This window comes from Nelumbo nucifera, chromosome 2 (genome assembly GCF_055504915.1).
Source record: "Nelumbo nucifera cultivar China Antique chromosome 2, China Antique-T2T, whole genome shotgun sequence".
Lineage (NCBI taxonomy): Eukaryota > Viridiplantae > Streptophyta > Magnoliopsida > Proteales > Nelumbonaceae > Nelumbo > Nelumbo nucifera.
Window position 1 is genome coordinate 34,513,530 of NC_142650.1, and position 68,257 is coordinate 34,581,786.

Here is a 68,257-nt window from a genome sequence, read left to right on the forward strand (position 1 = left end):
AGGAGCAATGCCTTTAATCACCATTTCTGAGTATAATCCCATGGCAGTCTCTAAGTTACCTTCCTTGCAATACCCATCTATCAAGGAGGAGAAGGTGATCACATTGGGCTCTATACCCTTTTCTGTCATTTCAGAACACATCTTCAAAGCCTTCTCCATATTCCCGTCTTTACAATATCCATCAATCAGAGTATTGTATGTCACGGAATTTGCAACAATGCCATTTTGCTGCATTTTGTTGAATAAATCATCCCCTTCTTGTAATCTTCCGGTGATACAAAGACCTTTTAAAAGTATACTGTAAGTTAGAACATCAGGACAAATTCCTATCTTTGACATCTCTGAATAAAGATCCAAGGCTTCAGATAATCTGCCAGTTGTACAACGGCAAGTGATGAGAGAGTTGTAGATGAATATATTTGGAATAATACCATATTTGGCCATATCAACAAAAAGCTTCCTGGACTTCTCTAATTCACCCACTTTGCAAAGCCCATCGATTAAGATCCCAAATGTTACAATATTTGGGTGTAAACCATCAACAAGCATTTCTTTGTACAAATCTAGTGCTTGTTGCACTCTACTCATTTTGCAGTACCCATCCAGTAGTGCATTGTAAGTGTAGAGATTCGGTAGCACATCAGATTGCTGCATCATCCTTAGCATCTCAGTAGCTTCTGCAACATTACTTTCTTTACACAAACCACAGATAAGGATGCTATAAGTGACAACTGTTGGATAAATCCTCTTCTCCACCATTTCATCAAATATTTGGCGTGCTTTATGAATGTTGCCTTGGTTGCAACAAGCATTAATCAAAGTGCTATATGTGACAACATTAGGTCCAAACCCATTGGATAGCATGTTTTCATAAAGTTCCCACATGGAATCAAATCTACCCATCTTAAGTAATCCATCTAACAGTGAGTTGCAAGCATGCACTGCTGGCAATTTCCCGATCTTGTAGTACACCCAGGACGCTTCTTCAACAAGACCCATTTGGGAGAAGGCCATAATTAACACCCCAAACACTGCAGGAGTGAACTTTGATCTCTCAAATCGTTTGAGCACGCCAAAAGTTGAAGAACCAATATCACGAGTTTTTCGGGATATTTGGAGAGTTTGGATGAGGTCCTTTGTCAAACACCTGGCCTTGGTGTAGAATTTGGCACCGGTTAATATATGAATCATGGCTGAATAAAGTTGAGTATTTTTGGATAAATCCACTTGCTTGGAAACATACTGGAAAAATTCGAGCGCCTTGGGAACGCTTTCCATGTTTATCAAAGTGTCAACGAAATGCGAACAGGATGCATGCGACGGTGACAATGAGGATAAAAGGGAAGAGCAGATTCTTTCTGAGATGGATGAGAAATAGACTGGCGCTTTCTTTGGCGGGTGAAGTCTCAACATTGCGTAATGTCTATCTGAAGGAGTTCTCACTTCATCGGATTAAAACATAAAGGATCCTTTTTCCGATCAGCTCCACCGAACTGAATCTGGATCCAAGCTTATGCACACTAGTGCGGCTTCATCGGCCATATCAACGCCCAAATGCTTTCCGTCAAGGTAATACACGACAGAAAGTTCCAAATCCAACGACACGAGAAACTCAACTCAAATTTCTCCAGATCATCCACAGTCTTCTATGCCGTCGTCTTCATCACAACATAGCATCAATATTGCCTCCGACACCACACAACCAAACCCACCTAAGTCACCTAATTACATCTCAGCTCGGAAGAACAGACTCTGGAACAGCATTTGCAATACTTGGATCAATCAATATTTATCGGAAAAGGGATCAATCAACCAATGCCTGCTCCGGCAATTTGAAAATACTTAAACACCCATTGGTTTAAAAAATGGATAAAAAATTCCTTACTGTTTAAAGAATGAAGAATTACTTAAATTACCTTTTAGTTTTCCAACAATAGAAATCACTATTAAATATTGATGAAGAAAAGCAAAATATTGAATTTACCCTCTATTAATTTTCAAATTTTCAGAATAAATCTATATATTTCTGTCGATTCAGATGCTGATCTATTTCAAATGAGATGTTGTTGTGGTGACAACACTATTTCTGAAATTCACTGAAAAATGCAGCATTATTATCTCAGAAGTGAGATAGCAGCATCGTCCACTGAAGAATACAGTCAAATTTCAGTCCCCAACTTTCACTATATGTTGTTTTGGTCTAGTGTCAATTCCTCTGAACTTTAAAATGCTACAATGTAGTATTCAAATTAATCAGATATTTAACGAATCTCAATCAATACCATCACATGACATTACGTGTGGATTAAATATTCTGAAAATGTCAAAAACACCCTTAATAGTATTTTATCGAACATTTTACCCATTCCCTTTAAACAAATAGAAAAGGGAAATGGCTCTTTTTAGACCTGGCAAAAAATTGACCCAATCTGCGAATCCGATCTGACCCAACCCGAAAAATAGGATTAGGATCTCATATTTAACGACCCGAATGTAAAAATGACCCGACCCGAGCATTACATGTTACATCACGAGCATTAAATAACTCACGGAATGCTAATGGCAGGTCCTAAAGTGATAGTTTTCATCAATTTAGGTATTATAATGACAATTTAAATTTCGGATACTAAAGTGAGACTACTCCCAAAGTATAATCTACAATTTGCCTATGTGGTGCGGCTGGTATTCTCTAACAGAGGATTGCTCACAAAGAATATCTAGTGGCAATAAGCTAGACCTCTAATTACATTAGTTATTACAGAGATCCATAGATTTTAGGTTTCAAAAGCACGATATATGCCAATTAATGGTGGCTCAAGTGATGTTAAGGGTAAGAAGGATAGTTTAAGCTTTTTACTTTAAATCTCAATATTTCCCTTATTATCTCATTAACAAAATGGTTTCTTCAAAATTTCTAATACAACAATAGATTGAATGTAAACGAGCTCGCTCATGTCATTCTCTCTCTCTCTCCCTCTTCCTGCATGTTTACAAAATGCTAATGGAGTCATCCTCTTCCTCACTCGCCTATGGTAACAAAAGAGAATGTTGAAATTTCTCTTGGAGGTGTCACAAACAAAAATGGTGGCTGGCTTAGAGAGTAGCTGGCCTAACTAGAAGCAAAAAAACGTGACACTTCGTCAAAGCCAAAATTGCAGAAATAGTTAATAATATCAATTTTCTCTGGTTCCCAAAGTACGGTTAGTGGGTGTTTGCTAAAATACTAAATAGAGACGATTTCCAATTATGATCTGGACCTTTGGGAAAAGATGGGCAAAACTAAAAACAAAAAATTGCATTTAACCCTAGACTTGCAAATGATACTATACTAATTGTTGGACTAGGTTTCTTTTGATGTACCAACCAATGAGATCAGGGTCAAATACATGGGTATGTTGGAGTAGTTTGGGGAAAGATGGGCAAAACTAAAAACAAAAAATTGCATTTAACCCTAGACTTGCGAATGATACTATACTAATTGTTGGACTAGGTTTCTTTTGATGTACCAACCAATGAGATAAGGGTCAAATACATGGGTATGTTGGAGTAATTTGAAATATCACTTGAGTGGACAATCATTGAGATAGGATCAACCATTTTGTTAGACAAAGAAAATATCCTAATTAGCACTTTCCCTAATAGAAACTTAAACTGCTACTAATGAATTTTAACATGTTTAGGAGTTAACCTGTGAAACATATTTATTTTATAAAATGGTTGGTAAAAGGTTTTTAATCATAGGATCCATTTAAATAGAGAGTATAATACTACATTTTACAGTTAAGGAAGAGGTTCTTCCCTGTGCGTAGTGTACAAATATTATGAGTTAAGAGGTTATGAGTAAAAGCCTCTTTGGCTAAAACCTGATGGGCTTATTTCTCACAATATACCATTGGTTCTAGGTTTTATAAGGTGGTTGAAACCCAAAGCCCATGTATGTTTAAGTGTTGGGTCGATTACAAGCCCAACTGGATTGGGTAGTAGGCCTACTAAGCAAGCCTAGTGAATTTTGTCTATGTGGTTCTCTACCTAGGCTGGACCCATATAACTTAATGTGAGGACTTAGTGGGTCCCATCCATACAATATTCAGGTCTAATGGGCTAATTAAAATTATGAATTAAATAACTTGATTATAATGGTCCAATTCCAACTAAACACTAGTTTGACTAGTCACATGATTAGTTTGACTAGATAATTGGATAAGTTGGGTTGATATTGGAATGAGATAGGATATTTTCTTAATCCTAATATGATTAGTATGGTTTCCTAATTTTTAATTAAGTTATAAATTTAATTTGGAAACTCCTAGTGGGATTGCAACATTCCAGCTCTATATATGATAGAGAATGAGAGAGTCTTGCTAGAGATTAGCATCTATTCTCCTACTTCCAAACCCTAGTTCGACCCAGGCTGAAAGGAGAGTTTTTTTTTTCTCTTTTCTCTTTAAGTTTTACTAACAAAAACACAATTTACTTAAGTCATTAACAACTGTATTCAAAGAAGGTCATTGGAATGCACATTGATTCACAAAAGCATACTAGACCAAGTTCTTGTTTTTGGGTTGTGCCATCTTCAGCTTTAGAACTTGATTTGGACCTGAAGTTTGGGTGTGAATCACTACTTTGGAAGTTGTAATTGTGGCATCCGCATCAAGTACGATTTCAACTTTGATCTGAACATCAAATTTGATTGTTTGATCCTAGGAGAAAATAATTTCTCCATGGAAACTAGTAAGCATAAAATGACAACAACTCGAGAAAAGCTAGTAAGCACACAATGGCAACAACTCTGAATGCGACAATAGTTGAGGAGGAATGCCATAGTGCATTAGTGTGTAGGTTTGAGTGCATTTCTGTGCTGTGTGTGAGATAGAATTTTAGTGCCAGTGGAAGGGAGACCGGGCTCAAGAAGACTACCATTGTTGAGAATGGCGAATAGTGAAAGCAAATTTAAGAAGCATTGACATTTCTCACTATACTTTTACTTCTCCCTTGTTTACAATTGAAATTTGTGATTCTATGTGCTCTATTCATTTGTTTCTCTCTCCCTTCCTTATTCTCCCTTCTTTTTCTTCTTCTTCTCTCCCCTGATTTTGCAACACAAGCATAGAACCAAGCTATGAAGCATGGTTGCAAAACCAAACATAAAAATCCAAAGAAAGAACCTAAGGTTAATCTCAAGATGCATTTGTATGACATTACCAGAACCTTGTAATGTGAAAGACGATCAAGTCTTCCCTATTCTAGGGTTAAAGATGATGGATATTTTTCTAAAGCAATTAGTCGGGACCTGTGCAATGCATAAGTTTTGTTAAAAGAAATTGTGGCATAAGGAGCCTTGTGATAGTCACGTTGGTCTAAGCGCTTTTTTTTTGGGGGGGGGGGGGGGAGGGGGCTATGTTTTTTACCACAGTCCAAGTTGCTTAATTAATTTTAAAATTTTATTAATGTAATTTAAGTGAACAATGAAATGATTAAATTTAATTTTGAAATTAATAATTTTTTATTTTATTAATTTTTCTTAATTTATATTATTTTTAAATGAAACTTACATGGTATTGTAATTTTATTAATTTTAGTAAATATAGATTTATTAATGTTACTAATTAATTAATTATTATTATTGTCATATAAATTTATATTAATCTTTATTATACTTAAATTGATTTTATTTTTTACTAATTATCAATTTATAATTTTATTCCTATTGAATCGGATTTAGATATACCCCCAATTTCAAATCCAATCTGATCCATTTGCATATCCTCGGATATGATGCATAAACTCCTCTCCTCACACCTCACTATTAATGATTTATTACAAAAATTATATAGCACCTACATTTCGATACAACAATTAAAACCAAAACGACTATTCACCATTCAGTCCCTCCTCTTCCCATGTGCTCCATCTGTAACCAAGCAAAAACAATGCTCATAAAAAAGGGGAAAAAGGAAACAGAAAAATAACCTACAAACCACTGCCAAACATATCAAATAAAACATACCGTTGTGCTGATCCATATATTTAGCAAAGCTTACCAAATGACTTCAAATCTCCATCTTTACATGTCAGAACTTGACCGAATGGACTTAAACCCAAACAACAAAAGAATTAGTGAAAAAGAAAATCATAAAACCTTAGACTAATACTTGTAGAAGCAAAGTAATTGAAGGTGTCAAGATATCATCTTCAAGTTGTTTTGGATAACAAAGGACATGATTTCAAGAGATGAAATCCCAACAAAGTTTTTGCAATTGTTTCAACCTAGTTCAAACTCTGGGACTCCAAAGAGTGGGATATTCAACTCTTTGTTGTTAATTTATTCAGTCTCAACAGTCCAAAGCTTTAACTTTGGAAAATAACCCTTGTTAATGGGGAAGAGTTATTGCCTTAGAAAACAAACCATCGTTTAATATATTGAAGCAAATAGATTAGAAGGTATTAAAGATGTTTTTTTTTTTTTTTTAAGTTACTAACATTTTGGACCATTTCATTTTACTAAATAGAGAGATTTGAAGTTGCTTTTTTTAAGGGAAAATTCCTGATTAGTACCTTGTACTTTGGGCCTAGTGTCATTTTGGTCTTCAAACTTTAAAACGTGAGAATTTAATACCCGAACTTTCAAATCCAGTACCTATCATTAGTCAGCCGTTAAGTGGCATTTGAAAAGACACAAATGCCCTTCAAGTGTCATCTAATTTTCTTGATCAACCATTCAAATATTGACAAAAAATTAAGTCCCTAACCTTGCCTCTTCTATTTAAGAAAATTGGGGTTTGTTAATTTTTTGTCAACATTCTTGAATAGAAAAGACAAAGATTTGGGACTGTTAATTTTTTGTCAACGTTTGGATAGTTGATAAAGAAAATTAGATGACACTTGAAAGACATTTGTGGCATTTGTCTTTTTTAAATGCCACTTAACAGTTGATTAACGACAGGTACTGGATTGACACGTTTTGAAAGTTCAAGTACTAAATTGTCACATTTTAAAATTTGGGGACCAAAGTGGCACTAGGCCCAAAGTACAAGATATTAATCAGGAATTTTCCCTTTTTTAATCATTTATATAAATGGTATTTAAAAAAAAGGGTAAAGTTTAAGCTTTTACCTCTGTTGTAGTTCATTGCAAGCCTTAACCCAATTACATTTGGAAACTCTAAATAAACCAAACAAAGAAAGAAACTGAAACGACTGCCAGACTGAGGCGTTTGGATAAGAACCTAAACATTTGGAAGAGAACCTATTGAACGAAAAACAAAATGAGATTGGTTGAAAGTTGAGAAGAATAGGTTGAATTGAGCTCAAAAGGAAGGAAACGAGTTTTGCTTTCCTCCTATTCTTATATTTCCAAGGCAAAAAATCTAAAATTCAAAATTTCCATAGTGCTGATTTGAGTTTTTCTTTTCTCATAAGGCAAAAATTAATGGTGCTGCCCAGGTTCGAACTGGGGACCTTCAGTGTGTAAGACTGACGTGATAACCGACTACACCACAGTACCATCGATGTTTAATTACAGTACAGCAATATTTATATATGTAGTACATTATCGGCTTCCAACATTATGCGGCTATAGATGATGTTGGAAGCATCCTGCGAGTAGCACATTTAGTTACACTTGATCATTGCTAAAATCAAAATTTCTCATCTACGAGGATATCGTTGTCTTAGAAAACATTATCAAATGCCACCTAAGGCATCACATCTAACTTATGTAGTAACAGACTAACGAGTTCGGATCTGCTCCTCCTAGGGCGCGCCTCACAACACGTATCAGCCGTGCATCTAAAACATCTTCCCATGAATTAAAAATTTACAAATAAGAGATGTTCAAGGTGCAGGGCTGATATGTCCTGTAAGGAGCAGATCCTATCACCAGTCTAACAGGTTAGTATTGACTAAGGCCAAGCCCGTTGGTCAATCAAATTTAAGGGGTTGCCATCTAAGTCCTAATCACGGGTATAACATAGGCCAGATTAGTCCAAACCTAACCCGGACCTGAGATGTCTTCATATTTGCATACTGTTCATCTACGGATCTAATAAATATATGTAACTATGCATATTTATGAACAATTTTAGGTTTAATGGCAAAAAGTTCCTAGTGTAGCAGAAGTTTATGATTTTTTGGTGTGTTTGGTTGCAATGCAAATAAATTTGCATTGATGCAAAATCATGACAGTCCAAATGATTTGAGTGTAAATTCTGATCTATTTTTGTATTAAATTTTAGTTTATTTTGTTTGAATGCTGTATAAATGAAGTAAATTAAGATATGAAGCAGAATAAAGTAAAATCTAAAACAAAATTAAATAAGAATTTGCATTTTCTACATTTGCACTCCCATGCATTTGTACTAGTGCAAATAAATTTGCACTGCAACCAAACACAGTCTAAAGTACCACTTGTTCTTGTGCATATAGTGCCCTTCTGGAAGGGCTTTCATGCAATGGCTTCTCATGTTGCAATGTAAACCTCCCATGGAAAGTCGTGAAACTATGTTTGGTGAAAAGCCTGGAAAACTGAAAATACATTCGAACAAACCAAAAAAGGGACTTTTCTGTTAGAGATGTAACCGTATTGAATCAAATCAAACTTTGGCAGGCTTTGACTCAATTTGATTAAATATTTGATGAGTTCAAGTTCGACTCGATAGTTTAAAAAACTAAATCATCAATTTAACTCATTGACTTTGGGTTGGGTTGTCATCGGGTTGGCTCGATTTCTTCACTTCATGGTTTTCAAAATCGGACTGGATCGGATGGTCAGACTGGAAAAACCAGGAACCGGTCAGGTGATCGGTTTCGTTTTTTTCCCAAAGCTGGATTTTCTCCAAAAACCGTTGATTTTGGTCAGCAAACCATTGACTCAGGCGATTAACCGTTCAAACGGTATTGACCATTTTTTATTTTTTAATTTTTTTTCAAAATGAACTGACCGTTCGATTTGAATGATTGGACCGTTTGACCTGATAACCGGACCCCTAACCGATTTGGTCTCCAAGTCGGTTTTAAAAACCATGTTCACTTCTTTTTAACTAAATTTTTCTTACTTCTTAATCTTAAGATTAAGAGATTAAGGTCACCTTGCAAAAAGAAATTTTTTGCTAAAGCTAGGTCACCTTAATATGCTACTTGTAAGTTGTAAGAACAAGCTAGCAAAAAGAAGTGAACAAATGGACTCAACCCCATTGCAACCTGAACTCAAAATTATCTGGTTAGGTTAAGATTATGGTTGGAGTTCAACATTTGATTGGGTTAGAGTTGACTTGACTTGCACCCCTAGTACTAACTCAGAGTGAAAGGCATTTGAACAACAGAGTATGTGGAAACCCATTACAGAATTACATTGTTCATTTAACTTGAGGTATAGTGATCATCAAATAGAGGTGTAAACAAAGCTCACCATATATAAAGGGTAAATTGCTAAAACCTATCCTAAAGTTTTTAGAGTTGCTGAAACCTTTCTTGAAATTTGGTAATGGCAATCACCTCCCCCTCTATTAAAATTCTCTAACAAAACTAAAATACCCATGTGGTTATGGACCAAAATATTTATTTCCAAATTTTCTCATCATATCAATTGCCACCCTAAACCCTTCCAATCTATTTTTTGAGATTGAGTTATTTTCCAATCAATCGCTCAAAAATAAAGCTACAACTTTAAACTCTTTTTTTTTTGTTCATAAAGTTTGTATTGTTTTTATTTTAAAAATCAGCATCAATTGTCACTACATTGGTATTTTGGACATTTTGTGCCTCTTTTTAGGGGTTTTCTATTTTTGGATTTTGAGAGGCGAGAAAGTTGGTCAATAGGATTTTGGTTCCCATTGACTAAGAAACCCATGTTCCTTTTCCAGATTTATGTGTGGACCAAGGAAACTTTAAGAAACCCAGCTAAGTGATACACATCTCCTAGGTGGGTAAATAACTTTCCCACCTGAGGAAAAGTTGTCAACACTTGAATGGGACAAAAATGCCCCTTTTAATAATGAATTTTTGTGGCTAAAATGGTCAATGCCTTATTTACTAGGGATATAAAAGAACATGGGAAAATGCACTTACCCGTCTACTTGCAACTATGTTTTCGGTTCGGTCTTTTCAGTTTTTGGTTAAATCGGTTCAGTTAATTTGGTTTTTGACTAACTTGGTTTTTGGTTTCATTTTTAGAATTAGAAATTCGGTTAACCGAATTAACCAAACTTTCTATTATTATATGTAATATATAAGATATAATATGTAGCATATATTATACAATATGTAACATATAATATATTATATATTTATATATTAATATATAATATAATAAAATTTGATTTCATAATATATTTTATGATATATAATATATATTATATGTTATAATATATAATAAAGTATATATTATTAAAATTCAGTTTTAACCGAAAACCGAACCAAAAATTCGGTTTCGGTTTTTAAAATTTTGGTTTATTCGGTTCAGTTTTTAACCGAATAAACTGAATGCTCACCCCTACATGTGAGTGGCACAACAAAAGTGGGCCATGCTGGCCAAAGATTAAAATATCGTATCAGGTTGATACACACCAACATTATATCGCATCTAGTTTCTTTCTATTAGAGAATTTTCCTAGAATTTTCAAACTCCACTACCTTTACACAAATCTTAAATGTGCTTTTAAACCACTATGACACCTTACCATTTTGTGATAATAAATGAAATATAGTAACTTTTATATTTACATGCAATTCAAACAAATATTATTTGTTTATATTCAAAAACTCCAACTAAAAATAAAAAAAAATAATATTCAAAATTGGTGTTTTATAAACTAATGGAACAAATGATCTATCAAATCCAAATTTATATCAAAAAATGGTTTTTAATCTCAAGAAATTTATGGAAAAAATATTAATAATAGAATAATTATTTTAGTACTTAAAATTTATAAATTTTCAATTAATATCTTAAAATTTTTATATATCATTATAAATTATTAAATATTATTTTAATTTAAATTAAACAGAAATATATTTATTATTTATAAAAATAAAAATATTGTTTACAAAATATTCAAAAATATAATATTAAATTAAACCTATCAAATCCACCATTCTACACTTATAACAAAAAATGATTTTTATTTCAAAAAAATATAAAAATAAAGTATTAATAATAAAATAATTATTTTAGTAATTACAAATTATGAATTTGCAAATGCTATATATTTTAGAAATTTTAACTAATTTGATAACACATTTAATGTTTATAAAAATAAAAATATTATTTACTAAACATTTTAAAATTTAATAGTTAGTTTAATTTTTTGTTAATGTTAAAAAGTAAAATAGTAAAAATATAATTGATATAATAATTAAAATATAATGGTTGCAAATGCTTTGTGCCTTGGATTTAAATAGAAAAAAAACATGTATCTTGGACTTTTGACTAATGCATTATCATAAAATTGTATGATATTTATGCATCTCACTATATTTATTGTAATATATTTCTTCATATATACCATTAAAATATATATTTTCTAAGTATTTATACACTAGGTGTGGCTATTTTAACCTTAAATTTAGTGTTATTAATATATTTACCAGATTTGTATATATTTTCCTAGTGTATTCATATTTTTTATCTGTAACCATGTATTTACAAAGTGTATCCATATCCGAGTTGGCCAATAATTCACATTACACCTTTATCATCGAATTTAGAGAAAAAAAAATAAGAGTTTCATTACAGGGGAGATTTACAAATTACAACTTCACAATCAGAATTATCATTCAGGGAAAAATGTTCTAATCCAACATCCAGATAAAATGAGAGATGGGAATACAAGATTCTTGCCATATTTATGTATAAATAAATGAGGACCATGGGGTACAAAGAGTTTGTAAACAACCCACGATATCCTCCTAATAAACACGAACCGCTTTGAGCTAGAGTACGCACTCTGTTAGAAGAACTTCAATTTTCCTTTGGCTACAGAAGATTTTGCCGCCTCCAACTGGCAGAGTGCTTTCTTTGTTCCAGACAACGCTGAACATGGTTCGGTGGCCGTGGCCCCTAGGGTAAGAGCAAAATAGAGATAAACTGTGCACAAGATAGCAAGGAGTGCAAGCACTGTAAGCAGGTAGCGATGGCGCTGGAGAAGAGTGCAGTTACCCAACTCTTCACGGGCCTGAAACTGCTTCTTTAATGGTGATGATGGTGAGAATGAGTTTTGGGATCTCCTATGTGGAGAAGATAAGCTGTCTAGAAGCATGGTTTAACCTGAGCCTTCTGCCTAGGACACACCTCGAGTCCTGCACCAATTCCCACATAAATAACAAAGTTTTAAGCTTGATACTATCATATTTCAAGGCAAAAGAACAACACTGGACCAGAAAACAAGGTGGGGTGAGCAGGGGCAACAAAGTGCATATTGTTCTTCTTCCTTTTTCTGTCCTGGACTTTAAAACAAGCTTTAATTTTTCAATTTCTTGAAATTTATCTTTAACACATTAAGGGGTTATGGAAGTGCCAGTAATTTAGAAACAAAGAATTGTCATACCTGAACTTCCATTACTAGGGCTGTCAGTGGACATGATAGTGATCCAATCCGACCTGATCCAATAGGAGTCCATTACAGATTGACCAGGTCCAATCCAATCTGATAAGTACTTCGGATCATTAAGTCTGGACTGGTCTAAAGTCCAATTCAATATATCTTATTGAAGCATCCACACCTGTTCAAATTCGTTTTAGATTGGGTCCAATCAACCCAAACCTGGTCCATTGACATCCCTACTCTTATCTTTTGTCAATAGACTAGATATTGGTTCAAACCCGACCCAGTCCAGTACAAATCCATTACAGAGACAGATGGACCAGGTCGAATCCAATCCAATAAATACTTTGGAACATCAAGTCTTGACTGGTCCAATTCAACATGTCTTATTGGACTGTCTAACCCATTCAAAATGATTTTGATTGGACGGGTCCAACCCAAACCTGATCCATTGACACGTCTACCTAATAAGAAGTGTAGCATTTTATCTAACACTCTATGCCCCAAAAATAGTTTCATGTCTTTATAAAATACAGTCAAGGAATATATACAGCAATAAGTATTATCCTAGAGTCTCACAAAGATAAGAAACTGATCTTCAACTGACAAGGGAAAGGATTTCACAGCGATCACAGACAATTCTTCTATGAGCAGACCAAGGCTGTCTTTACTTAACTGTAAGAATTGGCGAATAATTCCCTCCCTCTCTGCACAAACCTCCCTTTCATCATTTGTGTCCTGAGTATCCTAATTGCAAACAACTCCTAAGATGAAAATAAAATGAAGCTGTGTTTGTTTTGTTGGGGCATGGGGCATACTCCCTACTCAAGGAAAAAAAAGCAGATCAGGGAAATTGCGTTTGTTGAACTAGAGGGGAGGAGATAAGGAAAAAGGATAAACTAAGAAAATTTAAGCGACTCTGGATGGGCACAGTGCAGGGTGCACATGAGGTCTAGTGGCCATACCGCAGGGAGAGCAGAGACAGCATTACTGCAAGATTGATCCTGCACCTCTGCTTTGGGAGTGATGCCAAGTGTCTACCACATAGGAGAGAGAGTCCGGATTGGCTCCCCTTGAGTGCTTTTCACACCAATCCCACAGTACGTTGCAGCTGCACATTGGAAGCATTTCCAATGTTGTTATTCATGGGAGAGATAGGATTGCTGTTCAACATGCTTTGAAACCAATAATGATGCTACACAACAGTCATAAAATACACAGGGTCTACAACCATATCCAACTTCTCTCACTGTGGGCCCCATGTGTTTTATCACTGACGTGAGGCATTATCATTGATGTAATGTGTTCAGCTAATGAAAGCCTACGGTTAGTGTTAAGAAAATGCAAAGATGAGCCAGTGATTAACCTGTCCATAAATTAAACCCCATTTGCTCGACCAACTTAAAAGAGCTAATAGAATCATTTTTCAGAGACTCATCTGCCCTAGGCCCATCCCTGTGCATCCAAATTTTACAGGGTTCATGCAAGGAAGCAGATCGATCCAAAACTGATAGGATTTCAAAATAGTGAACTAAGGTCAGATAAAAAAAAAGGAGTGTGCATTGAATACACAAGACCAAGAAGACAACTCATAGATGAAGTGAAAAGCTCAATGGAGAAACTGTTTTAACTGTTCAAAGACGAATAAACTGTGAATCTCATCAAAAGCCACCCAATGAAAAGAAATCATATCTTAATAGAAGATTATTCTGCAGGAATCCCACCGGTATGTTATTCCAATACACTAGAGTGCCCTCAAATTTCAAGAAAAAGCCCTGCCACAGTGACTAAGAAGTTGAAGGCTTTTGCCAGTGTTTAATATAAAGAATTTTAATTCTCTTTGCATAATTGATGACCAATAGTGTCATTAAAAGTTAAAATTCCAACATAGAAATTATTATGTTAGAATTGAACAGATACTAATAAATAATTTCAACAGTTGAAATTGTACATGGAAGATGTATCAGGCTAAGGGTCTAACCCTTCACTTGAAAGAAAAATTACACATTATCAATTAGAGACTGGTTTGCTGCAATTATGGCACTCAACATGAATTTTCAGATAAGAAAACTTAAGCTCTCTCCATGCACTAGTCCTGAGCATTTTATTGAAGAAAAGAATAGGCAGCGCTGTATACATGACTTCTGTTGTCTATGCATCAGCACGTTGGAAAACACTCTTATAACCTAGCACATCAATGTGTATTTTCATACACATCAGATATATTCTCTAGCCATCTACTTTCAAGTTTATCTCTTCTTTTGTGTGACCATTATCCTCAAAACCATTTAAATTGCAAACAAGAATGCCATATAGATTGTTCCAAGGACAAAGTAAGATAAAGAAGGTAGTCTTCTGTTTTTCCATGTGGCTACACAATAGGGAGTAGCCCATCCCCCTCTCCTTAACTAGGGGTGGACACAAGATGAGCTTCTCATGAGCTATTCGAGCTCGGCTTGACTCAATTTAAACCGAGCTTGAGCCTAATATATTGAATCTTTTTGCTAATTGAGCCAAGCTCGAGCCCAGTGAAGCTCGGCTCATGAGGCTCGTGAGTCTAATCGAGCCTAGTATAATAATTAATAATTTTTTATATAAAATAATATATTTTATATATAATATTTTTATTTTTTATGTATAATAGTAAATAATTTTTATAATTCTTATTTTTTTGTATGTAAAATAAAAACAATTTTTATAATTCCTAATTTTTTGTATGTAAAATGAAAAAATATTTTTATATGTAGAGTTTTTATTTTGTAGAAAAAGCTTGGCTTGTAGTCAAGTTCGAGCCGAGTTAAGCTCAAACTTGCGAGATTTTGAACCAAGCAGATCTCAAGCTCAAGTCTCTAGCCCGAATCGAGCTCGAGCCTAACACTATTGCTGTGAGCCGAGCTCAAATAGCCAAAAATTCAGCTTGGCTCGGCTTGAATCCATCCCTACCCTTAACCCCCATCCCTGGTGGTAGCAGGCTTTGATCCCAGCTCTTTGGTTGCAAGTCAAAGATCCTACCAACTGAACCACCATCTATTGGTAACAAGGAGGTAGTCATTGATGGTATCACCATCAAGGTAGCACATTGGGTAAAAACAGTTGACGCAAGGAGTTCACAATAGGTAACATTATCAGGGGATGAGGTGTAATAGTGACATCTTCAACACTAAGGCCTTCCATTCAATAGAATTGAGCCCCACCAACTCTTCAAGAATCAAGCTGAACTTTGATGGAAGCTATCAAGTGGTAATCCAAGACCTCCTGAAATTGCCATGTGTTTGTGGGGTGGGGTGTTAGAGATTGTAATGGAAGAGTTTTGGTTTTATGCTAGTGGCCAATAAGTGAGAGTGATTCTTTGAGGGCAGAAATTTTATCCCTTCAACAAGGTTTAATGCTAGCAAAGCAACTGGGATTAGAAGAGAGATTGGAGCCAGTTTCAAATGGATTTGGAGAGAAGATTAGAAAATGGTTTGGCAGATACCAAGCACAACTTTGGATCATATATAGGGGTGGCCACGAGCCGAACTGCTCATGAGTTGTTCAAGCTCGACTCGTGAAAAGCTCGGCTTAGCTCGGTCTAAACCAAGCTTTGAGCCAAACTCGAGCCTAATATATAGGCTCGTTTGCTAATCGAGCTGAGCTTGATCTTAATAAAGCTCGACTCGTGAGGCTTGCAAGCCTAATCAAGTGTGAACATAGGGTGTCACCTTGGCCACTAAGGGAGACCTTGGCTTAGCACATCGACAACTGAGGGAGACATCAGCTCGACACCTCGTCAACTAAGGGTGACTTCAGCTCGACACCTCACCTGCTAGGGAAACCTTAACTCGACACTTCAGCAGTTGAGGGAGACCTTGGCAACTGAGAGAGACCTCAACTCGGCACCTCGACTGCTTGGGAGACGTCAGCTTGGCACTTCAGCAGTTGAGGGAGACATGCAATCAAAGATAGTCGAGCTTGAACTTCCGAACTTTTGTCTTAAATCGAGCTCGAGCTCGAGCTCAAACCTGATATTTTATGAGCGAATTGAGCTCGAATAGCCAGATATTTGGCTAGGCTAGGCTCAACTCGAATCCACCCCTAATCATATATACGTTTTTTATTTTTTTTTCTCTTTACCTTTTTTGGGTGTTATGAGGAGAAATTAACATAAGCTTCCATACACACATCCAAAGCATTCATTATTGAAATTTATCAACTTCTCCCTAATCCATACAATCATAATAGGATTATCATTTTCAAATTGACATAACTTCATATAGAATACGAAGTTGTTAGCTTCATATGGAATAGGATGTTCTCAAATTGTATTTATATATATATATATATCTATCTATCTACCTATTAGTAGTCCCTCTTCACCTTCCTAGACCCCTCTAAGTTTCAGGAATTCAATTGTCATTAATTGAAATTTTTATTAATTATCTCTTAATTTAGCTTAGTATTAATTCAATACTCTATTTATTACATGAGAAGTTTTATTTAATATAAAAACTAAACACAAATATTAATATTAACATTAGATGTAATATTAAAATAAATAAGTCAATTAATTTGGCTAGTTCATCCCAAATCCTAACCAAAATATTCTATATTATTATTTAATCTATTCAACTTTAATTTTATATTAATCTAGTTCTTTATGAAACAATTCATCAATATGCCTATAAAATGTATAAACTATTGAAGTAATCAATATTTTTTAAATTCTAATACTACATACACTAAAACAAGTAATTCAATAAAATGATTAACATAGCATTAATCTATATTGCATTATAAAAAAGTATAAGAACAGATAAACATGCAAAAAGTACAAAAGAAAAACCAAAATATTGACACTGTCTTTAGGGTTGTAATCAAGTAAGAATCAGAGTCAATTACAACCACATTTGAATCCAATCTGATTATTAAAGCGTCATATTCAAATCTGATCCAAAATCCAATATATCGGACTTGGATCAGATTGAAATTTAATCTAAATATGCTTTATTGTGCTTGAAATAAAGAAAATGTTAAAAAGTTTTAAATTAAATATGCTTTATTTTATTATTAATGACGGAAATTACTAAAAACAAAAACAAAAAAGGTCTTTAATGGCTGAGGGGTAAATACCTCTATAAGTGTTTTCTCTGTCATCAATGGAAAGGAAAAATACATGATTATTCATGTCTTATGAAAATCTTTGAAACATAATAAGACTCCATCAATTTCATTTTACAAAGTCCGTGCTCCTCATGGTCCCAACTAGTAATATCTTATTTCTTCCTGTAATTAACTTTTAACAATTACCTAGTCCATTATTGTGGGACAGATAATTAGTCATCTAGTGATAATCCAATAGGCAATTACTAAGGTACTGCAAAAGCTTCAACCAATCAGATACCCAATACCAGTTGATTGGCTACCACCTACCAGTTTTTCAATTTACTATGGTTGCATTTGGCATTCCTTATTTTAAGGACTAAAAATGGCCCTATAAATACTGAGATTTTAGCTGCAAAAAGGAGAATGCCAAATGCAGCTTAAACCTTTTTGGTGCCATTGCGGGACTCCAATTCATTCATGCAAATCTTTGAACTTCATTACACAGTTGATGGAATACCGAATACCCAAACAAAACATCAAAATATGGCCTAGAAAGCTGCATTTTGATGATGTTTATGTATATGTCAGTATGCAGTGACAACATAGGTTTCTTCTCAGATCAAACCATTGTCGTTACTTCTATCCCAAAAGTTCAAACATTAAAAGTCAACTTTCTTGATCACGAAAAACAAGGTCATCTTCGAAATAATTAAAAAGAAAAGATTAATTGTCTAAACTCACTATGGATTTTTAACCTTTTCCTTAAATTTACCATAACTTTTTAAAATGTCTAAAACACACCATGTCACCAAGTTTTTAATTTCCAAAATTTACCTTCCGTTAGTGCATCGTTAATGCTTCTTAACAAAGGTGTCTATGTCAGCATAAATAACAATTTTCATGACCAAATTACCCTTGAATGGCAAGTTAGAGGAAAATTGGTCTTTTTCAGTTTTCAATTTTCTTTTTTTTTTGCATTTTTAGTATCGTTATAATTTCCAATGTTTTTTTTAATTTCTGTTTTTTTACATTTTCTATTTTCTACAATCTATAAATTTTCCTGTATTTTTCGTTATTTATTTGTAATTTCTGTGTTTTTCTATAATTTTTTTTGTGTTTTTTCTACAATTTTTATTTTTTGATTTTGTTTTCGATTTCTATAGTTTCTATAATCTGAAAATAATTTTTTATTTTGTTTACAATTAATATAATTTTTTATATTTTTTTGTAATTTCTATGTTTTTATGTATTTTATATTTGAAAATATTTTTTGAACTTTTTCCTTTTTTTTCATGTCTAAATATTAAAATGGTAATATATTAACACCCGTTAATCTGTTTAACGTCAAGTTAGTGACATGGTAAATTTTAGACATTTTGAAAAGTTGTGGTGAGTTTAAGAGAAATGCTGAAAATTCATGGTGAGTTTTTGACAATTTCCCAAAAAAAATTATCTAATTGATTACCTAAAAGTGGTAACGGATTAGGTCGGTATCATTTATTTCCGGCATCATAATTTTTTCATAAAATCATAAAATTGAAAAGGGTTCGACTATGGTACCAGAACAAAAGAATTTATAACTCAAATGGGTCAACGAGTCTCCATCATTGCAAACATTCAAAGTTTCTATCCACAGTCATCGATTAAAGATAGCATCCATTTAGAGAAAGAAATTCAACATTAGACACCATATAACGAAATCTCATCAGACCAAAAGGAAAAGAAAGGGATACACTTGAAGGTCAGACCTGCAGTAAAACATCAATGAAACAGCAAAGAAGAAACAAAATTGAAAAAAAAAAAAAAAAAACTTACAGAGGAAGAAAATGAGGAGACGAAGGTGAATGAAGCGGTCGTCGCACTCGCACCGAAGACAGGGGAAGAAAGAGAGACTAGTTGGTTTCTGCGTCTCTTCTCTTCTTCCACTCTGACCGTCTCCGTGTGTCTCGGCCTGACGGATGGTCCGGATGGAGATCCGGGCTCGGACCGCTCGTCTCGTCCACAAACCACGTCTGAATGCGTGCTTAGCATGAGAAAATCCGAAAAAAAAGGGGGAGAGAGAAAGATTATAGGTTGTGTATAGGATCATAACTGATTAGTGATTACTCCTGTTCCCAATGCACGGTTAGGATGTGCGGATGTGCTGTGGGGCGCGTCTTATTAGACGCCGATCGGCCGATGTGAACTCTTTCCTGAGCTTGATTTTGGTTCGTTTAAAGGTCAATGCCACATCTTCATTGTACACGTAGTCCAATGTATCAGTATGATGTGGCCTTTTATGATTGGGTCTTTATCCTTATTCAGCTCTATACGTCTCCTTCGATTTGAGGAGAGACACTTGTCTCATTACACGAATCATCGAGCACGTCACAAACAAAATAATTGGGGTAAATTAGAGACTGCGCCCTAGGACTTTCTTTTGTTACAAAGGCCGATCCTTAACTTTGAGATTTCAACATTTTGCCCCTCTCTGGGCTGTCAACGGGTCGGGTTACTCGGGTATGGGTCGAAATAAAGTGATCTCAGACTATCAGTATTATTAATCCGGACGAAATCACATACCCAAAATCGTTTCAGTTAATGGTTGGAGCCCGATTATACTAAAAATTATGTTTATTTATTTAAATAATAACTTAAATTTTAAATTTTGATAATATAATCCTAATAAAAATGATAGCAAAATACTAAAATATTTATATATTTACAAATTAAACATTTTCAACTAATATTATCTTATACTATATAAATCAAATTTATCATTTCAAACATAAAATATGATAAAATTTATAAGAAAATTGGGAAAACCTTATATGCTTAATGAGATAATCGGTTTACAAATTTTAGTATTGTCTATATTTTTTAGTTTTTTCTTGCATCTTTTTTCTTTGTTTTGCAATTTTCTGTCTTTTCTATATTATGTAATTTTTGTTTTTCTTCTTTTTTGTTTTGTTGTATTTCTTGTATATGTATGCAAAAATTGTCTCATAAAATGATGACATAAGACAACTTGGGGTTTTAGAAGTATTTACACACACGCATGACAATCACGTGAGACTCTTTTAGTTAATTGATGGAATGATAATTGGGGGGGAGGGGAGTATTGGAATATGAAAGTTTAGAGTGGCAATTTTTTTTTTTTTTGCAAATAAAAGTTCAAGGAGCTAATTATCACTACCTTCAAAGTACAAAGGTGGCAGTCTATAATTTATCCAAATAATTTTAATAAAAATATATAATCTCCTTAAAAAAATAATTTAAAGAAATAACAATACATCACTCCTAATCAAACAAAAAAGAAAAAGAAAAACTCAATCTGAATTTGTCATGTGAATTGTGGATCCGAACAAAACAAATAGGTTAACATATACATATACTACTATTAAAAGTGTGAATGAGAGTGTGAAATGTTTCTTTGACTAAAATATCCCAATTTTTTATTTGGTTGCTCTCTAATTGTAAGGACAAAAATTTAATTTGAACAACCACATTTCTCCTCATTCAAATCCCTCATTTAGTCTTATATTTAAGGAATTAACTCATGTTGGCATTCAATGAGTTTTATTCTTAACTAAAATGTAATTTGAACATCTTTAATTGTGAGGGCACAAAATGTAATTTGAACATTTCTTCTCATTTAATTTCCTCTCATTAAGTCTTATATTTAAAATATTAACTCTCGTTCTTTCATTGAATCCTATATTAATTAACCATATTAAAGAAAAATAAGTGTGACAAAGAATAATTATTTTTATTAATGATAAAAATAAAATAAAATACAATTTTAAAACTAACAGAAAAAATGAAGTTGTTTTCATATTTGGTGGCGACTGGAAAATCAACAATTCAATTTTTCGGGTCAAATGTGTAAATCCTTAATGTTATAATTAAATAATTATAAAATTAAAAAAGATGAAAACACATAGAAGTGTAAAAAATACAACAAAAAAATTGTAGAAAATCTTTGGCCACCTCTCTAATATCGTATATTCATCATGCTAAACAAAAATAAGTATGATAAATAAGAATAATTTTTATGGGCATACAAATATAAAAAATATTGTAGAAAATTTATGAAGCATATTTACTATCATCATCATCATCATCATCATCATCAATTACCACATGCAAAGCATGTGCACACTTACTAATAAGAAAAAAATAAAAAACAATCAAAACACATACGTCCAGTTGCCCTGTGTGCTTAGTATAGGGTGGTCATTAATTAATAGTTGCCCTGTGTGCTTAGTATAGGATGGTCATTAATTAGTAAATACAATGAAATTGGCATTAGGTGTCCTACTATCCTATTTATCTTGGAAAGTGAAGTACAATTAGGGATGGAATTTCCCTTATAAAATTGGGGCCTGTATCATCCTAAATAGAGCAGGTTTTCCCCAATATTAAATAGGGGTAGGGCGAAGATGGGAAAACTATTTTTGCTCTGAATGGGGAATAGGGAAGGGACAGGATTTTCATATAATTCCCTAAACCCACCTTGAACCTGGTGGTAAATTATGAAATTTAATATTGATTTCTAAAATACTCTTGAATTTCCTTCAAATTTCTAAAACCATAGGATCCCATAATCCCATTTTCAAAATATCTCCAAATTTCCATAGTCCTATTTTTAAAATACCTCTGAAATTTGTTGTATTTTAAAGTGGTTACTCTAGGGTGGGGAGAATTTAAGGACCCTGTCCCTAGTGGGGGAAGGACTGCTCCGCCCCAACCCTGCCATAAAAACTACTACATTGCCATTTGTATGTACGATATTTCCATTAGGCTCAGTTTGGAAGGAGTACAAATACAAATATGTATAGTGCAAATATATATAAAATAGTACAAAATACAAGGTTTTGCATTCTACATATTTGTATATGTACTCCTTCCAAAGTCTTATGCTTTTCTTTTTTTTGGTAGAAAGAAAAGTAGGATATGTTCAAAATTTTGTTTTGAACTCCTCAATCTCACCCCCTCCTTAAATCTCTCCTCATTCTTCTGTTTGAGAAACTATTCCATTCACTCTAACATTTCGAGCATTTTTAATTGGGGCATTGAACTCAAGATCCAACCCTATTATGGTATGTATCCATATTTGATTGGCTTGGGTTGATAAGATACTCAAAAGAAAATAAGTTGGATTTGGTTTATATGGATTTTATATATACCTAGGATGGATATGGGTTTGGTTGTATAGATTATTCGGGTCCTAGTACCTCTATAAATATAAGAACTTATAATATATTTATATTTTGTATATCATATTTATCCACATATTTAGTTACATTTAAAAGTCAATTTCAGTGAAAAGTGGGATTTGTTTATATTTGAATTCCATCTAGTTAGATGCATTTACTTGTTAAAAGGGTCGATTTGGGTTAGTATTGTTTGAGTGATCAATTTTCAAACATTATTTTGTTTTGTATTGGGGTGCAACTTGGGTTGGACCGAGTTTAGGGATGAACATGAGCTGGGCTTAGCATCAATGATAACGCATAAAATATAAGATATATTACAAGCCCAAGTTACGTTGGGTTTTGCTAGGCTTTGGGCTTATGGCACAAAAAAATAAGACATGACCCTCATTTAATTCTTAAACTTGCTTTGACTTGTCCGTCATAAAGGTAAAACCTTCATTTCCTTTCTCAAGTAATGGAGGCTTTGCCTATGAATCAATGAGGACAACTCTCTTTGTCTCGTGTATTGACTTGTGTGTTGATATATGTTGGCACAAGTATATATAATATTAAGTATATTTAATTTATTATATAATGCATAATATAATATATTATCATAACAAATATTATGGATATTATATATTACGGGCGATGCATGAAATGTTGGGCCCAAGCCCAAACTGGAATTTTGTGGGCTTGATGTAGGCATGGGTGAGGCGGGGCCTGCACATAAAATCCTAGGCCTAGACCTGAAAATAGGGATAAGTAGACTGCAATTCACTTTAGAAATCTGAAATTACAGCTCCTTCCTAGTCTACTAGTAACTTCCTATTAGAACTGTTTATGGGCCGGGCCGGGCCGTGCTTTTACTCTTTATTAAAAGAAAAATGTTAAGCCCGAGCCTGAGCCTGGCCCGACCAACGGGCCTACAACTTGGGCCCGAGTCCGGCCCTGATAAAAAGCCCGAAGCCCGAGCCCGACCTAATAAAAGAAATTTGAATTTTTCCTATTCAAATGGACATTATCTATTTTAATTCAGATGTTTTTTCCCCTATTTAAATGAACAATGGGCCTACAAGTGAATCAACAAGCTTCTTAAATCAAAAAAATTATTCAAATGGACATCACATAGGGTTTTTACTTAGGTTTAACTATAGGTCGGGCCGGGTCGGGCTTGGGCCGGGCTATTTTGGCAAAGCCCGAGCCAAGCTCGAATTTTATGCGGGTCGGGCTTTTTGGCCCGAGGTTAAGCCCGCAGGCCAAAAAGCCTGTTCAAGCCTGTCCGAGGGCCGGGCCGGCCCGTCGGGCCACCCGGCCCATGAACAGGTCTACCTCCTATAAACTACATCTTGTCTGTGGTTTTGGCATTGATCCACAGTCAGGACTCATCTCACCTATATGGTGGAGTTAAGATTTTTAGGGGTGGACTGAACAGTAAAAACCCCAAAATTTTTTAGGTTGGGCTAGGCCAAGAATGATTACCCCTAACCTAAGTTAGCATTTTACATTGTTTCTGGCTCGGGTTAAGTAAAATAAGATGATCTGAAGCATAATAAAGTAAAACTCAAAGTAAAATTACATCAGAATTTGCATTTTTTTAGTTTTCTCTCCCATGCATTTGCACTAGTACAAATAAAATTGCATTGCAACCAAACACAACCTTAGGTTCAGCTTGGAAAGAGTATAAATACAGATATGTACAGTGTAACTACACAAAATAATTCAAAATATAAAGCTTTGCACTCTACATATTTGTATTTGTAATCCTTCCAAACTAAGCCTTGTATAAGGGTACTTTTAAACCTTATAATTGTATTTGCACTCTTCCTAAATTGAGTCTAGCCTCTTATGAATCTTGATATGGAAGGTACAACTGTAGCAAATGGTTCCAACTCCAACCCCATTGAGTAGCAAGTGAATTCTTTAGGCTCAGTTTGGGAAGAGTGCAAAAACAAAGAAATACCCTATATAAGGTTTTGTACTGTACATAGTTGTATTGAGTATTGACATCTGAAGTAACTGTTTCTGGTCACGTACCAATCTTTTTTGTGATGTACCAATTTTTTGGCTAAGTACCTCGTCATTTGACCTGCTCTCAGGTGGCCTATGACTCAGAGGATGATGGAGATCCCTGGTGGCGAACTGCCTGGTGATGAGCTACTTGGTGGTGAACTCCCTGGTGGTGAGCTACTTGGTGACGAGCTCCCTGGTGGTGAGCTACTTGGTGACGAGCTCCCTAGTGGAGAGCTACCTGGTGACGAGCTCCCTGGTGGTGAGCTACTTGGTGACGAGCTGCCTGGTGTAGTGCAACCCGACTGCCCTCTGCATGAGGTGATCTCCTCTCCTTTGCAGGCGGCGGGAGCTGAGGGACCTGCGAGAACTGAATCAGAGGACCCGAGGGTATTTTCCCGGCGGGGACTCTCCGATGCCTAAGTTAGCATTCCGATTGTAGGGAGCTTGGATAGAAATGAGAGAGCTAGAGAGCAAGGATTACCTCCATTTTTTCGTTCACTCCCCCTTGTCTTTGGGGGTCGGAGTCCTTATATAGTGGTGTCCTATCATATCAGGCGTAATAGCCTCTGTCAAGTCAGGTGTAACCTCTCTCTGCCGCAGCCATTACTGCCAGAGCTGAGGTGGCGGGTGCAGGCGGCTGCTGCAGAGTACGGCTCTGCTAGTCAAGGGACAGCTCTCAGGACTGGCAGGCATGGCGCCGCCTAGCGAGAGACGTGGCGAGCTCTCAGGACTGGCAGGCATGGCGCCGCCTAGTCAAGGGACAGCTCTCAGGACTGGCAGGCATGCCCCTAAGTGCCAAGCTACCTGTAAGTGTCGAGCTGCCCCTAAGTGGCGAGCTCTTCATAAGATGTCAGGCTGCCTGCGGAGTGGCCAGCTGCCTATGGCGAGCTACCTATGCCGAGCTGCCTGTAAGTACCGAGCTGCCCCAAAGTGGTGAGCTCTTCGTAAGACGCCAGGCTGCCTGTGGAGTGGCCAGCTGCCTGTGGTGAGCTGCCTATGCCGAGCTGCCCCTAGCTATACCGAGCTCCCCGAGCTATGTCGAGCCGCTTGTGGCAAGCTTTGCCGAGCTGCCTGTGGCGAGCCATGCCGAGCTGTTTGTAAGTGGCAAGCTGTGGCAAGCTGTGGCAAGCTCTGCCGAGCTGCCCGAGCTTCCCGAGCTGCCCAGTTGTCAAGAGGCTACACTTGGTTTGCATGAGGTGTCAGGTGTCACAATTTCACTAGAGGGCCCAATTCGCCCTCATCATTTGCCCCCCACTCCCGAGCTGAGAGTAACTTAGCGAAGGGAGTAGATTTCTTCTTTTGGCCCGTAAGTTGACGAGATAGTAAGTGCTGATCCAATTCCTTAGGCTTTGGGAGTTGCCTATATGTGGCGAGTTGCCTGCCAATGGCGAGCTGCCTCTAAGGTGAGGAGGTCTCCGCCAGTTCAATAGTGTAGCCCTTAGGCTCTAGGGGCAACTTATAGTTCACTTTTGTTGATTTTGCTCATGCTGAGGAAACGACTGGGTATTTAGCAATAGTGTGGCCCGTAGGCTTTGGGAGCGACTCGTAGTCCACTCTTCTTGACTTTGCCCATGCCGAAGAGGCGATTGGGTCTTAAGCAATAATGTGGCCCGTAGGCTTTGGGAGCGACTCGTAGTCCACTCTTCTTTGACTTTGCCCATGCCTAAGAGGCGACTGGGTCTTAGGTTGTAATGTGGCCCATAGGCTTTTGGGAGTGACTCGTAGTCCACTCTTTTCTGACTTTGCCCGTGCCGAAGAGGCGACTGGGTCTAAAGCAGTAATGTGGCCCGTAGGCTTTTGGGAGTGACTCATAGTCCACTCTTTTCTGACTTTGCCCGTGCCGAAGAGGCGATTGGGTCTTAAGCAGTAATGTGGCCCGTAGACTTTTGGGAGTGACTCGTAGTCCACTCTTTTTTGACTTTTCCCGTGCCGAAGAGGCGACTGGGTCTTAAGTAGTAATGTGGCCCGTAGGCGTTGCGTGTGAGGTGCTGAGCCGACCAGGTGCCGACTGGGTCTTAAGATGACTGATGAGGCTTTATTTGAATTGAAAGTAAACTTAGTCTGTTAGCTCCCTGCGTAGTCTTTGAGTTCATAAAAAATGTGAACTATAAAGTGAGAGCTTCAATTTCTAAAAAGTGAGGACTTAGCTTTCTAGGAGAAGAGGACTTAGCTTTTATAGGATGAGAACTTTGCTTTTTGTAGCGTGTTCCCACAGACGGCGCCAATTGATGTAACCATGTCTGGTCACGTACCATTTTTTTTTGTGATGTACCAATTTTTTGGCTAAGTACCTCGTCATTTGACCTGCTCTCAGGTGGCCTGTGACTCAGAGGATGATGGAGCTCCCTGGTGGCGAACTGCCTGGTGATAAGCTACTTGGTGCTGAACACCCTGGTGTTGAGCTACCTAGTGACGAGCTCCCTGGTGGAGAGCTACCTGGTGACGAGTTCCCTGGTGGAGAGCTATCTGGTGACGAGCTCCCTGGTGGTGAGCTACCTGGTGACGAGCTCCCTGGTGGTGAGCTACTTGGTGACATGCTCCCTGGTGGAGAGCTACCTGGTGACGAGCTCCCTGGTGGTGAGCTACTTGGTGACGAGCTACCTGGTGTAGCGCAACCCGACTGCCCTCTGCATGAGGTGATCTCCTCTCCTTTGCAGGCGGCGGGAGCTGAGGGACCTGTGTGAACTGAATCAGAAGACCCGGGGGTATTTTCCTGGCGAAGACTCTCCGATGCCTAAGTTAGCATTCTGATTGTAGGGAGCTTGGATAGAAATGAGAGAGCTAGAGAGCAAGGATTACCTCCATTTTTTCATTCACTCCCCCTTGTCTTTGGGGGTTGGAGTCCTTATATAGTGGTGTCCTGTCAAATCAGGCATAACAACCTCTGTCAAGTCAAGTGTAACTGCCTCTGTATCTCTGTCGTAGTCATTACTGCCAGAGTTGAGGTGGCAGGTGTAGGCAGCTGCTGCAGAGTATGGCTCTGCCAGTCAAGGGACAACTCTCAGGACTGACAGGCACAGCGCCGCCTAGCGAGAGACGTGGGCGTAGGTCTCCGGATCTGTCAGGTACGATTGTCTGGAAGGAGATCTTCCTACGATACGCCGAGCTGCCCCTAAGTGGTGAGCTCTTCGTAAGACGCCAGGCTGCCTGCGGAGTGGCCAGCTGCCCCTAAGTGGCGAGCTCTTCGTAAGATACCAGGCTGCCTGCAGAGTGGCCAGCTGCCTGTGGCGAGTTGCCTATGCCGAGCTACCCCTAGCTATACGGAGCTCCCAAAGCTATGCCGAGCTGCTTGTGGCGAGCTCTGCCGAGCTGTCTGTAATTGGCAAGCTCTGCCGAACTGCCCGAGCTTCCCGAGCTGCCCAGTTGTTAAGAGACTGCACTCGGTTTGCTCGAGGTGCCAGGTGTCACAATGAGGGCCAAATCCGCCCTCATCAACACCCTTCCCAGATTGAGCCTTAGGAAGGGTGCAAATACAGATATGCATGACTCATGTATATACATAGGCTCCGTTAGTACTTACACCAAACATATTTGTATTTACTCTCTTTCCAATCAGAGTCTTGATGAATTTTGGAAGTTGCTGGGAGTTTTTATCTCAGGTGGTGAAGAGGATATTCGTGAGATGTTGAGATTAAAGGTGGTGGTCAATTAGGTTGTGTTTGGTTTGAAGGAAAAAGTAGGGAAAGGAAGGGAAGAAAAACCTTGTATGAGTTTCTCTACGTTTCCCTTCCTTTCCCCACATTTTCTTTCAAACCAAACATAGTCCTAAAGCAAAACAAGAATACGAAGATGACTTAGTGGATTCTATGACTGGATGCAGTTCTGATTCAGACCGATCTTATAGCAGTTTGGAGTGTCTTTCAGGTTGCAAGAAGACAAAAATTTGTCAGACTTACGGATTGGTGTGGTAATAAAGTCCCAAGGTCGAGATAAAGGCTCATTTTACAAATACAAATATGTATAGTAAAAAGCTTGTATTTTATATTATTTTGTTGTACTCTTTTCAAACTGAGCCAAAGGTTCAAACAATGTTCGTGGAAGGGGTATAAATGTTTTGGTTTAGACTCTGTTTAGGGTTGGTTTCCTTGTTTGGGTGTGGGCTCAGGTGAAGGTTTGTTTGGATCCAAGATTTTGTAAGTGTTATTGCTGGTCTTTCCGCTTCAGGTAGAGTGGATCTTTTCCCTTTTGTGGGTGTTCTTTGGTCCCGGCCGGCCTGTGGGAGGGTTCCTTTTGCTCTCCCCATTTTGATTTGTTGGTAGAAAGTCCATTGAGATGAGTGGGGAAACCTAAAAAGGATTGGGCTAGAAGTGAAGTTATTGTTGGAAGGAACCTAGGGTATCTCCAGAAGGTGATAAAATCAAAGTAGATTAGGATGATTTGGTCATGTGGTGCATATAGAATAACATTGACAGCACCTATAAGAAAGTTGAGAGCTCAAATCAGCCCCCCACCAGATTGCCCCCACAACGTCCCACAGTACATCCCTGCCATGTATTGTGAATATCTCCCGATGATGGCATCATTATTTCTGGTATCATCATCAGGAAATGTTCTCAATACACAGCTTGAATGTGCTGTGGGACGTTGTGGGAGGCAGATTTGCTCTCAAAAGTTCAGGGGGCTATAAGGGCTAAGAGTAAATATAAAAAATAAGAAAAGACTAATTTGGGTTACATGAATTCCATGGCTGTGTAGCAGGCTATGGAATCAATGATAATGCATGACCCGCACAAGACTGGATCTGCTCCTCACACATGGTGTCTCACACCGACTTTACAGGAACATTCCACTGTGCATTGGGAACATCTTCTGTACTTATATGCTATTATTTATGGGAGATGTTCCCAATGCACGGTGGGATGTGCCTGTGAGGTCATTGTGAGGCGCCCTGTGTGAGGAGCAGTAACCAATTTACCCCACATCAGCCATAAAATACATGGGGCCCATAATGAGAGGTTGAACGGCTGTGTGCCTCATTTATTTTATGACTAGTGTAGGGCTTTATCATTGGTTCCACAGACTGCTGATGAACAGCTATCGTATTCAATTAATCCTAACTCGAAAAAAGACATGGGTTTGAAGAGGATCATAATTTAATAATGGATATGACATTATAAATAGAATTGAATGGAGACGATTCATGTAACTGACCCCATATTGTTGGTAATATAAGGCCTTGGATGATGACAATGATGAACTAAAAATGTGTTTGGTATTCTATATCATGATTTAAATGAACTGAAAATGACGTTCTTTTACATATATCAAGAGTAGATTGAATTGAGATGATTTTACAACATAAATTTTAGCCCTAATAAATAATAAAATGAGAAAAAGTAGATTAAATTGAGATGATTTGATCACATGCATATGCATATAAGATTATTTATAGCATCTCTTAGAAAAAGTTATTTGTTACAAGCTACAAGGGCTAAAAGATCTAGGAATAGACTTAAAAAGATTTGGATGAAAGTAATAACAATTATTTAAGTGCCCATAATTTAATAATGGATATGATACTCAAGGAATAATGAAATAGGATTCATTTACTCGACCCAATATGGTTGATAAAAGGAAGGCTTAGATGATGATGATGATATAACGGATTTGAGGAAAACTACTTAAAACCTCCATTGGCTTTCCTGGTATTTTAACCTATTTTGTATTTGATGTCTATAGAGACCTTCGGCCCTCACATGAAGTTTATATACCGAGGAAAAGCATTGACATGATGCTTTAAATTCATGAAAACCCCACTCTTGCCCATGAAAACTTTTCCTAGGACAAAGATTTATCAAATTATCCAAAAATGGTGATTCACTTTATTTAAATAGATTTATTAATTAATTTGGTTCATACTATTAGAGAATAAAATCCTATTTAGGAGTCTCACTTGACACCTTGAACTTTTAGGTTGAATGGTTTGTATAGCATTCAATCCTCACTGTCATAATCTATTATCCCAACACTGCAATTATAGAGGGGATGCATTATTCGAGTCCGGATCACCTGCCAACAAAACACATTCCTACCCTCTATCAACATAGTCCAACACCTCACATCTCATACATGGTAGATCCCATTTTTATGATGAGCCCCAGTTTCATGATAAGATGTGTGATTAGGGGTGGAAATTTTTCACTCAATCCACCCAACCCGCCCAATCCACTCATTTACTTGGCGGGTTGTGTGATCAACCTATCACCCAACCCGCCCATTTAAATGGGTTGGGTTGGGTTAGGTTGTGGATAACCATTGGGTTAACCATTACAAGCACAAGTATTAATTCCTTAGTCTTTTTTTTTATTTTCTTCATTTGAATTAAATAATTTATAATTAATGCATTAATTTTTTATTAATTATTGATAAATTTAGTTTTGTCTTGAATCAACACACTTCACCCAACATAAATCCAAATCAATTTGACCTGAGTCCAAACAAGTTCAACATGGTCTGACTCGATCTAGCATATACTGATCCGGGTCAACCCGAATCTTAAATAGACCTCAGGCAGGATGGTTCGACACTACTTGCTCTTTCCGATTTGGGTCGTCTGGTCCAACTAGCATTCACATAGCCCAACCTGACCTGATGCAAGCCGATGCGGGTCGACCCAAATTCGAAACGGTTTCGGGCGGGATGATTTGGTGTCCACGTGCTTTACCCGATTTGGACCGTCTGCCTGACCAATATCCACACAACCCAACCCGAATCTGGGCCGACCTTATTTATTTATGTTGACCCACTTTGGGTCAATCGGTTTGGTCCCAAACCTGTGCACAAACCTAATATGGTTTAGTCTAAGTCAATCCACCATTAATTGAACCGGTCTAGTTCGGTCTGACCGGACTGATCTAGATCTAAACGGTTCAATCACCCTTGATGTGATTAGCTCGAAGATAATCCGATTAGATAGTTCAAGTTAGTCTGACCGGTTTGAACCTAAGTGGTTCGGTCAAACCCGAAATCCAAACATAAATGGCTTCGCCGCTTGTGTAAAAATAACATGCATTTAATATGATTTAAACCTTCACCACTTGTGTAAATAGTAACTACAATTACTACTAAGATATGACCAACTTATTTGTTAAGAGAGAGTTAATTTGTTTTTTAAGTCCATAAATATAAGATTAATGGGTTTGGACAGGTTGGATTGAGTTAAAGTTAACTAATTAATAAATAATTTATTTGATTAGCTAATTAAAGTATTACCTAATTAAATTGAGTAACATAACTATCCTAATTAGTTCATTCAATTAAGTTAAATGAATTTAAATTAAGTAATGTAATTAATCAATGTTAAATTAAGTTACCCTACTTAACCTAATTAATGAAGTTAACCTTAACCCATTGGAACCATTTATGCCTTTGGGTTCTAGGTTAGTGGTTCAACCATTGGTTTGAAATGGATTCACTTATGATATTCATCAATGTTTTAAAAATCAACCTAGAACCAGAACCGCTTTGGCCATCAATTTCTAGGTTAGTGGTTTAACTGTTTGGTTCGAATGAATGGCCCATTCCAATTAAAAAAATCAAAAATAAAAAATAATTAAAATTTAAAAATGGCAACAAACCGTTATTCAAGTCGAACATGTCAATGGTTTGACCATCCAAGTCAGTGGATCGTTGACCAAGTCAAGGGTTTTTGGCCAAGATATGGGTTAAGGGTGAAATGGAACCGATTGCCTTGATGGTTTTTGGGTCTAGTGGTCCGACCGTCCAGGTCAATGATGGTTTAAAACCATGATATTCATCATAATAAATATAACAAAATATTTACATTATAAAAAATAGTTATCATTCTGTGAATGGTTATCCACTTCAAATAATTCAATGATTATACGGTTTGCATCAAAAGTCTATTAACCAAAAGCAACTATATTTTACAAAATAATGGGCTCAAAAAAATGTGATCAATTTTCGATTGAAAGAGGCAAGCTCAATAATCTTTGATAGGGGAGGAGCCAAAATTTTTTTTATGGGGGCAAAACCTAATTAAATGAATGGGGATGGCAGAATAAACATGGATGGGGCTTCTAGGTAGGGGTGGCAATGAATCGAGCTTTTTACGAGCTGCTCAAGCTCGGCTCGTGAAAAGCTCGAGCTCAAGCCCAATTCACTAGCTCAATTATTAAACAAGCCAAGCTTGAGCATACTAGACCTTGCGAGCCGGCTCAAATATATATATATATATATATAATAAAAATATTATAATTCTTAATTTTTTAAATATCAAATAAAAAATATTTTTATATATAATTTTTTATTTTTATAAAATATTTTTTCTCAAAATCAAGCTCGAGCTTATGAATTTTTGACTCGATGCACGAGCTCAAGCCTTGTAAAATAGTCTTGGGCCGAACTTGAACCTGGTACTATTCGACTCGGCTCGAATCCACCCCTACTTTTGAGGGGCTAATCATTGGGTGGGGGTGGGGTGAGAGGATTAAAATTGTCATTTGTGTCAATATAAGCACTTATGGAGAAAATAGCTTACCAAACATCATCATCCCAATAAGTGTTTAAAAACATAATAAGTGATTTGACAAATGAATCATCAAACAATCTTAAGTGGTTGTTAAAATAAGTAATTCTAAAAAATACTCATGCACTTTTAACAACCACATGATTATCATGAAAGAGGGCTTAATTGAATTTCAGCAAAAACCATGATTGAGTTTATTCTTGCCCATGCTTACCGATAGGCTTTTATGTGACAACGGTGTTCAGCAGGGACCTCACCCTGTGTTTTAATACATGCATGTGGATGAATTGAATCGTGTTGTGAAGGACAAAGTTGAAAATTTGAAACGCATACTTTTCTAATCCAAGGAAAGAGTCATAATCTTCCTGGAAAATTAATGAGAGGGGTGCGCTATATGTATGTTTACTTATTTGTTAATTTTGCAGAGGATGAGGTACAGGGTCGGATCCAATTATAGGCCGATCGAATTCGGATCACCTTTAGCAGACCAAATTTAAATTCAGAGAAACGGAGGTCTCTCTTGTTATTCGTCACCTCTTGTTATTCCTTCTCTGGTAACAGAGGTGTCTGTTTGATTCTTTCTCGAATTTTTTTTTCTTTGAAATGGATTCTGGAGACGATTTCTTCCCTTTATGATTCAAGCAAAATTCTCTCTTTCTCTCTCAACTCTTTTTCTATCAAATTTTGTGATTCTTGATGAAGTTTGTTTATTCCTTGTTTGGATCATTGGATGTTACACAGTGAGGGGTGACGTAGAGGACGATGTCTGGAGCTTCTTGTGTCAGGCTCTCCGCTCGGATTGCGTACTGTGGGCTCTTTGCTCTGTCTCTGATTGTGTCATGGATTCTTGGAGAGGTGGCTGCTCCTCCCATGGAGAACCACCCATGTAAGCCTCGGCTTTTAGATTTTGAGATTGTACACAGTTTGTTCTGAGAAAAAATCTTTAGATTTTCGTCTACTTGGCTTTTAGAGGGTTTGGCTTTTTGGCTAACAATTTTTATTTTATTTTATGTTTTTTTTGAAACGCCTAGGAATCAGGAAGCCAGGAGGTAGAGACCAAGTTAAAGTTACACGGGAAGAACAGGAAAGAGCATGCTTGGCAAGACAATGTTTAAAGGTCTACAAAATTTTGCTTCTATGCATAGGATGAAGTATAATTTTAGGTGTCGTTTGGGGAAATTAATTATCGAGGGTAAGTAAATAAGACAATGACTATTTTAATCATAAAAAACCATTTATTATTATTAAAAGAGACAATTTTGTCCTATTCAGAAGTGGGAAAGTTATTTATTCAATTGGGAAATGGCCTAAAGAAAATAAATATCCCATCACATAAATCTGAAAAATTAACATGGATATATTGAGCAATGGGAACCAAAATCCCATTGACCAACTTTTTCCTTCTCAAAATCAAAAAGAAGAAAATTGAAAGATGTAGTTTTTGGGATTTTGTCAAAGGCTAAGATTGGATTTAATAAGTTTCTTACAAGTAGATTCACATTAATTATTTGAATGGGTTTATTTGTAGTGGCTTTAGGGAAAATATAGTCCTTGGGAAATAAAAATGGTTTTTTAGAAAAACTTTAGAATCTGTTGATGTTTAAAAATGTTATACGTACATTTTACCTTTTTTTTTTTTAATTTTCTTTCCCAATTGCCTGTGCAGGGATCGATCATAATTTCCAACAAACTCCAAACAAGGAATGGTTTGAAACAGATGCAGTGCTACGGGTGAACTTAGGGAACTTCCTGTTCTTCACCATCCTAGCTGTTCTGATGATAGGAATCAAGGATGAGGACTCTCGTGATCGCTTGCACCATGGTGGATAGATGACAAAAATTGTTAGCTGGTGTCTTGTAGTAATTTTTATGTTTTTCCTACCGAATGGAATTGCCAGCTTTTATGGTAAGTAGTTTATATTAGTACGTATGTCGTTAATTTCAAATGATGATAATGTTTCATGGTTTTTAAAACCGAACCGGTTAGTGGTCCGGTTATCAGTTTGAACAGTCCTACCGTTTGATCCGAATGGCCGGTCTGTTTTGACAAAAATAACAAAAAAATTAAAAAACAGTTAAAACCTTTCAAAAAGCTCTAACAATTCGAACAGTTAACCATCCGATTCAGCAGTTTACTGACCAAAATCAACGGTTTTGAGGAAAAACGGGAACCGGTCCAGTCCAATTTTGAAAACCATGCAATGTTTATCATAATAAACTACTACTGTTACTAACAACAACAACAACGTGGTCATCTATCTAATTGAACCACTAACTATTTAACCTAGTTAGTGGGGTTGCAGCTTAGACATTATTTCTCTTTTCTTTTTTTCATCTTTATATTATATTTCAATCATTAAAAAGAGTAATTCTTATTTTTCATACATTTTTTCAATATGTTAAATGTATAAAATTAGATATTCGCTAGAAATTTTCTACAAATATTTATATTTTCTAGAATTTTAATACACTTTTATTTTTTAATTATCACATCATAGGTAAAACCATTTCACCTACACAATTAAACCGCTAACCCACTACCTGAATTGAAAAACTAGTTACTTTGGGATTGATTTGAAATTTTGTTTTTCATTTCTATTATTAATAAAAGCAATTCTTATTTTTACATTTGTTTTTGTTTAATGTCATGAATATATAAAATTAGAGATGTGTCAAAAAGATTAGATCCATTTGGCATCTTTGGTTGACCTATTCACAAAAACCCAAAAGATTAGACCATTGATCTACCACCTAGATATGCAAATGTTTTTGTCTTCCAATCCATTTTAAATTGGGATTTTTAGACTGCACTCCACCACAGAATTCTGATTTGCAGCCCTCTCCTAGTTTATTAGTAGCCCATAGAGGTGTAAAGTGCGTCGTGTCGAACCGGCATGGCACGGCCCGCACAAAGTAGTGCTGGCCCACGAGCCGTGCTGCCCTCTCCGATGAAAATTTTTGGGGTCGGCCCGGCACGACCCATGGCCCAAACCCGTGCGGGCCTGTGTCATGCCACCCTCCCCGATGAAAAATTTGGGGGTCGACTCAGCACGGCCCACGGCCCAGGCCTGTGGGTCAAGTCGAGTCATGTATCGGGCCAAAGCTATTTATTTAAAAAAATTGACAAAAAAACTTAAAATTTTAATTTTGTATGAATTGTGTGTATACAATTGCTTATATATACAATAACTAAATAAATTAGTATAATAAAATTAAAAAAATTATTTATTTTATTAATATATTATATACTATATATTATTATATAATTATAATTTATATAATATTATATAAATATATATAATGTATATAAATAATATATATGGGCCATGCCGCGGGGCCATGCTGGGCCGGGCTATGGGTGGCACGGCTCGCTTGGTCGTGTCATGTTGTGCCGGCCTATGGACCTAAAACCCCAGGCCTAGCACGACCCGCATAATCGCGTCGGGCCAGTCCAAGTTAGTGTCGAGCTGTGCTGGGCCGCAAGCGGCACGGCCTGGTTTACACCTCTAGCCTAACCCCCCTATAAACGACATCTTGCCCATGAATTTGACATCAATCCATGGGTAGGATTCAGTCCACTCCTAGAAATCTTAGCTCCATCCTAAGGTTAAACTGAATCATAAAAACCCCTTAAATTTTGGATTTCATTTTACACATTAATAAACATGATTGTTATTTATAACACTTATGTTTGTTTAATATGTTTAATATATAATATTAGAGATGTAATCAAAATTACTTTATAACTTTTTGTACCTTTTGTATTTATGACATTCCCATTTGACCCAAGAGGTTGAAACCTGCCACCTACATTGGAAAATGCTAATTTTCAACCAATTTTAAATATTTATATTCTAATTCCATCATTAATTAATAAATGTACTTCTTGTTTATCATACTTGTTTTTATTTAAAGCACCCAAAATTTTCATAAAATTTCTTTGTCTTGTGTATTTTTTCTATTTTTAAGTTTTTCTTATTTGATTATGGCATATGTTGACTCATTTGACCCAAATGGTTGGATTAGGTTAATATTTTTATTAGTTAATTTTAATTTATTATTTTATTAATCTTATTTAATAATTAATAATTCACTAATGAGTCATGGTTTAATATTAACTCTTAAAAATACTAAAAGGAAGGTGCTTTTTTTTTTCTTTTAAACAAGTTTCTCCCTCCTTTTCCACTAATATGGTGGGATTTCACATCCAAAACATTTGAGATGTATAATCCCAATTTTTCCCATCCCATCTTATGACATCTCACAAACCAAACATGTGAAAGAGAAGAATATTCGAGAATATTCTATTTTTTCCTTCAGGAGCCTTAATCTCTAACTTGGCTAACTTGGAACTTGGAAGCATTAAACTGGAACTAAGCTTTAACATTTAAAAGTTTTATGCCGTCTACCTAAAATGTTATGTCCCTTAAAAACAAATGTCACTTTGTATGAGCAACACACAAAAGGGCCATCATAGTTTACTACATTCTAAGTCTAAAACACTGTGCCAATCTATGTCTATAATAATAATAATAATATATATATTATAAAAGTGTGAATAGCTCCCTGTGGCTTTTAAACTTTTTCTTGACTAAAATAGCCCTCTTGAATTGGTCACACTCTATTGTAAGGGTAAAAATTGCAACTTCAATACCACTCTTCATTTCATTATATTCCCTTTCATTAACTCCCATATATAAGATATTAACTCTCATTCACTCTTATTGAATCGTATCTTGTTTTTTATTATTAGTTCCACAAATTAAATTATGAACAGAAATTTTAATAATATAGAAGCCTATTTTTAAAAATCAATCTAAAAACTAAATTGTTTCTTTAGGTGATGAGTAAGTTGTCAGACCATCTTGGTTAAACATGTCTAACTCATGATGCCATAGTTACATATTAAACTTAAAAATAGACAATAATATAGAAAATAAAGATTTTTTTTTTGAAATCTTTGTTTAGCTCTTAGAGAGTTAAGCTTTTTGTGTCCCATTCAGAGGATTTCTTTGGATATTAATAACATTGCATGGTGACTGCCCTTCATTGAGAGATTATTTGGGATAACTAAAAAATATTAAAAATAAATATAATAAATAAAAATTATTTTTTAATGATGAAAATGAAATACAAAAGTAAGGAAAAAAATACAATTAATATCAAACCCATGACCTCCTAATCAGGTCAAATGGTTAAATGCTTTGGTTAGCTAAGTCACCAAATTGACAAAGTCAATGATTTTTTATAGCCATGCAATTTGGTGGTAAATTGGCCCAAAATCCTGGTCGAGAGATGATTCAACCATTCTCATCAGTTACTTTGACCTCAAGATATATAAAAAACATAAAATGACACTACTTTAAAAATTGATTGAAATCACATTTCCCTCTTAGCCAAACAAGTTAACTTATGATGTCATAAATTAAATAATAAAAATAAAAAAAATGTTATAAAATTTATAAAAAAAATTGAGCATATCTTTAATATTATATTTGTCATATTAAACAGAAAATTGCTTGACAAAAGAGAATTATTATTATTAATGATAGAAATGGCCAAAATACAAATAAAAAAGAAAATAAATATCTTATTTATAGCATGCTAGTCTAATTAAATAGGCCATAGGTTCAACTTGTATGGTCATCTGGTTGATGGCCAAGTCAATATGTTTCACAACAAAGTGGGTTAAGCCAAAATATATTCAAAATTTTGATCGAGTGACCAATTAATCAATCCAAATGTCGAATTCATCCTCGAATTGAAAACATTGATATAAACTACGATTAAGAAGTTTTTTTTTAATGACACTACTTACACAAGCGGGATTCAATCACAAGTCTTCGCTACAAGCAGTTGAAAATCTTATTACCAACAAAGCAGTTGGCATAGGTAGGTATATTTAGATCGAACGGAAACTTATCTATTTATGTTTATCAAGAAAAACGTTTACACTTCTTGAATAAATTTTAATATCAAATAGAAGTTTCTATTCAGAATAATTGGGATAATGCTTAGTTGAGTTGAGTTGAGTAATTATATTCCACCCAGAAATTCCTTTGGAGTAACGTGAAAGTTCATCTTTTTTTTTTTTTTTTTTGTGTCTTCTTATCAGTTGATGTAGTTTCTTTGAATTCTTTTTCTCGTAGGAGTAAGCTGAGAATTTAATTTTGTAAATGCAGAGACTGTATCAAAATTTGGATCCGGATTGTTTCTTCTGGTTCAAGTGGTTATGTTGTTGGATTTTGTTCATGGATGGAATGACAGATGGGTCAGAAAGGATGAACAATTTTGGTTTGTTCTTGCAACTTCTCAGCTTCATCACATGTTAATGGTGGTGTCTAGGTTTTCATCCTTTGCGTATTTCTAGGGGACTCTTTGATGTGTCTGAGAATTTTGGTGTTTATGTGGGTGCAGGTATATAGCTTTGTCTGTTGTTTCACTTGCTGGCTACGTGGCAACATTTTCCTTCTCGGGTCTGCTTTTTCATTGGTTCACTCCATCCGGACATGACTGTGGGCTCAACACTTTCTTTATTGTTATTACCCTGATTTTTGTGTTTGTCTTTGCAATTGTTGCACTCCATCCCGCGGTAATGATTCCCCTTTTTCTTTTTCATTGCTTTTTAAGAATAAAAATTGTCATTGAAATACAAATTCATATTAAGACATTTTGGCTCGCTTTGAAAGAGAACAAATATAAATATATAGAATGCAAATACATATAAAATAATACAAAGTATAAGGTTTTGTGTTCTACGCCTTTAATGTTGCCTGAGCTACTGGTTCAAAGTTAGTCCTATGAAAAACCAATATAAAATGATATAATGGAGTCATGTGGAATTATAGATGGATCAGGTGTCCCATAGTTAGGGCTATCAATGGATCATATATTGGTCCACCCAATCTGATCCAACATGAATCCATTATAGATGGATTAGGTTTGATCCAATCAGATATATATATATATATATATATATATATATATATATATATATATATATATATATATATATATATATATATATTAAACTGGAGTACAGGTCCAATCCAATGTTTTTTTTTTTTTTTTTGACTGTCGGACATGATCAAATTGATTTTAATTTAGATTTCGTCCTTATGTTTTGTTAATGGGTTGGATATATAATGGTTCAACCTGACCTATCCAATAATAAATTAATCTATTACAAATGCATAAGGTCTAATCCAATACAATAAATACTTTGGACCATTAAGTCTGGACGGATTCAAAGCAATATGTCTAATTGAACTGTCCAACCTGTTTAAATTGGTTTTGATTTGGATGACGTCCAAATACCTTACCTATATCAAATATAAAAAACACCTTAGAGTAAAAAAAAGGGAGAATGCCCAGATCAGAATTTTATAGCCCCATAGTACAGGGGGAATGCATCCTGACCATGAATTGATGCCAAATTCACAGACAGGATGTGGTTTATAGGAGGGTAGAGGGCCAATAGTAGGGGGGCTGGAATTCAGAATTCTGCATCGGGTGTATCCGTACTTCTCTGTAAAAAAATGACTATTACCCAATATTGATGCAAACCATTTGGTGGTCTTGTGAGAGAGAGGACTAGATAAATGACTGCTTTTACACTTTCAACTTATTTTCTCATGCTTGTCGGTCCAAGATTTTTTATAAACACACCAAGCAATGATCCCTGCTTAACACCTGGGATTGCATGCAAACCTACTCTGTGTAATAGTTTTAATTGCCTAATTGTGTTTTCATCACCATATGCAACTAAGCTAAATCCAGCACAACTTGGGATGGGTTCAGCTTTGGAAGTATTCTCACTCATGTTTATTACCTATGTTTTGTTTTAGCTTTATAGTAAAATTATTAAAAACTGTAATTGTAACAAGGAGAACCCCGATTTCCTACTCAATTTCTCTACCCATGCCCTAGGAAGCCAAAATAAATTGACAATGTGTGGTGTAATACAAGGCAGGTAGAGAGTTGTGGGTAAGAAATCTAGATTGCAACACTCGAACTATTTTTAATTAATTGGTATGCACATAAAATTTTTTTCCAGTCTCTTACCAGGTTTCTACGTCAACTCCATGTACATCAAGGTGCCTTGCATCTTTTTGTTTGATGATGATATTTGCTCAACATTTTTTGTGGATCTCCAAGGGCCCCTGAATTGGCAGATACAAGTAGTTAAATTAGAAAAATCTCCTACTAACAAAGCATCATTGAATGAATGTTTGATAAAGTAAGGCCATGTGAAATTGCTCTCTTTCTCTACTTTTGTTGCAATACCAGAAAACATGTCTAGGGTCACCATAGCTTCATTAGAACACCCCACAATCAAGATGGCTAGATTTATCCATTCAACATCCAACAATCCTTGTTCATTGTCTCAAAATTGGAGTGAAATATCAACCCGATTTTGTAGAATATACACCCTCTGATGGCATATTATGTTCTTTCAAAATACGGCTTCTATATTAATTTAGTAGTGGAATGAGGTTTAGGGTCTGTTTGGTTTGCAGTTGGAATCAAAATCTTTCGGAATCGGAATTGAAATGGTCTATTCCCATAGTCTGTTTGGTTCAAATAAGAATGAGAATGGGATTGGAATCAGCAGGAATGAGTTTTCATTCCCAAAGGAGAGGCAGGGAATGACCATTCCCTCAAATGGGGGAATGTCATTTCAGCAAGAATTGGAATGGACTTACAATTCTGCCCAACCAAACAGTTGGATTCTGATTCCAATTCCAGACCCCTATTCCCATAAACCAAACAAAGCCTTAGTTTTTCTCCACTTGTACAGTTAGAAGAAGTGATCTATTAGAAGTTGAAGGGGCTAAAAAGGGCTAGGGATAGACAAAAAATGACTTGGGTAGAAGTAGTAATAAATAATTTAAGCATTTATAACTTAGCAATGGATATGACATTAAATAGAACTAGGGGTGTCAATGGACTGGATCAGTCCAGTCCAAAATATTTATGAGGTTGAATCAGACCTAATCCATCTGTAATGAATTCATTTAGATCAGATCTAATTGGATCAATATCCGATATATTGATATCCTAACTAAAACAGATTGACGAAATAGGACTCATGTAGCCATTCCATATACTTAGGATAAGACATGTATGATGATAAGTGAGTTGTTACGATGCAGAAAGCACCCTGAGTACTATCTGCATGCACATGGCTGATTCATCAAGTATAGTTTTATACTGTATTTTCTCATGGTTTCATTGATTAAAAAATAGGTTGGCGGCAGCATTTTTCCAGCTTCAGCTATATCATTGTTCTGCACATACCTCTGCTACAGTGGGCTTGCCAGTGAACCAAGAGATTATGAGTGCAATGGCTTGCACCAACACTCCAAAACCGTTCCTACTGGAACAATTATTTTGGGGCTGCTTACTACTGTTGTCTCTGTTGTTTACTCTGCTGTACGTGCTGGCTCATCCACATCACTGTTCTCGGAATCAACTTTATCTCGTGTAGGTCAGTATTATAGAGTGATGAAAAGTTTTTGGCTCTATTTGTTTTTTGGTAAGTTATTTATCCAAGTAAATGCATTTATCTGGGTAAGTATTTCTTAGGAAAGATTTATTCAGGTAAGTGCATTTACCTATGTTCTTTTATTTTTCAGGTAAATAAAGCAATAACCATTTTAGTCATAAAAAAATCATTATTAAAAGGGGTATTTTTGTTCCATTCAAGTGTTAGTGACTTTCTCCATGTGGGAAAGTTATTTACCTGCCCAGGTAAGTGTATCCAAGAAAATAAACTTTCCCTAATACCCACATACATCTAAAAATGAACGGGATTTTTCTTGGTCAATGGGAAACAAAATTCCATTGACCAACTTTGTCTCCTCTCAAAATCCAAAAGAACACCCCCTTTATGTTAAATAATGAAAGCCTAATCAGGGACCTATGCTGTTAAGTTGAATGGTTTATTGAGATTGTTTCAGAGTCCTTTTGACCAAGTGGTCTAGTGTTCAGTCTTTACCATCTGTCCCTATTCGTTTGTCGGTATTTAGTTGTGTGTGTGTGGGTGGGTGGGGGGCGGGGGTAAGTTAGTCAACTGGTAAATTGTTCACGATTCTCACATTCATTTGTCACTATATTGGGTCCAATGGTAACCAAAGATTCCAGAGAGTATCAGTTACTTGGGTAACTAATACCCTCCTACGAGGTGGATAAACAATTTACCCATATGCCGATAGCACTCTCTCCCTCCCACCTCTCTTTATCTAGATAACTTTTACCACACTAGAATGCAAGAACCTCACTTATTCAGACAAGTTTTACCTAGGAAAAAGGGATGGCAATGGGGTGGATTTGGAGAGGGTTTTGTAAATTCTAGACCCTACCCGCCCTCCCTATACCTCTTAACCCATATCTGCCTCAAAACCTATACCGGGTTGGATTTTGAGAATCCAAACCCTCCCTGTATATGAAAATAAAAGACCCTCCCCAACCCTACCCTCCCCGCATTTAAGGATAGAGGCAGGTTGGGTTAGAACCCACATCATTTCCTATTATTTCTTGTCATGTATAAGTAATAAATAAGTAAAATAGCACAAATAAACAACAAAATTTCTAATTATTTAATTAAAACATATAAAAAATAAATGAACTATCAATTACCCTTCAAATAAAATAAAAATATTATTATATTCAACACCTAGTACATAAAATTGATATGCTTTCTAACAATATGTATGGATGGGGGAGGTCAAGTTTAGCCTAATACAATACCCTACCGGTGCACATATAGGTTGTAGAACCCCAAAACCTATCTTTCAAGCCATAAAACCTACTCCATTGGAGAGGGTAGGGGTGGGTTCGCACTGAATAGGGTAGAGTTGTAGAAATTTTCATCTCTACTGGGAAACACTTGCCCACGTAAACTTATCTGCCCAAATAAGTAAAAATGAACAAGACCTCCATTATAATTAATTAATTTCAGTACAAGGTATAGATGGACCTATATTTATTTACACCTAAAGTCCATAGGCTTTTGTATGGGGAACATGTTAGATAATACAAGGCTATTCATCAGGGATTTCACACACAACTATCTTTTCCTTTTTTTTTTTCCCTCACATTGTTGTTTACCTGGTAAAGGTGAAGAGAAGCATTTGATTCCCTTGAACAAGACTGATGAGGAGGAAGAAGAGGAAGATGAAAGTAGACCAGCCACATACTCGTATGCCTTCTTCCATGTCATCTTCTCGCTTGCTAGTATGTATTCTGCAATGCTTCTAACAGGCTGGTCAACCTCAGTAGGAGAGATTGGTAAACTGGTAGATGTGGGGTGGCCATCTGTGTGGGTCCGGATTGTGACAGGTTGGGCCACTGCAGCTGTTTATATCTGGTCTCTGGTTGCTCCCCTTTTGTTCCCAGATAGGGAGTTCTAGTTCTGAGTGTCTCCCCATCGATTCATTGGTACTCTGCTGCTGCTCGTGAACATGTTTTGAAACCAATCTTCGGCATCTAAAAGGGGCTTTCGTTGATATGTACCATTTTGTGTTTTCAAACAAAAATAATTGCTCTCAGTGAAATTATATTGTTTTTTTGAAATTATCGAAAAAAGATTAATAGGTGTTGGTTCACTACCGAGCACTTTTAACCATCCAAAATCATATACATTAGTTTTGCTTGATATTAGAGGTGAGCAAATGGATAGGTCACACCCAGAGAAGAATGAAACCGACTTTGAATTGGCCTTAAACCGATCATAGATCATACCTGGTATGATTTGGTTTCAAATTTAAATTATAATGATAAGTTTTGAATTATATATTATCATTATTATAATTATAGAAAATCAAATTTTAAAAAACACGATCAGTTTCTCTTCAGGTGGTGAGTAAAGAAAGTTCAATTTAGAAGGAGTACAGATGCAAATATATACGGTGCAAAACCTTATATTTTGTATGTATTTATACTGTACATATTTACATTTATACTCTTCCCAAACTGAGCCGAAGAATAGATTCATGGATAGACCCTAAAACCACTAAGACCAAAACCAATCTTAAAAGGATAGATTCTGGTCCTAAAAACTTGAAACGGGTCCCTAGCTTGCTGGAACCGTATAGAACTGACCTATTCTCACCCATACATAACACTCATTAGGCTACCATTAGTGATTTAGTGCTTTCTCTGAAAATTAGGCTACCATTAATACTTATTATTTTATTATAATACTTATTGTTATTATTTAAAATTGTTAGTTGTCACTAATTCCTTATATTCAGCGTCAACCTCAAGAGCCGACTTAAGATAAACATTGAACTATAGCAGACCTATTATGGAGAAATTTGAATCATTTAGGTGTTTAGTACCATGGTGTTTTACGCCTCGAGGCTATTTGATAACAACAAAGTTGCTAAACTGGATGACTTGTTCTTTTGTCTTTATAATAAAATATTAAATTAAGGATATTGTATTCTTCCAACTTCACCCTCAGCTATTAGAAATCTTACTGTCTCCTTAAAAATTTATTCACTAAAAGGCAAAATAATAAGTTTTTCAATTCAGCCATTTCAGGTGTTATCAAATTGCCCCTTGGGATGTGTTTGGTTGCAATGCAAATAAATTTGCATTGATGCAAAATTATGGCAGTGCAAATGATTTGAGTGTAAATTCTGACTTATTTTTGTTTCAAATTTTAGCTTATTTTGTTTGATTGCAATACAAATGAAGTAAATTAAGACATGAAGCAGAGTAAAGTAAAATCCAAAACAAGAGTAAATAAGAATTTTCCTTTTCTACATTTGCACTTCCATGCATTTGTACTAGTGCTAATAAATTTACACTGCAATCAAAAACAGCCTTAATAATTGTATCTCAACTATTCATTGGAAATTAAGAATGTAAAGTATTTTGACACATAGCACAATGTCAAGTTATTTATTATATTTTAGGTAAATTGCTGAAAGCTCCCCTGAAGTTTTTGACACAGTTGCAAGTGACCCCTTTTGTTAGAATCCGCTAACAAGAATGAGCCATGACAGAATACACCATCATGACCCTGATACAGCAAGACTGTAACATGAATATATCTGTAATTTTATCTACACTAAACAAGGATTGGAAAGAAATTAAAACAGTAATTATACAACAAGTGTACAGTAGTAACTCCTTCCTCAGAATCTCCTGTGGTGTCTAATGAAGTTTGTTGTGTTCATTGCAATTGCAGAAGAGCATAATTTTGCTCCAGTCAAGAAAAGAGCTGTCAAAACCAAAAGAAGAGTTTTCCATTGTCTTCCAGACACTAGAATGGCCAATGTTGTTGAAGCCATAGCCATGATAATGAGGGCAGTTTTCCAAGCCTGGAAAGCTCGGATGACACTTCTGCATCCCTTGCAATGCACCACATGGCGGAAATATCGATTCGCCAGGTTGGGAGAATGAACTGTTCCGAGACCCCCCTTGGCCGGTAAGGATGCTGATAATCCAGCAACCAGCCCAGCCGGCGCATGTTCCACCACAGCAGGCTCTTTAGGTAGTGAGATTGTGCTATGACCAAAATGATAAGGCATCCCATGCCCAACTTTATCCATCCATTTCCTATACTCTGAAACCCAAGTATCAGAGGACTTCAGGTTAAGATACAGCTCCTTTGTTGGAACCTTTTCCCTCATTAGGACCTCATTCTGTGATGAGAGGAACCCCATGTCTTGCTCAAAAACCTTACCTGCATTCTGGTGGAAATACCACTTTGGAAACAATTTTGCTAGGAAGGATCTTCTAGTGGCCCCAAACCTTACAATGAGCATAGACTTCCCTTGTCCTGTTGGTCGACAAAGGAAGAGAGCAGAGAAATAGTCTTTCTCACCATTCTTGCCAACAATCTCACGGTTGTTTTGAAGAACACATGGTGCACTGAATTGTAGAAAGTTTGGGGTCCCCTGATCCCTTTCTTTACCCCATTGGCCTGCAAATCCCCTATCACTCCGTTCAGTAACCTTGAAAAGTAATGGCTGGGCATCTTCTCTCTTTGCAGTCCAATCAGTTCGATCATGTGAGATTGGGATATGGGCAGGGTCCATGAGGTTCTCAAGGAGTATTGAGTGATCATATGGAAGCTCATGTGTGGTGGAGACATCTTGGAATCCTGGCCTAGCATAGTGCTCAAACCATGGCAGTTTGGCAGGGTCAGGTGGGTTCTTGTCTGACATCCATGCCCACACAACTCCTTGAGAGTCTCTCACCTCATAAGTCTTGAGACAAGCAGATTGAGGAATTCTTGCACCTGCTGGAAGCTGGAGAAGAAATAGTTGTGTTCCCAAAAAGTGGGTTTAAAGTTTAATTGCTCTCCTTTCCAAAATTTAATGAAATGAGAGAATATCATACACGAAGAAATGAAGACAGACCTGAGGTATCTTTACACATTTACCATCACCTTCAAATTGCCAACCATGGTAGAGGCATTCCAATTTCCCATCAATCAGTTGACCTTCAGAAAGTTTTGCCAATCTGAATATTCAATATTTAAAGACATTCAGTACCCAAAACTCATAAGATCATGGTGTTAGAATTTGGAGCTTTTGAAGTGATACATTAAGAGTGCAAATACAAAGGTTTAGAAATACGATATACATGGGTTTTTGCATTGAACATATTTGTATTTGCACTCTTCCCAAACAGAGCATCAGATACTAAACGAGCCAAACCAACTGGGAAGAACTCCCAAATGTTGATTATATACTCTCAATTTCTAACTAAGCTACCTCAGAATCACTCAAATAGAAGCAACCCAGTTCATCATTTGTTGCCCAAATGACAAATTTAACAAAAAACCATCGAACTCCAACTGATGAGAAGGAAAAAAAAAAACAGAGAATCAAAAGTCTGGGTTGATTACCTATGAGGACATCGGTCTTCGTAACATCGAAGAATGCCATTCCCGTCCTTATACAATACGACCTGCTTGTCAAAGACAATGAGACCAAGAGGAGCATCATCTGGGACATTCTGTGTGAGATAGAGCGGATACCACTCTTCTCTCCAATCATAATCAACAGAAACCCCTAGTACCTTATCTTCCTCCCCAAATCTAGGCCCCAGAAGAACCTCGTCATCTTCTGTTCCACCACCCTCCTTTTCACCAACAGACACCGCCCCTCCAACCTCTGACACTGCGGAAGACTTGATCAAACCCCTCCTTCCTTGCTTCAATCTTTTTGGGTTTGTATGAGAAGATAAGAACAGGCGTTCAACGGCAGTAACCGTTTTTGTTGTTGCCCTCTTCGTTGCAGTGTTGAGATTCTGAGGGAGAGGCAACAGGGGAGGAGCTCTAGCCAGGAAACTGTCAGATACAAAAGGTTGCAGGAGGGCCATCTTGTGTTGAAAGAAGAAGAGAAAAGAAGTTATAAAGTAGTAGTAATGGAGGGAGAGGTAGAATGTTGAAGCGGAGAAGAGTTCTCACGTTGCATCACTTCCGACCACACAATTTAAACTCAGAAGCCAGAGCTGGCTCCGGATCTGCTGTACACGTACAGCTATTGACTTTGCAGTAGACCCAACGAATGACCGCCACTTCTCATGTGTGGAATACCCTGCCGACGTTAGTAATGGGTAGTCGGCCGGGCCGGTCCGGGCTTGGTATATGTATCAACAAAATACACTCAGGCCCTAGCCCGAGCCCGGCCCAACCATCGGGCCTAGGTCTTGAGCCTGAGTCCGGCCTTCATATAAAGCATGAAGTTCGGGCTTAAGACCGACTTTAGCCAAAAAATTTTTTTATTCAATAAAAGGTGTTATATTTATATTAAAAACCTTCAAAACTCAAAAATAATAAACATATTAATATTACTTGGAGAAAAAGAGAAGAAGAACAAAGCAAAAATATTGTGCATGGTTTTTAAAAATGAATCGGTGATCGAACTGGTCAGGGGTCCGGTTACCGGTTTGAACGGTTTGATCATTCGATTCGAACAGTCGGCCCATTCTGATGAAAAAAATAAAAAAAATTAAAAATTAAAAAACGGTCAAAATCGTTCGAATGGTTCGAATGATTAACCGATCGGTTCAGCGGTTTACTGATCAAAATCAACGATTTTGGGAGAAAAAGTGGTTTTAGAGGAAAATGGACCGGTTCCCAAATTTTCCGATCCGACCATCCAATCCGATCTGATTTTGAAAATAGTGATATTGTGTATTTATTTTTTATTAAATAAAATATATTTTTATTATTTAATATATAGTATCAAATCGGACTTGGGCTTGAGCTCAGGCCGAGCTTTTTTTATAAAGCCTAAGCTCGGTCCAGTGCTTTACGCCCATGACTTAGCCCGCAGACCTAAAATTATAACCAAACCGACTTATAATGGGCCAGGCCGGGCTACCCGTTTGTAACAAGGTTCTCTTCGTCGCACCATCAAGTGCCATCCTCTGTGCCTTCAGCCGCAACTCCAACGTCCAAGTGTGTGCCATGGGTGGGCTAAACATGTACTTTTGTATGGGGGGCTGCCAATGGCAATATTGTAATATTGTAGTATGCTTTTTGACGTTTCTTATTGTCACTCCCCCAAAAGCTTAACGTACTCTTTGAGGGGAGGTAGGTAGTCGAGTGAGCTCATAAGCGTGTAAAGGTTAAGCACGAGATCCCCTCGACACTGTACTGTGTGCTTGTGCTTACCACCGATTTATGCAATACAAGTAGCCTTTTGCTAATTCGTGTGCCTTCTTGTTGCCTTTGTGTGTGTGTTTGCTTTGTTTCGTAGGCTTACTCGCCCATTTCGAGTGCCGCACGGGGCCCCAGCGATTACCCCCGTGACAGTTGGTATCAGAGCGGGTTGCTCCTCAACGCTCGTGACCCTTGCATAGCAACACTAGTGGTGGCACAATGAAGCACAACAAGGAACTCACCGACGAGATTAGGCATGGCCTTGCCCATGCGAGGGAGACTGATGAGTCTCTAGGCGTTGAAGCCACTACAGAGAAGACCCCAGGGGGTCGCACATCCAAGACAAGCAAGCTTGACAAGTCAGTTGACGCGCTTGCTGCCTTCGACACACGCATCCTTCGCTGTGAAGTGACTGTTGGGGAGATGCGTGACCGAGTAGAAGAAATCCACTTGAATGTGGAAACAATTGAGAGCTCCGTGGTGGAGCTAGAAGCCCGTTTAAATGGCATTATGAACGAGGTCCAAGACGTCCTGAATAGAACCCTCAAGGAAGTCCTTGGAACAAAATCCCGACAAGAAGGGAGCTCATCTCGATCCGACATCCAAGACCAGGTGGATGAGATGAGAGCTGAATGGGTGGCCATGAAAGTGGCCATGGCCTCTCCCTCCGACCTCCAGACTCAATTGGATGATCTTAGAGGAGACATGACGCTCCTCAAGAGACTAGTGGCCAGCACTCCAAGCCCCTCCACAACACTGGCTCCTGCTCATGTGAAGATTCGGGAGCCTACACCTTATGCCGGCTCCCGAGATGCTAGAGAACTTGACAACTTCTTGTGGCAAATGGAACAATATTTCCATGCCGCTGGCATTGATGATGACCTAACGCAAATTCGTACGGTGATTATGTATTTGACTGACATTGCTATGCTATGGTGGCGCAGGCGATGCCAAGACATTGAACGGGGTACGTGCACCATCGAGACATGGGCTGATTTCAAACGAGAACTAAAGCGGCAATTCTACCCAGAGAACGTAGAGTACCTGGCACGGAAGAAGTTGAAATCACTCAAGCATGAGGACTCACTCCACGATTATGTTAAAGAGTTTTCAGCCCTTTCCTTGGAGATCACGGACATGTCCGACAAGGATCTACTGTTCAACTTCATGGACGGACTGAAGCCATGGGCCGAACTAGAACTCCAACGCCGCAACGTACAGGACCTCGCCACGGCAATGGCAGTGGCGGAGCAACTCAATGAGACCAGCTTGTCAGATGAAGAAACCCCTAAGCCAGAAAACCCGCGTTCCCCTAAATCGAGTGGGGGAGCAAGTCCTTCACGCCCTCCGTACGACAACTCCAGCTTCAACAAGCCAGCAAGACAAGACTATGGGAAGAAGCCACAAGGAGAGCAAGGCCCTCAGCACCGTTACAAGCCCAGAACCGCTGGGTCCCCAATTTCTTGCTTCCTTTGTGGGGGAAATCACTTGGTTCACAACTGCCCAACCAAGAAGAAGATCAATGCCCTTGTCGCCAAACTCAGTGATGACGAGCAAAGTGACGAGGAAAAGTCGGTACGGGTGCCTAGAGTGGGCGCCCTTCAACTCTTTAACGCCATGGTGAAGAAAGGGCCCAATCATGAAAGGCCGAAGAAAGCCCAAAGGGGGCTGAAGTATGTAGACATCCTCCTCGGCGGGAAGCAGACTCAAGCCCTTGTTGATACAAGGGCCTCCCACAACTTCATCTCAGTTGCCGAGGCCAAGCGACTCAAGCTGAACACTATGAAAGAGACAGGGTGGATCAAGGCCGTGAACTCCGGGGCAAAGGCGATTGAAGGCATGGCTCGTGGGGTTGACCTCCAAGTTGGGTCGTGGACAAGCAAGATTAATCTTTCAGTGGTACCCCTGGATGACTTCCGAGTTGTCTTGGGAATGGACTTCATGAGACAAGCAGAAGCAGCACTCCTACCTCACATCAACTCTTTATGCATCTTGGACGAGCGCTCCCCTTGCATGGTACCAGTTACGACTTCTACTAAGGTTCATGGGAAGCAAGTTTCTGCACTACAACTTTTTCACGAAGAAGCCTTGTTCAACACCAACCTGAAGGAAGCAGAGAAGTTCCCCACTCCACTGGCGGAAGAAGCCGCCCCTCAAGCCAACAACTACAACAGCAGCAGGAAGCAGCAGGCCATCCAGCCGTCTACACCTCTCCAGCAACAGGGTTCGTGTGTGTCAACAACCACCAAGCAAAGCAGAAGACCCAAGGCCGTGACGAACTTTGCCCACACCTACTGCCACAACCATCGGGGAGAGCGAGTGCCACCTGAGCCATTTAGGGGCCACATTCACATTATCCCTCAAGATAAATCCCGTAGTAGCCTTGCGAGTCACCCTTGGGGAAGAATGCATGGGAACCAACACCCAAACAATCCAAAATACCATTTTGACCTAACCTTGGCCACCAACCTTCCTACCACCATCAGGAACAAGTCAAAATCCTACCTTGAAGCAGCCAAGCAGGGACTTAACTTAGGGGCTAGCCATAGGTTTTCCCCACCATCGAGAACATCCACTAGCAATCTACCCAACCTACTATCTGGGCCTTGGAAGAAACCCAGTTCGTGGAGCAGTCGAAGAACCTTCTTTCACCAACAAGAAGTTGAAGCCTCAAGCAGAAGTTGGAAGAAACCCGGTTCGGGGAGCAGTCGAAGAACCTTCTTTCACCAACAACAAGTTGAAGCCTCAAGCAGAAGCTAGTCTTCGAGGACGAAGACTGAATTGAGTGGGGGAGACTGTAACAAGGTTCTCTTCGTCGCACCATCAAGTGCCATCCTCTGTGCCTTCAGCCGCAACTCCAACGTCCAAGTGTGTGCCATGGGTGGGCTAAACATGTACTTTTGTATGGGGGGCTGCCAATGGCAATATTGTAATATTGTAGTATGCTTTTTCATCTTTTTGACGTTTCTTATTGTCACTCCCCCAAAAGCTTAACGTACTCTTTGAGGGGAGGTAGGTAGTCGAGTGAGCTCATAAGCGTGTAAAGGTTAAGCACGAGATCCCCTCGACACTGTACTGTGTGTTTGTGCTTACCACCGATTTATGCAATACAAGTAGCCTTTTGCTAATTCGTGTGCCTTCTTGTTGCCTTTGTGTGTGTGTTTGCTTTGTTTCGTAGGCTTACTCGCCCATTTCGAGTGCCGCACGGGGCCCCAGCGATTACCCCCGTGACACGTTGGCTACCCTACGCATGAACAAATCTAATAACCATTTACTTTTCTTGTTTTTTTCAATTTCTTTACACAACCATTTCCTCCCTTGTTTTTTTTTTTTTTTTCTTTTTGTTTTCTCTTCCTCTTCCTAATCATGCATCTTTCTTCCCCAAACTCTAACCCACTTGTTTTCTTGCCATATCCGAAGCCATGACCTCATGTTTAACTTACTTCTCTACTTCTGTTTAGTTGGCCTGTCATTCAGGCAAAAGCTTTTCTTCTGCAAGTATTGTTTACACATGGAACGTAAATAAAAAGAAAAGTTGATATATATATATATATTAATCATGCCCAGTGACCAATTGTTCAAGTAAAAGTCTCCTGCGGATGGAGTGCTAATGGGAAAAAGGATTCAATTCAAGAACAATAATTTCTAGTACCGTGAGACAAAAACCCCTTCCGTTAGTTTTCCGTTATAATATTTTTTAATCCTCATATTACACTTATAATAAGAAAAATACTATTCAGGTGGAAGAGAAAGGGAGATCGGGGATTACTGTCGCTGTTGTTCTCTATCTCTACGATATTTTTCCCTCACTTTGTTCACAGCGTCTCTTTTTCCTCAACATCAGATCCGGTTTTGTCCTTCACATGTTTCCAGTAACAAATCACTTCGTCCCGCGCAGAATTGTTTAACTTTCCAGAATTGCTGGCTTGATCGTGTCATTCTGTTTCAATCAACAACATTAATTTGGGAGTTTTAACACCGTCTCCGATTGCGTGGTGTTGAAGCAGTATGCAATACTTGCTTCCGACGAGACAGAATAGTGGTGTTGACGCAATGTGCAACACTTGCTTCAACACCACGCTACCGGTGAATAAAGCCCACCTTCAACATTAATCGGCAACCCACCTTCAACTTCAAGCAAGTGTTACACTGTCAGTGTCTTTGTTCACCGCTGCCTCCGACAACACAGGCTGTCCTTTTTAACATGGTCTCCAGTTGCGTGGCCATGTTTCTACGATAATATAAATTTGTTTTTCTGTAAACTCTTAGACAGTAGTAGAAAGAAGACGATGTTATCTGTATCCTTCGCCCAAGTTTAGACAACAAGGCCGGGAGATATCTGCATCCTCGATACCACCAGTGTCCTTTAAATACACGGAATAGAAGTTAGGACAAAAAAGAAGAAAGAAGAAGGTGAGAACGTGATCTGCCAAACCCACCCGTAAATCAAAAATCGAATTATTTTTGGTAGTCAAATAGATAATCGGAAAGCTCCCTATCTTTCCCTTTCCATAAGCCATTATCGCAGCGATGTTTCATGCCCAGTGCGCACCTGTCACACTCTCTCATTCTAACAGCTTACTCAAGGAAGTGTAGGGGAAAAACTTGAAAGAACAAATCTCAGCGAAGAACAATATTATTACTACTGTGTTAGTTGGCTTGTTGAGAGAATCGTAGTTCATCACGTGTCGCACCTTCTCCGGTTCGGGTTGCGTAGCACCCCAGCTAGATATCGGTGTCATGGAGATTGAACGCCTGGGCGCAGACATGGCTTATTCTGAGAGGTAGACAACTTGCTGATCTTCCTTTCTCTCCTCCCCTATAACCTCCGAAAGAGCAACCCCTCCTCCTCCACTTCCACCGCCGCCTCCGCCTTCAAACCCATCACCGACTTCCACCGCTGCAACTGATTGCAGTGGCGGATTCGAACTCAGCGGCGACGAATCCACCACCGGCCCCTCTCCCTCTCTCTCCATCTTTAATTATTGTTTTCTTTTTCTATGTCTGCTCCTTCCCTCAATTGATGCGCCCTCTGTCGACGCCTAACCAGTTGCTGCCCCCCCTCTATAGAGGGTCTTTGTCGCAAAACAAAGTACAGGATGGTTTTTGTCACAGACCCCATAATACAGGGGGGTTTCATAATTTACCCATAAATCTATGTATACTTATTACGGAATGCCTGCTCTCTCCTTGCGCTAATTGGGATGTATTCGTGCGAATAGATTAGCGTTCTCACGTGCAAACATCTCGTGCGTGTGTCTATTGCATGAGAGACACGTATCCTTCATTCTCTCGGATCACTTTTCCGATTTCTTCTTCGACATGCTTCTTCTCACTTCTCCGATTTCCTGTGCGGAATCTTCTCCACTGATGTCAATTGATCCCTGCTTCTTCAAACTCTCGCATCATCTGTTTCATCCTGGGGACCGAAGGAGCTTTCAGTCGCAGTTTCTGCCTCATCGACGGTATCAACTCCCTCTGCAAGAAACTTCAGCTCTCCTCCAGATGGATCAAAGCCTAGATTTTCTGCGCCAAACCGTCTCCACTGGTGTTAATTGATCCCTTCTTCTTCAAACCCTCGTATCATCTGTTTCATCTTCCAATGGCAGATGCCGTTGAGCACCAGCTTTTAGTAAATCACAACGTGATATTTCGTCCCAACGTGCGACTCTCCAGCCTTTCATTCTCTCTCAATTTTTCTTCCTGTTCTACCGATTACTTCTCCCCGGCCGCTGTCTCTCCCTTCCAGAAAAACCCTCTCCATCCTCAAGTAAATCACAACGTGTGACTCTCCTACCCTTCTTTCTCTTTGGATTTGTCTTCCCACTCCTTGTCTCTGTCTTCCAAAAAAAACTTCTGCATCCTCAAGTCATAAATCACCTAAAATGAATACTGGAACAGTCAAGGAACGAAATTTAAAGGGTGAAGATAGAGATCAAGGGATTCGAACTTGGAACTTCTGGACAGGTAATGGTAGGCGAACTTCCCTTCAAGGCGATATTCGTGCATGACCCAGTTGCCTTCTCTCCGTTTTGCCTGGCGTTTCTAACCACAAGGGTTTGCTTTTGCATTCGATGGTGTCTTTTTCTTTGAGTTTTCCCCACCGTCTCTCTCTCTCTCTCTTCAGTCCTATTTCCATTTTAGCCCCTTTCCCCCCTCTCTCATCCATGTTCTATCTCTGCTAACCGGCTATGTTAGTGCTTGCTTGGCCGACAAGGTGCAGCATATTGGGCTCCCTAACTAGCTGATGGTTTAAGTATTGCCTACGGTATTGCCTGCAATTGGTGGTTATGGATTATTGACTCCAGTTTGGTAGTCTGATCAATAGGGATGGTTTAGTTTCACCAACATAGTTTGGGTAGCTAAATCGAATACATCAGATGAGGATGTAAAGCAACTTCCATGCAGGCATTTTCTTATTTCGGGTGAAGATGATGACATAACGGGTTGCAAATGACCCATTTGTTATTATTTGTTTGATTGAATTCAAAAAAGATAATTTACATTTCTTTAATATTTTTATTTGAAAAGCAATGAGTATGGCTGGACACCATTCCCATCCCACATCTCTCTTTCGCATCACCTCTCCCCACCCCTTCTCTCTATCTCTGTCACTCGCCTATAGGTATCCTTTATTAATGTCCCTCTTTTCTTATTACTCTTTGACCTATTATATATTCAATTTTTTTTTTCTCCTTCGAATATGGACTATGGACGAGGCTGGTTTTTATTTACGAAAAAGTACGAACAGCCCTAATGCAAATTTTTGATCGAATTCGAATTTGATTAAAAATTTTGATATTCAAATTTGATTTGATATTCGACGGATATCGAAAATTAATATTTGAATTCGAATTCGACTAAATATTCAAATATTTGATTCGAATTCGATTAATAAATTATTTTAAATAATTAATAAATATATAAAATAAATATTATAAGAAAAGTATATAAATATATAAATTATTTATTATATATAAATTATATAAAACATTTAAAAATTTTATATATTATATATAAAAATTAAATAATCGGTTGAATTCGGATATTTATCGAATCGAATCAGGTCATATCTGAATTCGAATTCGATTAGCTATTCGGTATGAATAGGATATCCAAATTCGACTGATTAACTATTTGAATTATCTGAATTCGATTCAATTATGTCAAATCTCGAATTTAAAATCGGATTTCCAAATACCGTTGACACCCCTAGAGACAGGATACTCTTCCATTCAACTTTTAACACGCCTGCCACACATAATACACTCATCTCACATGTGCAAGATCATCAAATGATAGGTCATTCCTTTCGTTATGCCCTCTCTCATTTTTCAAATGTAAACAATAAAAAAAAAAAGAAGAAGAAGAAGAAAGAAAGAAAGAAAACAAGTTTGAATGCCCCAATACGAGAAGAATGGGAAAAGTAAAACCATTGAAGAAAAAAAGCTAACTCTTTCGTCAGCGGACCTCATTTAGTCAATGGATATCTCATATCTATGGTTGGACCAAGATTTTTCTGATGATTGGTACTTCTAAGAGAAGTGAAAGAAAAATGGAGAGATTTCAGTTTTATCACTGATTGTAATATCACCAATCAGGAAAAGAATCACCTATAATGCATATTTTGTCAAGAAGGTTACAAGGTTATAGATCTAGAGATTCATTAAATCACCTTTTAAAGCGCTTAGCTTGCTTCAACTTCTCGTCTTATGCTACAACTTGTATCATTGTAAATTACCCTATCTCGCACCAAGGAGATCCCGACTCCCAAAAACAATACTCTATGCATCCATACTTACCCCAAATGTAATTTGAAACTACAAATTCTGACCCTAGGTTATCATTTCTTGATCTCTATTTTCTCAATGCAATATAATATTATCTAAGAAGTAATGTGATGAGACTGAAAAAAACCCTATTTTTGTCCCTAATTTTCATCTTTTTACATTAATTTAGCACTTAAATGGACTCATTACTCTTGTATTTCGATTCAGGGCAATAAAGAAGGCAATTGGAAAAAAATAGGGCAAATCGGGTGATTTTGCATAGTTTCGGCGACAGTCAGTAATCTGGGCATAACTCTCAATTCTTCGAATTGGACAATTCAAAAAGCATTAGAAAGACGAAAGGAAGGCCCACAACTTTTATGTTTTGGGTTTTGACAGATTCGGTCCAGATCGAGTACGAAAATGAGCCCGAAGTCGGAGCAAGTTCGCAGCCAAGCCCATTTCAAACTGAAGCCCAACTCGCAGAAGTACCTTGAAACAACCCAAGTTATCAAAGCAATCCAACTCGAAATCAAGAGTCAAGAGTCTCAATTTTGAATGTAATCTCCAAGGAGAGAGTCTTATCAGATCTAAAGTCTTGAATGTAATCCTAGAGAGATAAGAAGATTGAGATTATATCATTAGATAAGAGATAGGATTAGGATTAGTTCAAAGAAGATCAAGACTCCCTGAAAATAGGATGATCTCCTAGAATGAGTTGGAAAACAACCCTCTCCTTTGGCTATATAAAGAGGGGGGCGAACCAGCTCTAGCATCACTCAACCATCCAGCAATCAATCATCAAGCAACTCAAGAAGATTAGTTCGGCCTACTAAGAAGCAAAGCCTGGAGGGTTCGAAAATCATGAGCAGCTAAGCCTTTTCTTTTCTGGTTCAAGGGGGAGGTTCAATTGAGTCATCGTGAAGTTCTGTATTTAATTCAAGTTCTTGCTTTTTAATTCAAGTATTCATTGATTCTTGTGCTTATTCTCTATGGATGTTAATGTTAATTAATCTAACAAATTAGTTAATATTCATTTTCCTACTGCTATCCATGGTTCGGTGATCCGTAATTGTCACGAATAGTGGTACAAGTAGCAATTAGGTTAATATCTTTCTGGGTCAATTGTTCGTGACAGTTTTTGACCAATGTATTGACATGTTTTAACTTAAAGGGAATCAATGGAACAAGATTCGATAATTGCAGCTATCTCAATTATTGTTATTTTGGTTTAACTGTTTTCACAAAGTTTAATGCTATCACTAGTTAATATGGAGCGCTATCGTACCTAGTTGATTAGTGATAAGTGTTTATCGAATGTTGGATTTGGTCAGCTGATTTAGAAAAACACAAGGTTTATTATGGCTATCCTAATAAATCTAGGGTTAAATGCTTGAATTGCAAGACTGTCGGTCTACCTATGATCGATGACCAATTGATCAATCCGAACCCTTGAATCAGAATTCGGTAAGACTGATTTCTCTTGTTTGTTCGTTGCTATTTGCTTTCTTGTTGTTTTAGAATTTTTAATTATTTAATTCTCCCACTCCATTATATTAATCATTCGGCTAAGAAATTATTCCCTAGCTCCCTGTGGGATTCGACCTAGTACCACTATTACTGCAAAAATTCTATTGTGGGACTAGCATTAATTTTGAGGGCTTCGACAACCCGTCATAATGATGGAAATGACAAGTTGGCATGTCTCCTCTATCTTCCATCATGTCAGCCCCTCCCTCTTTCTCTCCCCATAATAACCTATTCAATTAATAATATGAATTTAAATCAATTAATTAATTTATATTTTTAGTTTTACTTATTATAATTAATTTAATAATTTTTAAGAATATTGATTTTTTTTACCTTGTTTTTAATTAATTTGAATGATTTGCTTTAATTTGAATAATTAAAATAACTAATTGTTCAAACTTATTAACTTAATTGCTAAAACAATGGTAACTTACTTAAAATTTTGAAATTACCTAAACCCTAAATAACAATAATTTAAAACTTTTCAAAATTTTAAATTAAGTTATCTACTTTACAACAAAATAATAATAATAATAATTAATATTTAATAGAAAACCTAAATAAAGTTGTCATGTAATTAAGTTGTAGGAAGGCATTGGACCATAGGATGTTGGTCGGTTTTATAGGTGTTTAATCTTCATTGGATTTCTCACTCCAGTTTTATATTTTATTTTATTTTATTTTAGCTTTGATTTTCAGCTATAGTTCCATATTATTACACTTCCTCTCACATTAGCTTTCTCTATCTCTCTATACCTACACTTATATTACATGTTACAAGAGAGTGAGAAACCCATCTCCAATAGGATCTCCTTGAAGCAAAATCCCTATACCGACCTGCAATGGGTGAGGGAGAGAAGGAAAGTACGGATAACCCAAAATAAGTAGACCGGATCTGCTCCTCACACAGCACACTTCATAACCGATCTCATTAGCACATCTCACCATACAATGGGTACATTTTTCGTATTCAAGTGTTTTTATTCATGGGAGATATTCTCAATGCAAAGTGGTATGTGCCTATTGGCACATTTCACCATACAATGGGTACATCTTTCGTATTCAAGTGTTTTTATTCATGGGAGATGTTCTCAATGCAAAGTGGTATGTGCCTATAAGGTCACTGGGTGGCACACAATTGCAAATAAGCTATAGGAGTATTGATTAGGTCTTCAAATGGTTCAGAGTGGATCAGATTCGGTAATGATGGAGGGTGATTTGGCCCAACCTCATAATGAGGGGACACGTGGATGTGACTCGACATAAGTGACAACTCAGCGTAATGAGCTCGCTATGAATGGCAGCTCGCTACAAGATAATACATCGTTGCCCTGAGCTAAGACTCTCCCAAGTAGGGAGCACCCCGAGCTAAGATTCTCCCAAGTAGGGAGCACCCCAAACTAAAGACACTTCGGGTTAAGCTCGTCAGCTCCCTAACTAGAATAAAATCGCTCCTGTCCAAACCTAAGTAGGCTACCTCGGAGACCTACCTCGGGTAGAAGCACCTCGGCGCATCACCAGCAGTTCGGTGTAAGGTAGCTCGTTGTAGAGTAACTCAGCGTATCACAGGGGGTTTTCTGTCTGACAACCGTACCTGCCAAACCTGGAGACTGCACCCACGTCTCTCGCCTGGCAGCGTCGTGTCTGCCAACCCTGGAGGTTGTTTCTCGTCTCGCAGGACCGTACTCTGCAGCGATCACCTTTGCCCGCCAGCTCAGCTCTGACAAATAACGGCCAGCCACTCCAAGTTGTTATTTGACAGCAAATCGCCGTAGCAGAGATTCGGAGGTGGTTGCACCTGACATGTTAGAATACTAGTATATAAGGACCCCGACCGCCAGAGGCGAAGGTATTGCGTGATCATCACTCTAGCTCTTTAATTTCTCTACAACTCTCTCTCTCTCTTTCTCTCCCAGCTTTCAATCTAGTTACTAACTTAACCATCGGAGTGTTCTCGCCGGGTGAGCACCCCGGGTTCCTTCATCTTCTTCCTCACAGGTGTCTCTCATCCATCGACAGTTAGGAGCGTAGCCACTTCCAGTTAGGAGTGACCAGATCGTGCACCATCAATTGGTGCCGACTGTGGGAAACGCTTCGAAAAGCCTCTTTCCGCCAAGCACTTTCAGTCAAGTTTTCATGGCTTCCTCCAGCAACGCCGGACACAGCGCAGATATGAATACTTCCGGGGAGCTACCTCAGATCGCAACAGTGTGCGTCGGTCAGTTCACCGTACCTCTCTCTGTGGATGGGGTCCCGACTCTGAACGTGCCTCAGATCATGGCACTAGTGAGTGCTCCACTCCCCTCCACAGTAGGTACAACCTTCGCCGAACCATCTATTCCCCCGGTAGCCAGACAGAACCAACTTGAAGATCTGGTGCACTGCATGTGAGCCACACAAGCTCAAATGTAGCAAGTCTAGCAGCTCCAACTGTATCAGCAACAAGCATTGCACCATGTTTATCAATAGCAGTACTACCAGAATTTTCCACCTCAGCATCCGGCCATACAGCAAGCTAAGCCTTGCCGTCAGAATGAACGCCCCTCTCGCCGGGGAGAGACCTCCTAGACCCGGAATCCTCTTAGGAGTCAGGTTTCGTCCCGCGGCAGGAGGGAGAAACCAGTTACTCCCACCTCGCCGCGCATGGTTGGGTTGGGAGATTCTCAGCCTAACAGACCCGCATCACCTCGGCTTTCAGAGTGTGAGATCCCGCTCGTAGAAAACCGATTCGAGGTCCTGGCCGCAGACTCTAGACAAGGTCCCTCAATCCACAGCCATCGCCAGCAGTCCGAGCCACTCCCCGCGAGAACTGTGCCTAACAACACAGAGGCCAACAGCACCAATGTGGAGCCAACAAAGAAGCAACGGAGACGCTACAGAGCTCGTCGAGCTACAACCCAGAACTTGCCTGAACTTCTCAAAGGAAAGGAAGAAGCGAGCTCGGGAGAAGTGAAAGCCACTCCGCTCCTCTCTATGCCATCTCCCCTGTCTCCCGAACTCCTAGTCGTCCCGATGCCAAAAGATTTCAAGGTACCTCCCCTAGATAAATATGATGGATCATTCGATCCGAATGATCATGTAGATTTTTTTCAGTCCCAGATGCACTTAGCTAGGGCAGGTGAGTCCGGCATGTGTGTAGCTTTCTCTACTACATTTAAGGGGATAGCTCGCACATGGTATAGAAACCTCGCGCCCGGGACAATCAAGAGTTGGGCACAGTTCATGCAGATTTTCACCTCACACTTTATCACCAGTAAGAGGTGTCTGAGGTCCCAAGAAAGCCTTCTCGGCATAGTCCAGAGGGAGGGGGAATCTATCCGCAGTTACATCAAGAGATTCAATGATGCATGCCTACAGATACCTGATCTAGACCCCACAATGAGGCTCACAGCAGCCAAAAGAGGCATAACGCACAAAGAATTCAAGTGGCACGTGGTTGCCAACAAGCCTAAAGATGTAACCGAATTCCTCAAGCTCGCGGACCAATTCATTGGAACAGAGGAGGAGATGAACCAGAAGAACGAGAACCCACCGGAGAAGAGGAAAAGAGAAGGTGAGACCTCAACTAACGGGGACAAAAAGAGAAAGAAAGAACCAGCTCGGGGAGGAAATCCAAACCAGTCTTTTCAAGCTCCTCCAGCTGAAAGGACGAACTACACGCCCTTGAACGTGAAGCAAGCAGAAATCCGCATGGCGATCAAGGATGCGTCTTATGTGAAGTGGCCACCTCGGATGAGAGGAGACCCGAATACTAGAAATAAAAATCTGTATTGCCATTTTCATAGAGATCACGGTCACAGCACCGAAAATTGTAAAAACCTCCACGATGAGATAGAAGAACTCATCCGTCGCGTGTATTTGAGAAAATTTTGTACAAAGTGATAATAAAACAGGACGGCATGAGGAGCAAGGTAGAAACGCTCCCGAGTCCAGCAACAGGCAAAATGAGCAGCTGCAGAGGCAGCCACCCGAAGAGAGGCCAGTTCAGCGAACAATCCAAATGATCACCGGCGGATCGATCGTTGCGGGCTGCACCTCAGCCACAGCAAGGACCTCGGCTCGCGAGATCGAAAGGGAAGAGTGGAATCCCCCGAAGCGGCCAAGGATAGGGGAATCGATTTTCTTCACCAAAGATGACGCGCGCGGAGTCCAGTACCCCGACGATGACGCGCTCATTGTAAATATGAGAATCAATGATTTCGAGGTAAAGTGCGTCCTCGTCGACTCCGGCAATTCGGCGGATATACTCTTCAAGGCCGCGTTTGACAAACTCCAGCTTCGGGAAAGCAATCTCAAGCCCGCGAACACTCCCTTGGTGGGCTTCAGCGGAGAGGAAGTCAGGCCCCTGGGGAGAGTTACAGTACCTGTGGAGGTCGGCACATGGCCTAGTATTGTGAGATTTGACCACACTTTTCTAGTGGTCGCGACTCCCTCCCTGTACAATGTCATAATAGGTCGGCCGATCACCCACGCTTTATGCGTAGTGGTGTCCACCTATTACTTGGCTATGAAGTTCCCAACGGACTTCGGAGTAGGGGTAGCGTGGGGCACCAGCTCGAGTCTCGCAAATGCTACGTCGCCGCCCTGAAAGGGAAAGCCAAGGTGGCCGACGACCACGAGTTGGAGCGACCTACGGAGCAGCATGAAGAGCGAGCTATGCCCATAGAAGAGACAGTCGTTGTACCCACTTCGACAGACGATCCAACTCAGACTCTCCAGATCGGTGCTTCAATCGAGGAGCCTCTACGATCTCAGCCGGTAAGCTTTTTACTTAAAAATTTAGATGTTTTTGCATGGTCCACTGCAGAGATGCCCGACATAGACCCCGAGGTCATTACTCACAAACTGAACACTGATCCTGTAGTTAGGCCTGTTAGACAAAAGAAACACAACCTTGCCCTAGAGCGTTGGAGAGCAGTCGACGAGGAGGTTGGGAAGCTCCTCGCAGCCGATTTCATCAGGGAGGTCCATTACCCAAGCTGGGTAGCCAACCCCGTTCTAGTAAAAAGGCAACGGTAAATGGCACATGTGCATCAATTATACCGACCTGAATCTAACTTGCCCGAAGGACTGCTTCCCACTTCCCAAGATAGATTGTTTGGTGGACGCAACCTCAGGGCATGAGTTGCTGAGCTTCTTGGATACTTACTCGGGCTACAATCAGATCAGAATGGACCTTGCCGATGAGGAAAAAACGACCTTCATAACCGAACTAGGCCTGTACTGCTACAAGGTGCCCTTTGAGTTAAAAAATTATGGGGCTACTTTTCAAAGACTTGTAAACCGATTGTTCGAGCCATTGGTCGGCAAAAAAGTAAAGTGTTATGTAGACGACATGGTCATCAAAACCCAGTTTTCAAATGATTTAATAAAAGATCTGCATTCTGTTTTTGAAATTTTCTGCAAGTTTAACATGAAATTAAACCCGAACAAGTGCGTTTTCGGTGTCACCTCAAGTAAATTCTTAGGTTACATCATCAACCGACGTGGCATTGAGGCCAACCCTGATAAAATTAATGTCATCTTAGATGTGAGACGACCCCAGAAATTGAAGGAGGTTAAGAGGTTGAACGGCCGCATAGGCGCTCTGAGCCGCTTCATGTCTAAATCGGCAGATCGCTGCATGCCTTTCTTCAAGGCAATTAAGAGAAGCAAGGATTTTGAATGGACTGAAGAGTGCCAGCTCGCTTTTGACGAGCACAAAAGGTACCTTGCTAGTATCCCGGTGATAACCCAACCCGACGAGGGAGATATTTTGGAGTTGTACCTCTCTGCGAGTGATGAAGCTTGGTACTGATAAAAGAAGTAGATCGGGTCCAATGGCCCATCTATTATGTTAGCAAAGTGTTGCAGGAAGCAGAGACGAGGTATCCAGAGATCGAAAAGTTGGCATACGCACTAGTTGTTGCAGTTCGGAGACTTCGATCGTACTTCCAAGCTCATACGATCGTCGTCCTCACCAATAAGCCTCTGAGGCAAGTCTTGCTCAAGCCCGAGGTCTCCGATAGGTTGACAAAGTGGGCCATCGAACTTAGCGAGTACGACATCCAGTACAAGCCGCGAACTGCTATCAAGTACCAAGCCTTAGCTGACTTTGTCGCGGAATGCACTTTCAGCACCAAAGTCCCCAGGTCAGATGAGCCCGAGCACAGCGAGGAAGTTTCGACCAGTGCGGCCTCTCCCCTGGTTAGACCGAACCCGACTTGGGATGAGGAGCCCTAGATCCTTCATGTGGATGGCTCATCAAATCAGCAGGGTAGCGGGGTTGGAATCGTTATGTACTAGCCAAGCGGTGTGAAATTGGAGTATGCGCTACGCTTCGAGTTCGCTGCGTCCAACAATGATGCGGAGTACGAGGCATTGATAGCCGGGCTGGCCCTAGCGAGTGAAGTAAAAGCTAAGCACATCGTTATTTGCAGTGACTCCTAGCTCGTGGTCAACCAGGTCACTAACGAATATGAAGCTCGCGAGCCAACCAAGGTCGCCTACTTAGCCAAAGTCAGAGGCTCTGCTCAACTTCCATTCCTACTTCATCAAACAGATCCCGATATCCGAGAACGCTGAGGCCGATGCCCTATCCTGATTACCCAGCACAAGCGATAACACCATAAGAACCGTGTACATAGAGAACCTGCCTCGGCCTAGGATTCTCGGGGGGGCAGAGGAGGTCGCTCCTATCGTACAAGCAGAGCCGAGCTGGGTTGATCCACTCGCAAGCTACCTGCTACACGGGACCCTCCCTGCAGATCGTAATGCTGCCAAAAGGGTAGAGTAGCAGGCAGTCAAATACGTCATGATAGACAGACGGTTGTACCGAATATCCTACACGCTCCCTTATCTGCGCTGCTTACGACCTTTTGAAGCCGAGTTTGTGCTCCGCGACACTCATGAGGGTTTGTGCAGCGGACACATGGGGGCAGGGCTCTCGCCCAGAAGGCGCTACGACAAGGATATTATTCGCCAACGATGAAGGCAGATGCGATTGAGTTCGTCAGAAGGTGTGACAACTGTCAAAAACATGCCAGCATCCACCCCCAGCCCGCTGCCGACCTAAAGTACCTTACCAGCCCATGGCCCTTTGCATAATGGAGGATCGATATGCTCAGACCGTTTCCACTAGCAACAGGACAGAGGAGGTTCTTAGTGGTAGCAGTTGATTATTTCACTAAGTGGGTGGAGGTCGAACCTCTCGTAACGATCACGGGGCGAAGTGTGCAGAATTTCTTCTGGAAGAATATAGTTTGTCGTTTCTGATAACGGCAAACAATTCAAGGACATTAAGTTCTAGAACTGGTGCAAAGACATGGGAATACAACAAAATTTTACCTCGGTGGCGCACCCCCAAGCGAACAGTCAAGCGGAGGTCACAAACAGAGCCATTCTCCACGGACTGAAGGCACGTCTAACCCGAGCTAAGGGACTGTGAGTAGATGAGCTGCCCAGCGTACTATGGGCTTATCGAACCACGATGAAGACCGCAACAGGCGAGACTGTTAGACAGTTTTGTATGCCCTTAGCTTCAATCCGATTTGATGCACTTTTGACATTTAGTGTAAATAAATAAAGTACATGTTTGATTCATGTTATGTGGTATATTTCTGTGTAAGACCCTTAAACTGGACACTTAATGAGACTCGTGTTAGTTTAGAACGTTCACAGCCGTTAAATAAGTCTGGGGAGATTTACCCTGCCAAGGCTGACATTGATGTGCCACCAAGTGTTGGGGTGGTTTGTCTTGGCCACCAGGGTAAGACCCAAGGCACATGCAGTGTGGGATTACTCGAATCCTTGAACTGGACCAGATTTTCAGTATTGCTCTGGACCTTGGAGATAGATGGGCAAAAATGGAAAGTTACACCTAACCCCTAGACCCGATTATGGTACCGCACTAGGTGTCGGATTGAGCTGTCTTTGATATGCCAATCAGTGAGATCCTTAGCGAGGATCAAAACCTGGGTATGTTGGGACAGTCTGAGAAGTCATCTAAGTGGGTGATCATAGTGACGAGATCAACCCCTTTGTCGGACAAAGGTAATGATGAGGAATGCACTCTTTCTTATGGAAACCAAACTGCTGGTAGTTGATTTCAATCGTTGGAATTTTGTTTTGCAAAATCTATATATATGATATATACTTACATATGGTTTCAAATTATTTGCAAATGGTTTTAATTCCTGGGATCCATGTGAGTAGAGAGTGCAACACTGTTCCTTGTAGCCGAGGGAGAGGTCATCTCTTGTCGGGCAGTGCTTGATCATTATGGGCTGAGAGGTTAAGTGTAAGGCCATTTAGGATAATACCTGATGGGTTAATTTTGCATCTGCCCACAGTCCTTGGGTTTTTATAAGATGGCTTGGCCCAGGGACCACTTAGTGTAAGTGTTGGGCCCATAGGGTCCATGTGATGGGCTCAAGGGGTTCACTGGGCTTTCTAGTGAATTCGGCCAGGCCTTCTAACAAAGGCTGGGCCAAACCCATGTGGCTGGTGTGTAGATCAATGCTTGGGTCCCACGCCATACAAAGAAGCCCAACTAGATAGCAGTTTAGAAACTTATTGAGCACTTAAAACATATTGGGCCAAAAGCCCATTTCGAACTGGGCTGATTTGATCAGTCACTTAAAGTGGCGGATCTAAGATTAGGTCAAGCCAAAAGGATTGGGTCTTCACCCTATCCACTCATGGAGACCAAATTCAAATTAGGATTTGAATCTGGTAACCTCCTGATAAGATCAGGAGTGGGCTGATCTAATCTGTAGATAGGATTAAGAAGACTGCTTATCCAAATACAGATTTGGATTAGGATAACTCCTAATGGGATTAGGAGGTTTCTTAATCACTATGGAAAAGGAGGAGAAACCCTAATTTGAATTACAAGAATTCGAACCCAAGGGATTTCACAGAGGACACACCTGCATTCTGAAGATTAGATCTCAGAAACCCTAAAGGAGAAAAGCAGTTCACCACTCTCTTCTCTAGTTTTCTTCCTCCATCAGTCGTCACCAACCACCACCAGTTCGATTTCTCTGA

General features: G+C 38.6%; 2 protein-coding genes, 1 long non-coding RNA gene, 1 other non-coding gene and 1 pseudogene across 5 annotated transcripts in view; 1 reads left to right on the top strand and 4 right to left on the bottom strand.

Moving 5' to 3' along the window:
- LOC104589840 (Pentatricopeptide repeat (PPR) superfamily protein) overlaps positions 1–2,174 on the bottom strand; it is a 2,962-nt gene extending 788 nt beyond the window's left edge. Inside the window, exon 1 of the mRNA XM_019196406.2 lies at positions 1–2,174. This exon is cut by the window's left edge and continues 788 nt beyond it. Coding sequence (XP_019051951.1) covers positions 1–1,413 — 1,413 coding nt within the window. The 5' untranslated portion in view covers positions 1,414–2,174.
- Positions 2,175–7,429: 5,255 nt separating this feature from the next.
- TRNAV-UAC (transfer RNA valine (anticodon UAC)) lies at positions 7,430–7,503 on the bottom strand. The gene has a single exon. It is a non-coding gene; the product is annotated as a tRNA-Val (tRNA).
- A 4,830-nt stretch (positions 7,504–12,333) lies between these two features.
- Positions 12,334–14,416, bottom strand: LOC148802087 (uncharacterized). The gene is made up of 3 exons (XR_016081811.1): positions 13,905–14,416; positions 13,504–13,649; positions 12,334–13,359 (listed from the first exon to the last, which is right to left on the bottom strand). It is a non-coding gene; the product is annotated as an uncharacterized LOC148802087 (long non-coding RNA).
- Positions 14,417–35,033: 20,617 nt separating this feature from the next.
- Positions 35,034–46,357, top strand: LOC104589852 (uncharacterized; annotated as a pseudogene). The gene is made up of 5 exons (XR_016082315.1): positions 35,034–35,204; positions 39,481–39,592; positions 39,716–39,890; positions 42,548–42,788; positions 44,420–46,357. The product of XR_016082315.1 is annotated as an uncharacterized LOC104589852 (transcript).
- On the bottom strand, positions 46,192–48,779 carry LOC104589839 (protein TIC 55, chloroplastic-like). Its single transcript, XM_010248274.3, has 3 exons — positions 48,168–48,779; positions 47,677–47,779; positions 46,192–47,565 (listed from the first exon to the last, which is right to left on the bottom strand). Exons 1-3 carry the CDS (start codon positions 48,641–48,643, stop codon positions 46,447–46,449), a joined length of 1,698 nt encoding a protein of 565 aa, XP_010246576.1. The 5' UTR covers positions 48,644–48,779; the 3' UTR covers positions 46,192–46,446.
- Positions 48,780–68,257: the final 19,478 nt, after the last annotated feature.

What these genes read in the sequence shown, in the direction of transcription:
- LOC104589839 (XM_010248274.3), bottom strand. Translation starts at nt 48,643, where the DNA reads ATGGCCCTCCTGCAACCTTTTGTATCTGACAGTTTCCTGGCTAGAGCT. An exon ending in GAAGACCGATGTCCTCATAG is followed by an intron (nt 47,780 to 48,167) that starts GTAATCAACCCA and finishes TTGAATATTCAG; the next exon opens with ATTGGCAAAACTTTCTGAAG. An exon ending in AATGTGTAAAGATACCTCAG is followed by an intron (nt 47,566 to 47,676) that starts GTCTGTCTTCAT and finishes TTTCTTCTCCAG; the next exon opens with CTTCCAGCAGGTGCAAGAAT.